The sequence below is a fragment of the Gavia stellata genome, chromosome 23, assembly GCF_030936135.1.
Source record: "Gavia stellata isolate bGavSte3 chromosome 23, bGavSte3.hap2, whole genome shotgun sequence".
In the NCBI taxonomy this organism is placed as follows: Eukaryota; Metazoa; Chordata; class Aves; order Gaviiformes; family Gaviidae; genus Gavia; species Gavia stellata.
Genome location: NC_082616.1, coordinates 641,638 through 702,585, shown reverse-complemented (window position 1 = coordinate 702,585; position 60,948 = coordinate 641,638). Strand labels below are relative to the sequence as shown.

At 46.1% G+C, this 60,948-nt stretch overlaps 2 protein-coding genes across 2 annotated transcripts; one reads left to right on the top strand and one right to left on the bottom strand.

Moving 5' to 3' along the window:
- The first annotated feature begins 2,683 nt into the window (after positions 1–2,683).
- Positions 2,684–10,705, top strand: EIF4A3 (eukaryotic translation initiation factor 4A3). The gene is made up of 12 exons (XM_059828475.1): positions 2,684–2,874; positions 3,059–3,131; positions 4,179–4,245; positions 5,294–5,356; positions 5,809–5,941; positions 7,052–7,132; positions 7,569–7,710; positions 8,645–8,783; positions 9,263–9,378; positions 9,942–10,049; positions 10,136–10,263; positions 10,501–10,705. The coding sequence occupies exons 1-12, from the start codon at positions 2,703–2,705 to the stop codon at positions 10,515–10,517; spliced, it is 1,239 nt and encodes a 412-aa protein (XP_059684458.1). The 5' UTR covers positions 2,684–2,702; the 3' UTR covers positions 10,518–10,705.
- Positions 10,706–14,932: 4,227 nt separating this feature from the next.
- Positions 14,933–55,491, bottom strand: ATL2 (atlastin GTPase 2). Its single transcript, XM_059828414.1, has 14 exons — positions 55,362–55,491; positions 35,521–35,801; positions 31,551–31,685; positions 30,010–30,114; positions 28,843–28,893; positions 26,614–26,670; positions 25,472–25,564; positions 25,054–25,192; positions 24,072–24,199; positions 21,834–21,890; positions 20,507–20,578; positions 16,719–17,150; positions 15,438–15,452; positions 14,933–15,336 (listed from the first exon to the last, which is right to left on the bottom strand). The coding sequence occupies exons 1-14, from the start codon at positions 55,489–55,491 to the stop codon at positions 15,229–15,231; spliced, it is 1,803 nt and encodes a 600-aa protein (XP_059684397.1). The 3' UTR covers positions 14,933–15,228.
- Between the last annotated feature and the right edge of the window lie 5,457 nt (positions 55,492–60,948).

Genomic DNA, 60,948 nt, shown 5'->3' with positions numbered 1-60,948 from the left:
CCATGCACACACAAAGAAACAAACTTCTCTCCCCAAAGTCTGAAATGTGAGCTCCAGTACTGTATGCAGGCAGGTATAAAAACCACTTGAATCCTGCTTCAGTTTTGGGAGAGAAGGGGGATTAAGGGCCCATGCCTACTCTGGGACCCTGAAGAGATAGTCACCCTGTAATTTTATTCTGGAAATGGCAGGCTATTCGCAGAGACACACAGCAAAAGGACAAAATACAAAAGGAACAAGCTGCAACAAGGGAAACCTTGACTGGCCATACAGGCAAAATTCTTCCTCCTGAGTGCACTGCAGCCCTGGGACAGGCCAAGAGAAGCTGTGGGGTCTCCATCCTGGGAGATATTCAAACCTAGACTGGACAAGCCCTGAGCAACTTGATCTAGCTTGAAAGTTGGGCCTGCTGTGAGGAGGACTAGTCCAGATGCCTCAGAGTTCCCTTCCCACCTAACCCTGCCTCGGTCAGACACTACAGACCAGCTCCTCTACAAGGGAAGGTGTCTGTGTCCCCAAGGAAATGCAGCCGTGCAGGGATACCAGCTCACGACCAGTGCCTGCAGCCTAGGGGAGGCAAAGCTCACTTTTGACAGTCACTTCCTTTGACTCTACAGATTCACTGCCCAGAACTCACTGCCCACCCCTCTCTCAACCAGCCAGCTCCCAGCCTTTCCCAGTTTACCTCCTTCCTCAGCTCCTTCAACGAAACACTGGCTGAGGAAAGCCTCGCCTCCTGCGCCTGCCTCCTCTGGGAGGTCCCACACTTGAGCCTCAGCCATGTCCACGGAAGGGCTGGGCACCCGCCAGGAGCTGCAGGCTAGGTCAGGCTTCCAGATGAAAACACAGCACGCATCATCCATCCTAAAAACAGCCTCCCCACAACTATTTGTGAAACAATACTGTGAGGACCAAGCCCTCTGTATCTGTATTCAGCCCTGTAGGGACAATGGGAGAGCACAGCCAATGTCACTGACACAACAAGGATGACGGGGACCAAGCAGCACGATTCCCCTGTCACAAATTCAATCTAGGCATGTTAGCACCACGCCATCCTCCTACTTCCCCCGCAAATCCCAGAGGATCTGTACCACGTCCTCTCCCGATGGCTTGCCAACACATGACACACAGGGAGGAGGGAGGCCATCATACCTTCTGCCTCCAGCGTCATGTTCGGAAGAGCTTTATCACTTTCAGCCTCTTTGTTTGCCTTCAGGCTCTGTAATAAGAAAAATGAGGAAAGAGCATGTCACAGTCTGCCCCAGGGCAGAGGTCACAGACACCAAACCTTCCGGCTCCACTCAAACATGCAGCTCCTGACACATCTGCTCACAACCAGAATGGGAACAACCCATGTGAAGCACTCAGTCTGACTCACTCAGGCACCCTCAGACATGCTGGGACTGGAAAAGTTTGTGGTTTTGTAGTAACTTCATTTTACCATGTCAAACATTCTAGCTCAGGACTCAGAAGAGTGCCCTGCCAAGCAGGAAAGAGTCTTTTCCCAAAAAAGTTTAAGGGTTTGTTCAGAGATCAGCAGAGTATACAGGGCACCCACAGCGGGAGGACGGTTAAATCTGCCCTCTGTTCAAGGGTCAAAAAAAACATTGTAGAAGGAGGAGAAAAAGGGGAAAAGATGGAAGATTCAAATCCTGCTGAAATCCCAGATGGGAATGGAGGATAAGGGGGTGCAGCACGCCCACATCCAAACCCTCTGCCCCAAAAGCAAACCCAGAGATGCAGCTCTGTGAAAACTGGATTCCAGCTGCTTGCATGACATGGACAGAGAAATGGAGAGGGCATCGGCTGACGAAAGGCAGAGTAAAGCATGGGTCCTTCTCCTCTAGTGTCTGTTGAGAACCTCTACATCTTGTTCAACTGCCTGCTCTGAGCTCAGGTTTGCAGATCAACCCTTGTTTGACTCCCCTGGGCTTGCAAAGAAGGTGATATGGTCTGAGAGCCAGCCCACCCTCCCTGTGCAAACTGCCTGGGGTGTTCCTCTGCCCGGACACCGGGCTTTTACATGGGAGACAGGCTGTACATATAGACATCAGCATTTATTGTCTTCCTAGGGAGACATGTCACCATGCAAACAGAAATCAGCGCCCATCCACCTCATCTTCAAGCAACATGTTAAGCAGGGAACCGAACCCATGCGTAACCTCCATCTCCCTTTCCAAGGTGTTTTAAAAAGGATCTACGGCCTCACACGAGACGAAGAGGCCACGCAGGAGGCGCTGACAGTAGCCTGCCCACAGCACACTCTGCAGAGGCGCAGCTCTCTGCAGGCCGCACGCCGCGCCTCGGCTGGAGGGGTGGCACGGATGCTCTCCCCACACCTGAGCAGGCCCTTGGGCGCCGGGGGGGCGCAGGGGCCCGCGGTGACCGAAGCCTAGGCCGCACCGCACCGGCCCCACCGCCGCCGGCCCTCACTCACCGCGCCGCCGCGCATGCGCACGCCCCGCCCACCCGTGCGCACGCCGCATCGCCCTCCGGCTCACCCACCGCGCATGCGCACGCCGCGTCCCCCTCCCGGTCCACTGGCTCGCGCATGCGCACGCCGCGTCCGTCTTCCCGCCCATACCCCCCGCGCATGCGCAGCCCTCGCGCATGCGCAACGGGGCGGTGTCTGGGTGCGCGGCGGTGGTGGCGGCATCGCCGGTGCGTGAGGGCCGGGCGGCGGGAGAGGGAAGGCCTCAGCCATGTCGGGGTCGGCGGGATCTGGCGGGACGGCCGGCTCGGCGCGGAAACGGCTGATGAAGGAGGAGGACATGACGAAGGTGGAGTTCGAGACGAGCGAGGAGGTGGACGTGACGCCCACCTTCGACACCATGGGCCTGCGGGAGGACCTGCTGCGCGGCATCTACGCCTACGGTGCGCGGCGGGGCGGCAGCGAGGGGGGAGAGGGGAGACGGGAGAAGGGGAGGGGGATCGTCGTCGGTGGCGGCGGCGCCCGGATGTGGGGCGGCGCGCCTGCGCGGTGAAGCCGCCGCCTGCTCGGCTCCGGGGCTGCCCCGCTGACGGTAACGGCCGCTGACGGTAACGGCCGTCTCCGCAGGTTTTGAGAAGCCCTCGGCCATCCAGCAGAGAGCCATCAAGCAGATCATCAAGGGGAGAGACGTGATCGCCCAGTGAGTGGGGCTGCCGGCGCGGGGGCGAGGGCGCGGCCTGCTCGCGGCTGGGAGGCACGCGTTGGCCTGAGGAGGGTGCGGGCCCCGGAGGGGGGGGTGTCGGTCACACTCGCCGCCTGAGGCTGGAAGCGAGATCTGGCACCCGTGGTTGTGGGGGGCTGCTTGGCAGGGTTCTGGAAATCTCGTCCCGAGCGACCCGGGGTGAAATTGGCCAACTTGTACGTAGACTGTGGTCCTAAGAGTTGGTAATGTCGCAGTTTCTTAGGTTTAGGTATGTCACTGTAATAAGGATTCAGCCAAGATAGTGTGTGTTCTCAATGAACAGGGCTCTGAGACTCTTGGGAATGTTTTCCAGCAAAGCCAGAGAAGTGTAGAGACAACTGCAGTCTCAGTCAAGGGAAAAAGTAAGCAGAAGAAAATCTATTCTATCTCTAGAGACAAAGAAGGCTATGCATCCCACTGAAAAAAATCCTTTCTAGGTCACTAGCGGGAATTGCTAGCCTTCCAAATTGTATTGGCTTATCTACCGCTTATTTTAAAAGAAAAAGAAAATTATGTACGACAAACTGCAGGAAGTTAAAATGCTGGTCTGGTAGGGAGCAAGCATGCCAGAGCTGGGGACCCTGCAATGGAGCGCTGTGTCCCTGATATTGCAGTTCTCTTGTTTGCAGATCACACTGTGATCGTAACAAAACTTTGTCAGATACACTGTTGGCAATAGGTTATTATAGGTTAGATTAACATTAGATTGTTATTCACCTGTCACTGCCTGGGGACATAAAAATAGATGTTGCACGTTCTAAATGAAAAGATCAGCTTTATGCTTCATTTCTGTAAAGTGCTTATGATATTTTTCAAACGTGACACTTTAAAACGTTACCTTGGAATCCTTGTGCAATGCAGGGTTTTTGTCTGAACTGAGCATATGAAATAGAAGTGATTCTTTGCAATGAAGGAGCGGCAAAGAGCAGAGGGGTGGAATGTATTGAAATTGCCTATATTGTTTGGCCAGACATCCCGACTATTCACCAAACGTCTGTTTCTCAGGTCACAGTCAGGAACGGGGAAGACAGCAACGTTCTCCATCTCTGTTCTACAGTGCCTGGATATACAGGTAATTTCATAGCATGTGCTAAAAATGCTTTTTAACTAAATCGGTAGTGTCTTCACCTTAAATGCCTTCTGTTTTAGAGTGAATAAATGAAGCTTTACATTTGAATCTTTTAATTATGTGAATTTCAGACAGATTTCTGACTGAAAATAGCACCAGACTCTACCCTGTATCAGTTTAACAGTTAAACCCACCTTGACAAAATAAATTCAGATAAAGTCTTGTAATTATAAAGTTGGCTTTAACAACTGACCTCTTTCACATTTATTAGAGGGCTAAATTAATCTCTCAGCAGGCAGAATTGTCCTCAAACAGTCTTAACGGCATCAGCAACCTGTCTGAGCAGTTGGCGCACATTGCACAGAATCAAACCTAGATTTTTGACTGACAGATCTTTGCTTTTCTTCTGGTCAGGGGTATCATGTCCATCCAATTGGTTATTAAGTGTAACTTGAATGTGTAGATACTGTTGAATAAAACGATGATTTTCTGTGGGCCAGTACCCTCTTAAATAAAGTTTAGATTGTTATTCACCTGTCACTGCCTGGGGACATAAAAATAGATGTTGCACATTCTAAACGAAAAGGTCAGCTTTATGTTTCATTTCTGTAAAGTGCTCATGATATTTTTCAAACGTGACACTTTAAAACGTTACCTTGGAATCCTTGTGCAATGCAGGGTTTTTATCTGAACTGAGCACATGAAATTGAAGTGATTTAAATTTGTTTCTATTCTTTTGCAAGAAAAGTACACGCTTTTTATAACTGTTTTTGGAAATTAGATTGGAATGAAAAATGAGCTGTCAAGGAACTGCTTAAGTGCTGTCTTGTCAAAACTAACTTAATTAAGAGGCTGTTACTGTGTAAATGCTCTGTGTGAGGGCAGCTTTCTAGGTGTATAGACCCTTGCAAACACTAGGTTTTAGCACAAAATTCTGTGATTAATCCTTCAGATGAGACATTTCAGAGTACTGTGGGATCCATAATCTGTGTTACGCTTAGGTGATACCTGCCCTGTGATTAACTGCCGTGTGATCACCTGTTTTAATCAGGTTCGCGAGACCCAGGCATTAATCTTGGCACCAACTCGGGAGCTGGCTGTACAGATTCAGAAGGTAGGAGCATTTAAATCGACATCTGTAAAGCACTCGCAAGGCCTGGGGCCGATTCCCAGGTGTTCCCCAGCAGAGCTCAAAGCACAGCTTCTGCTTTTTCTTTCTGTTCCTGAAAGGAATAAGAAACTCTGATGGTTTGCCCATCTGCATTATACCCGTTCTTGGTTACATGACCACGCTGGCTAGCGGTGTAACGTTTTACACATTCCTAACTGAATTTTTAAGGACAGCACTTCTAAAGCAGTTGTGATCCCTAGGGAACTGAGTTCCCACTGTTTGCAAGCCTGCTGTTGAGGAGGTTTGGGTAACAGACGTAAAAAAAATCCCTCTAACTGCTTGTGCTTACATCTCTTTAAAAAAACTACTGTATGGCTGTGCAGACCTGTATCTTTTCACAAATACAAACTTCATGAGAGCTCAGTTAATTAAGCCATTCCTTTTTATCAACGCAGGGTCTTCTTGCTCTGGGAGACTACATGAACGTCCAGTGTCACGCCTGCATCGGAGGGACCAACGTGGGCGAAGATATCCGAAAACTGGATTACGGGCAGCATGTTGTTGCTGGCACTCCAGGCCGGGTGTTTGGTAAGGAGATGTGGGAGGCTACATCACCTCCAGGTTCAGACCGGAGTTGAGCCGTGGGAACCTCCCACAACTTTCGTGCACTTACATTTGAAATAGCATGAAAATTACATTTATCGTGACGCAATTAACGTGACATTAATGTGAAATACCAACGAGGTAACAACTTACTGTAGTAACAGCTGGAAAAGACTAGAGAGACATCAACAGTGATAGTATTTGGATTTTCTCTGTTTATATTTTGCTTTTCATTGTTTAAGTGTTTCTCTATATGGTAGCATGGGAACAAAGAGTATTTTTTAAGCAGAAAATATTACAGTCCCGGGAAATACTTCAGAATCTTGGAGGAGATAGGAGCTGGGTCTCTCTGAATGTCAAAGTTAGGTCCACATTTTCTGTGTACTGACCATCGCTCTCTCTTTGTTAAATCAGATGCACTTACAGCTGGTATTTTCTGGTTTCATTGCATGAAGATTTTTATATTTGCTGTTCATGGCAGTTACCGCAGGGATAGCGTTAGCCTTCAAGCTCACATCTTCTGTGTCTCTGAGAAACAGGCAGCACTTCTTACACAAGCATCTGTCACTGGGAGAACATAGAGCTCCACAAGGGAAAAAAACCCAAAAAATAAGCAGCTCCTGAACTGGGCTGGCTTTGAACAGCGCACACTAGTAGCAAATACTTTTCTGTCGCAGTATTAAGGGATTAACACAAAGCCATGTGCTCTTTCAAACAGGATGTAGATTTGCCCAGTCTGTTGACAAAAAGCTCATGTAGCATTTTGCATTTCTCACATCCAGCTGCAGTTACTGTGGGAGACTGGGTCACCTGTCCTGCGCAGTTAGCAAATAGCAACCCACAGCTTGGACCCTCAGAGCTTCCCTGCAACCAGCACTCCCTTAGCCAGGCTGCAGAGACGTCTCCCTAGGTTGCAGGGTGCGGTGGGCGTGCTGTGGCCCGAGGATGTGCCTTCCGTTACCGAACAGCAGTCTCTTGTTGGCAACAGGGGACGTGCCTGTCCCTGCTCCACTGAAATGCCCTGACAGCAGCTGGGAGCAGTGTAGGCTCGCTTGCTCTCAGAGCCTTTTCATCTTACAAAGTGAAATCTTACAGATATGATTCGTCGTCGAAGTTTAAGGACTCGTGCCATCAAAATGCTGGTTTTGGATGAGGCAGATGAAATGCTCAATAAAGGTAAAATACTCATCTCCCTTTTACTTCCTTTCTTTTCACCTCTTTGAGACTCCAGGGTGTCCCCGCTGTCAGTCCTGCTTCTAAAAAAACCTGGTTTTGTCAAAGTTAGACAATTAATGGTTAATTACAGGCTGTAACAGGTTAAACTACCAAATGTGTCTTGTCTGATTTAGTTGTGGTGTCCTTTTTCATAGTTAAAAATTCTTGAGTGCTGCCTTTCATACTTTATCGGGTACCACAGCCACATCGTAGTGGGTTTGGGAAAATTAGGAGTAGATGAGCAATGTGTGACACTGGCTTTTAGTTACTGGTTCACTCATTAATGTTCATCTCATAGCATAGGCCCAATACGGAATTCCAGATTAAATTGTGAAAGAGCAGGATATTCGGGAGGAAGATGTGCTAACTGTTCTGTGCTGCTTGATTTGCTTTTCAGGTTTTAAGGAGCAGATTTATGATGTGTACAGATACTTGCCTCCAGCTACACAGGTGGTTCTGATCAGCGCCACTTTGCCTCATGAAATTCTGGAGATGACCAACAAATTCATGACAGACCCCATTCGCATCTTGGTGAAACGGTGAGTGAGTTTCCTTGGAAAGAATAGGAGCTCTTTGAGTTGGTCCAGCCCCGGGCAGTTCACAGAATCACTATGGTTGGAATAGACCTGTAAGACCATCAAGTCCAACCATCAACCCAACACCACCATGCCCACTAAACCATGTCCCACAATGCCTCATCCACACGTTCCTTGAACTGATTTAAATGTGCAGAGTCTCTCTCATGTTCTTTCTCACCGATGCAGACATCCTCATGTCCTGTTTTCCAGCAGAGGCTAACTCATCTCTCTGACTTTATCCTTGTCCAGTTCTGTTTGCTGCTGCTCAGCCTGGCTGCCCCCCACCCCTTCATCCTCCCCATGTGTAGCAGTCTCTTCTGGAAATCCATCTTTCACACCTACCCAATTCCTGTGCTCCTCCATAGGATTTTTGTAGGCCTCCTCCGTTAATTTGCTATCATACAGCAAGCCAAAAAAAGCTTTAAGCTGACTGATCCTGGATGCCCTTGGAGGTGTAGCTTATGTCTGGTGGTGTCACAGGTCCTCATGCACTGGAACTCGGCAGGAGTGAAGAGGTGTACGTGTATGCAACCTGACAGGAGGAGCCTCCCTCTTGCCTGATCTCTTAACACTGCCCCGTTTACCTTTCCTCAGTCTCTCTTGTCATGAGAAGCTTGGATGTAAAAACGATGAGAACAGAAACGTTGCCCCTTGAAGCTGTCTGTCTAGAGCAGGGAGCGTGCCCCGGGAGCTCTAGTCTCCTGCATGGGTCGTGTTGGAGGCCCTTCTTAGAGCAGACTTCTCCAGGGACTTCTGGAACAACTTGGACTTGTGTATAGACCCACAGCACACAGGGTAGAGGTGTGGTCTCTGCTGAAGCACACCGAGCCCTTCGAACTGCGTTGTATGTGTTCGCCTACTTGTGGTGTGGTATAGCGGTTCTTCTTCCCTGCAGCGATGAGTTGACCCTCGAAGGAATCAAGCAGTTTTTCGTGGCTGTGGAGAGGGAGGAATGGAAGTTTGACACCTTGTGCGATCTCTACGACACGCTCACAATCACCCAGGCGGTCATCTTCTGTAACACCAAGAGAAAGGTACGGCAGCCATCAGACGGGCACGTTGCTTTCAGAGGTTGATTCAGAGGAGAACGCTAGGACAAACCCAGTTAAGAGGTCTGGTTGTTTCCCTGTTCAGGAATAGTTTAGTAAGAAGAGAGGTTAAACGTTTGTCTTTGGGATGTGCCTAGCTTAAACAACTGGTTATAGGCAGACTTTTTAGAGAAGTAAAACTGATTAGGTAAGAATGTGCTTATTCTTCTAATTGCTTATAATCCCTGAAACAAAACCACACTTTCCGAATAAATACCCTTAATTCCTTTCAGGGCTCGTGGAGCCCTGTATCGTATAGCCGATGCTTTTTAAGGATTGTGTACTTCCTGTAGCTCCAGAACGCTTGTTAAAGTGTCTCTCAGTCCTTGCCAGCGTATGTCTCTGCAAACATTCTCCCAGCACAACTAGCACATTTGGCTGTCCTGAGCGAAGAGCTAACCCAGGCTGCTTGGCTGTATGCACAGGTAGACTGGCTGACAGAGAAGATGAGAGAAGCCAACTTCACAGTGTCATCCATGCACGGGGACATGCCACAGAAGGAGAGAGAGTCCATTATGAAAGAGTTCAGATCTGGCGCAAGGTAAATGCCTTAAACCGTGTGGCTTACAGCACTGCTACCTCAGGGCAGGATTTCTTGTAGCGTCTGAAGGGAACAGGCCTCAGAAACCCTTAAAACCTCCCCTCTCTGAAGGCCTTGTTCAGCTTAAATGAGGAAGAGCTCCAATTCCCATCTGTCCCCCTGTGGTGTCGCAGGGTTGGGAGAGTGCCACTTTCCAAGGAGGGTTGCTCATACTTACAGAATTAGTCTTTTTTTATTTTGCTGAAGAGGTTGGGAGTTGCTGCATTTAAAATAAGTCAAGGAAAAAAAGTATTTGGGTTGGTCCTGTATTTTAAACTTCTAGGAGCATCGTATTCTTTCTGAAAGATGAAAGCTGTCTTGGTACTATTTGTCTTCACTGAAGTTTGGTGATGCTGCACGGAACAGCTTTCCTTGCAGCAAAAGTATGGATGCTGCCCGCGTGCTGTGGGGAGGGAGGAGCACAGAATGGCAGGGGATGCCCCATGCTGGAGACCGCGACTCCTCAGCCCTCACACCCACCTCAGTAGGGTGGAATGGCCGTAACTGTCCCTTTCTTTTCGCAGCCGAGTCCTTATTTCAACAGATGTTTGGGCTCGAGGCCTGGATGTGCCTCAGGTGTCCCTGATCATTAACTACGACTTACCCAACAACAGAGAACTCTACATACACAGGTAAGCTCGGCCTGCACATGGGGGAGCGTGGCTGGGTTACCCTTCCCCAAGGTGCCTCCATTCTCTCTTTCCTTCTGCCTCCACAGAATTGGCCGGTCAGGCAGATACGGCCGAAAAGGTGTAGCGATCAACTTTGTGAAGAACGACGACATCCGCATCCTGCGAGACATCGAGCAGTACTATTCCACCCAGATAGATGAGATGCCCATGAACGGTGAGTGCAGGCCAGCCCCGGTGAGGCTGCCGCCCTCCTCCAGGCGGGAGCTGGTCTGCTGCATATGTAGGAGAAATGCCAGATGCTTTGTTTTGCCCCATGCCTCATTCCCGAGCCTGAGCCGTCTTTGCTTCCCATGGGGAACTTGGGAGCAGCAGTAGGTGCACCGAACCCCTGGGCTGCGGCTCTCGCCACTCGCGGTGCATACTTACGTTCTCTCATTTTCTCTCATTTCAGTTGCTGATCTTATCTGATGGTCTGTGTTTACCAGAGGGTTGTACTCGTCCTATTTGGTAGCCTTCATAATTCTGTTTTGGACCCACATCCTTTTATCATATTGCTGATCATATGTTCTTGAGTTGAGCTGCACTTGGGAACTTGTGTAAATAATGTCTTTATTCCCACCCATGTTTTTCAATAAAAAAAGGAAGTTTTGCCATAACTGTGTTTAATTACTTTAACCCAAGATAGTAACAGGCAGGGAGTTAGGAGCTACTGCCCTACCTGGCTAGCACAATTGAAAAAACATTTGATGCTCTGTATATCTAGGTTCATGAAATACAGGGATTCCTGCTCGCCGCCCTTTCATTACTGCTGTGCCACACCATCTGCCGTACTGTCTAGTTTCCTTAAGTTGACTTTAAGGAGCAGCCAGCTACAGGAAAAACCTGTGGCCTGGCCCTAGCCTGCGATAAGGAAACAGAGTTACAAGAGAGCCAGAAAAGAAATGTCCTGTTGTTCATGCCTTTCTGGAGCCAGAAATCACATCCCTCGTTGCTCTGGCGGAGTATTGCCCCTCCCAAGGAACTCGGGGACTTGAGCAGGCGCTTGCAAGGGCGAGTGCCTCTTAACTTGATGCCAGCTGGAGAAAGACAGTCTCACTGGCATTTCCTGAAGGAACAAGAAGAGCGAGTATCTTTTGCTGCCTTCTCCACCCCTGTGGGATGCTGTAGCTTGTTACAGCTTCCCAGTCACCTCTCCGAGTCTCTCTCCCTACAGCACTATGCTGTACTTTGCCAGCTGTAGTACCTCCTGTGTGGCTTTCCCACCTAGCTCTGCTGTATCCTTTTTCAGGGAGGAGTTGGCCCACGCTCTGCTGCTGGTGTGGGGTAAGTTACCACATCTCACTCTGTGCTTTGTTGGTTTTTGCTTGTTCAGGGAGGAGGGGGGGAACTGGAACAGCTCTCGGAGCTCCTTTCCTGGGCCAGTAGCTGAGCAGCCCTGGGTAGAGAAAGTAAGCTCCTACCTCCTTTACACCCCGTGTATTCCATGAGTGAAGTTCCTCTGTTCCCTTGTACCCGCTCTGCGACCGATCCTGATGTTCTTAACAGTACACGGGCAAAAGCTGGGAAACACTAACCTGATTTTACTAAGAATAGTAGTTGTAAGGGGTTGCCCAATAGAGGTGAGGCTGCTACGGCTTCATGCAACCAGCAGCAAGGCTGAGCCAGCATTCCCGGCAGCACACACACCACCCATACAGGTCACCACTCAGCAACACCCTCATCCCATCCCTCTCCAGCTGATCAGGATGAAGGTCCATTAGTAGGAAATAAAGACACACACACACAGGCTGTGGATCCCTCCATTAACTGGGCAGGGAGACTCGGTTCATCCAGTAGCAGCACAGGGACATGGCCCACAGCCCCACGCCAGTCGCTGGTTCAGCCCACCCTTGCGCACACCCACCATGGATGCCCTCAGACACCCGCCCTGGAACTGGCCCTTGGAGCCTCTTGTTTCTCGCTGCCGGCCATAGAGGGAGGCACACGCATCCAAACAGATCTCAGCCGAACCCCAGACCCTCCCAACAGTCAGCCTGGACCTCCTGGTCCTTCCCGTTGCCTCATGCAGGAACGGATATGTATCCAGCCCAGACTTAGGGCTGCTTCAACAGCTGGCTCCCAGGCCCCTCATCCTACTTGCTGGTTAAATCTACTCGCGCACTGACGCACAACCTCCCTCGGCAGTTGCTGACAATTGCTTTCCACTCACTCCCGTCTCCAGTTCGCTGGCACCCCAAACACACAGCCCCTGGGACCCGCAGCCCCGCTCCAGTTGCTGGTACTTGGACCTCGGTGCGCACACACACGTAGAGCGGATTCCCCTCTCCCAGGAAGAGGGTGAGAGATGGCCTTAATGGAGAGAACAGGACAGGCATGGCCAGACAAAAACACACACCAGCAACCCCTTGCCACATGACCAGCCCCTTAATCATTTATTTCCCCCACTTGCTCCTCCCAAAAATCACCTTGGCCCCTCTCTTTTCCTACCTTGGGTCCCTCCCACAAAGTTGGAGGGTTTCTGCATTAATTCTGCAACTTCCTGACACAGCGTTCAGGAACTCTCTCCCTACACACCCTGTTTCAGTCCTCTAGTAGAAGGGTGGAGGCTGGATAAAGCCTTCCCACTTCCCTGCCCACATGCTAGACAGAGCTCCGCTCTCACCACCACCGCAGGGCACGGCAGAGCCTCAAATCCAACTCACACCCTCCCCGAAAAGGCAAGAAGCAAAATGCAAGAACAGCCCTCCAAGCCCTCTGTGTGCCTCTAGTCGTTTGAGTAATAAAGAAGAGAGATTCATCACCAAAGCATGAGATTGTTTAAATAACAGTATTTAATCTGTACAGTTTGAGAGAAGATACCGTAAAACGCAACATTCCTACCTCATCTTCAGCATCGTTCACCTGGAGCTGAGCCCTCAGTTCCGGAGGGCAGTAACCGCACTCGCCCACGGTTCTTTATGGTACAAAAGTCACAGTGCAATTGCTTTAGTCCCAGACAGATGATTTCCCTCGCTCAAGAGAGGGGAGACTGATGAAGCTCAAATGTTGATGGCAATTGTTACCACTTAGGAATGCAAAACCCCCGGCTATTGCACACAGTCAGTCCCAGCTGCAACTACAGCAGTTAATTATTTAGCTGCCTTTACACTCCACACATCTGAAAATGGCTTAGTTGACACCGATTTAGTCAAGAGTGAAAATACAGCTGGTAACAAGATTTCAGAATGATACAGTTGTTGGAGGGCAGAAGCTGACAGGCAACTCCACAAGTCAAGAAGCTTTAGAATACCAGAAAGATTTCCTGTGCAGGGAGGGGATGAGCTAGACAGATGTCATCTTCCAGAGACGAGCATGAGAAGAACATCAGCTTCAGTAGAAAGCTATGAAGTACAATAGACAATTTGTTCATATAATTGTCAGGATAAGTATTTGACATAGTTTATGTAGTAGAATACATACTCCAACATCTTTTAAAAATAAGCACGAATTTCATTTCATATATACACAACTGATTTTAATCATGTACTGAAAATAAATTACAGGAAATAACTTTAAAATGCAACAGAAGACAAGAGTTTCACAACAAACATTCCCACTGATTTTTCCCAAGGGGGTGAGAGATTGCAGTGCTCAAGGCAGGTAAATATCACAAATATATCAAAAAACTTCAAATTGTTGATGCATTCACACATTTACATGAGCCACAAACATTCCTTTACAGGGACTGCACTTAGCTACCACAGAACCAGGTTTTGCCATAAACTACAAAACTTTGATACAAAATTGTATTTATATATTTATATTTCATATACATGCCCTATCTGTGATTTCTTAAAAAATAAAAACTAAACACACTGTACAGACAATCCTAACTCATTGCTTGGTAGCTGTAGGCAACATTTTTGGATGGAATTCCTCCCCCAGTAGAATTAATGGCAATATTATATACATGAAGGCTAAACTGCAGAAAAAGACAGCTCAGTTCCGATATGCACCTCCCTCGGGACCAGGTCCGCGAACTCCAGGCGAGACACCACATGCTCTGACCCACAGCCTCCCTCGCAAATCAGCTCTGCCGGCGGCGGCGTGAGGAACCGATACATGCATTTGTGTAACACTGGTATAAAAGGCAATAAAGCGGGATACATATCGTAACGCAGTGGCTCGAACGGCTTCACCGACTCGGTACGCTCGACACGCAGAAACACTCATTAGGGGTGGCGAGGGGACGGTGTGGAGCACCCCTGGGGTGGGGCTGATCACGGTACTTCCCTGAAATCGCCTCCTGCAGAGGCCCGATTCCCACCGTAAGCCAGAGAGAGACTGCATCAACTCCAACACGGAGGGAAGAGCCCTGCACCCAAAGAGCGCACGTGCGCAGCTCACCAGGACTACGCGTAAACCAGACCCCCCCCTCCCCGCCGTCTCCGTGGCACCAGTTTGTCTCAGAAGCAGAGCACTGACAAACTTACTCTTCCCAGGTGATGGCAGCAATCCGTGAAGCCAGTCACACTAAACTACTTCTACAGTTGATTGTAAACTTTGGTTTATTTTTATTTCTTTTTTTTTTTTTTAATTATTGAGTTCTCATGGTACAGCAAGCATGTCTAGGATGAGAGGGCAGAGTTGAAGAGGAGACGAACTGTCAGTCTGTCTTTAGTCTGGCATGGTGAGACACCTGCTCGGTCAGGCCTGCTTTGATAGAGTTTTTTACAGACTGCCTCATATGATCCTCCATCAAATTATCACTCATGGGCTTCAACACCTGTGGAATGAGAAATGTGCAAAAGAAACAAAAAAAATGAGGTAACCAAGGAAAATAAAATATAAAAACACACAAAGATGAGACTTGAAATAATGAAAAAAAACTTAGAATGCTGAAGTCTGACACAAACTGGCATGAACTGAAAGAGAAATGAGTTTTGCTGCTACAGTAATGAGGTTAAATCAGTCACATGCTATGAGCACAAGTGATATCCCTCCTATACAGCAGTTATTTCACCGAATTCAAACCACTTTACAGTTCCTAGAAGATGGATGTGCAATTCCATACCCTATATGCAGCATCAGTCTGGTATGGTTACAGCATTTATGCAGACCGGCCCAGACGGTCCAGCTTATTGTCCTATATGTGTAAGTGTGAACACTTCAGATACAGAAAGAAAGTTAAAAATACTGGCTAGTTTTTCTTCTTGTTATTGTTGGATGAGAGTCGCTGTCGCGGCACTGATGTAAGAGCACGGCGAATCGTTCGGCGTCTAAGGACTTCAAAGAGTTTGGAAAACACCTAAAACACGAATTCAGCTGTTAGGAAAAGAGGCTCTTAGAAGGCATCAGAAAAAGTCAATCAAGTTCAGAAAAAGAAACTGATTGCCAGTAACTTCTCACCTTCCTGGGATTCCTCTGAAGCAGGGAGGGAAAAAGAAAAGCAGCGATTCAGAAAAAAAAAAAAATCAACAGCATAGAACATGGCATACAATCACAGTGACTCAGCCAGGACCTGTAGGTGCTTTGCATGTTATTGGTGATGTACAACCGTAGCAGCACCACCAGCAAGCTCTTCTGGAGACCACCTTCCTCTAGGTCACAGAAGGCAAGCTCCTGCTAGCATAATAAGCCAAGTTCTCCCCCTTCCAGGGAAGGTCAGCAGCCAAATCAAGCCTGATGAGCTCTCAGTATCCTACAGCAGCAGCCGCACTCAGCAAGTGCTACACGTAGAAAACCTTCCGCTTTTCTTGCAGTGCCCCAAGCTCCAAAGCAAGAAGCTACAGCGGCACAGGAGAGCCCCAAATCTGAACCACTAGTTAGGGGCGTAACTCAAAATTTAGTACCCTGACGCTCATTTCCCTCCTATTATTAGCAATCTACTTCTGCTCCAGTGTAACTCATGACCTACCTGAGCAACCAGGTAAGGTACCACTGCCTGCAAGGAGCCCTGAAGAGCGTCATTCTTCAGACGTAGACGAGAGCCTCTGTACAGAAGGCTCCAGTTATTTGCTCGTGCCTTGTAGGACCCATTTTAATGTCATCCCAGGTAAGTCCAGTGAGCCCTTTACTTCTAGTAACAACAGCACCAAAGTGTTCCCCTTCTGGTGGCACTGGACATAACTAAGGGTGCTCCAAGCACTACTTGTAAGAGTTGGTCAGGAATTCTCTACATTAGCTTTATGACACAGCTATGTCAACTGGATTCAGACAGCAAAATCTCTGTACGGAAGGGTTTCTCCTCCAGCTTTGGTACTCTTACACTCGCATCGTCTTTTCTTTCAGGAATTAGTCTGTCTCGCCAAGTATTTCTTGCAACAGCAGTTGCACCAACCACATCCATAGGACAAGTTTATCGCTTTAAACATACCTTTAAAAGCGGAATTCCTGGCTCTGAAAAAGTAACAGGATTTTTTTAAAGAGTCCCTCCACTCTTCACCATCCGAGCACCTAGTAAGGCCCTTAACTAACACTTTTTTGATAATATCCTAAGCTTGTTTAACACTCTGTGTGTGGCATCTCTTACTGAAGAGAGCAGTCACACTTCTGAGCCGATTTTCCCTTCAGCAGCACTAACATTATCCATTAGGTCTAGACGAGCTTTTTCACTCACAGCACTGAACAGAAACTGTTTGGTATGTTTGCTCAAGAAAGGAAAATTTTGCGTTAAAAACGGATACCAACCTGTTCCCATATAGCTTCAGCGATCTGATCAATGGCTGTTCCAACTTCTCTGAATTCCCCAGAGTACTTAACATATGCCCAAGTACAAAACGATATAAGAGCCATCCCCAGCACGAGATTACACAGGGTAGCTATGGAGTTCATACCAAGGAACCCAGTCAGTCCTGAGGTTATATACATGGCAAACATGACTGCAAATAGAGTGGCAGGGGTACGAGCAGCATAAAAGATGTTTTTGCCATCGTTGTGCTTCACAAAGTTTGCATAGATCTCGTCGATTTCCACTTCTAGCTGTTCCTGGTAGCGCCGACAGAACTCTTCCCCTCCCATCTTCTTCACCGAGCGGAACTGCCTGACAGCTGACTCTCTGAAATCCTGGTGCTTCCGCTCAAGGTCCGACGGGGCAATGTAAGGCTTATCTCCCCCACAAACCTGTTAGAGCAATCAGAGATGAGGTCATCACACCCTGAGTATCTTCTGCTGGACAGAAAGCAAACCTGCTCCTCGCTGCTCCCCTCCCAAGCCAGCATCAGACTACCTCCCCCAGCTTTCTTGGCTCTGTAAGCTCTGGAGTCCTGTCTCAAGAGAAGCAGCTAAAGGTACTTTGCATCATGGCACAGCAAGAGCCTTGTCTGTCTAATCACATACAGAGCTGTAGCGCATGACTGAACTCAACTGTTCCCTTCGGGCAAGCCCAGAAGGACAGGGCATCAGCCACACATATGTTCCTGCTATGAAAAGGTGCAAGAAAGGAATACCAGGAGGCAGAGAAAGCTTGGCTTGAGGAAGGTTAAGGAGAACTCTGAAGGTCACAAGCCTTCCCCTCAGCTTTTTACTCCTGGTCACCCATCTCGGTAAGAGGGTCAGTGCAGAACTTGGACAAACAGGGTAGATATTGCCCACTCAACACGTTTATTCTGGCTTATTGCTGCCACTAGCAGGCTCCATGGAACTCACGAGGTGATATGAATTAACAAGCACTAGCTGCTGACACCTTTAGCCTATTCTTCCCTAGACTCTCCTCTAGGCTTGATTCTGATCAACTGTGAGAGTACATTTCTGCTGAAGGGACAAGACCATGAATTCAAATGGATACCCATAATGTGGACACCCACCATCTTCCTCTCCCTGAATCAGCATGGGTATGAAAATAGTTAGACTCCAAGGACTTCTACACTGTAAGACTGACTTCTGACCTCTTGAGGACTATGATTAGAGATTACCTAGGCCAGAGACATACATATAGCAGATCAGCTCCAACTTCTCCAGACCCTCACAGTCAGACCACATCTAAAAACTGAAAATTCTTCCCATATGATGTCAAACAGCCGCCTTCCCTCTCCTGCCTGAAGGTAGTCTTATTGCAGAGCTTGTCATCTCATGCCTCGAGTGCAGCAACAACTTGAACCTTCTCCCTTCAGCAGGACACATAGATGTTGTCACAACAACCCCATGCAATGCTACAGGCTTGGGGACGAGTGGCTGGAAAGCTGCCTGGCAGAAAAGGACCTGGGGGTGCTGGTCGACAGCCGGCTGAAGATGAGCCAGCAGTGTGCCCAGGTGGCCAAGAAGGCCAACGGCATCCTGGCCTGTATCAGAAATGGTGTGGCCAGCGGGAGTAGGGAGGTGATGGTGCCCCTGTACTCGGCGCTGGTGAGGCCGCACCTCGAATGCTGTGTTCAGTTTTGGGCCCCTCACTCCAAGAAGGACATTGAGGTGCTGGAGCGTGTCCAGAGAAGGGCGACGGAGCTGGTGAGGGGTCTGGAGCACAAGTCTGCTGAGGAGCAGCTGAGGGAGCTGGGGGTGTTCAGTCTGGAGAAGAGGAGGCTGAGGGGAGACCTCATCGCTCTCTACAATACCTGAAAGGGGGTTGTGGTGAGGTGGGTGTTGGTCTCTTCTCCCAAGTGACAAGTGATAGGACGAGAGGAAATGGCCTCAAGTTGTGCCAGGGGAGGTTCAGGCTGGATATTAGGAAAAATTTCCTTACTGAGAGAGTGGTGAAGCACTGGAACAGGCTGCCCAGGGAGGTGGTGGAGTCACCATCACTGGAGGTGTTCAAGGAACATGTGGACGAGGCATTGTGGGACATGGTTTAGTGGGCATGGTGGGGTTGGTTGATGGTTGGACTTGGTGATCTTACAGGTCTTTTCCAGCCTTAGTGATTCTGTGAGATCACTTTCTCAGAGTACAGCATCCCCTTTCTGCCTCACAAGACGCACAGCTTCACTGGTCAGCTTCAAGGCAAACCTCACTGCCGAGATCCTGACACCCCCACTCTGCCCCTTGCTCGAGTTTAACAAGCACCTTTCTGCTTCTTCCGTACTGAAGTCCTCCACATCTGGCAAAACTCCCTGGAAAATGGCTACTAGTCTCATCCTCCAAAACGGTCTTTTCAGATTGCCGCGAGTGTGTTAGACGCTAGGAGCTGCTGATGCATCAAGACCACCACACAAATAACTGCCACTGTTTTCTTATACTCTGTGTGACTGCACCTGTTGCTCCTTACGTTAAGGTCATTAGGGGGACAGTATTTTGGTTATGCACACTCAGCAAAGGAGGGCTTTGGTTCCTGAGGAGAACGCAGAAGCTACATAAGAACTATCTTTACATAATCCAGTCTTAAATCCAAAGAGTTCCCACTTCTGCTGCTAAAAATAGCAGTGTCAGAGCTGTGTCACATTAAGAACAGAGACATCTGGATAAAAAACAATTCAAGACATTTGTGTGTATCTCTACAGTGATATAAAAATATACAGTACTGGGGAACATTACTATGGAAACAAAGTCTGTTTAAGAGAACATCTGTTCCTGTTTATTCCTTGCCCCAAGTAAGAAACCTTACAACTACAGTATCTCAACAGCCATTGAAGATTCAAGATAGGAAGGCAGACTTGGCATTTATTATAAACAATGCATTTACTACTTCAAGATACCTTCCAAAGGAGTCCCTCTACACCAGCAGAGTATTCTCAAAACAGCCTGCTAACAACTGGAACTGGCTAGTCTGCCACTAGCATTAGGTCTTACTCTAATTTTAAAATGGAAAGCTACTTCAATGATTAAGACCAGAATTATCCTAGTTAACGGGGAGCTATGTTTGTAGCATGTTATCGCACCTACTAGTCTTTTCTGGTTGTACAGTTTCACAGTAAGCATAGTCCTGTTAAGCTTTACGAGACATTAATTGCTTTCAGTATTTCCTATGATAAAACCTTGCATAACACTACGTTGAAGCATGAAGTCCGTCCAGACATTCAGCTTGGAGTGCTATAAGTAACTATCTTCAAGATAAGATGCAAGTAGGAAGTTACATATACAGCTTTTTTGGACAAGATAATTCTTGTATTTCAAGGGGCATTTTTTAAACTTTAGAATCATTTTAATCCTTGCATTTTACAGCTCATGAATGACCACGATTCAGAAGCATGAGACTATAGTACTGGAACTCTACCCTTGCACAACTCTGGCCCACCAAGTGTCTCCTCACCTGTTTACCCATTTCATGTCGCAGGATTTTAAGATATCTGTTAAGAGCAGCAGGAGGAACTAACAGGTGGTATCTTACAAACATGCCCATTCCCATACCTCCCCAGCAATTTCTGTCTCAAAGAATCCTGGTTTTGCTGCATCAGACATCTAACCTCAGAGCAGAGCGCAGAACACACACGACTACTGGGCCTAAGCTACTTTTATCCACTAACATGCTCACAACCAACACCAAGTACAATATTAAAACTGAAGGCCTGTATTTGCATGTAAGGCAGTTAGAAAAAGTTGTGTCATCCTACCTGCTCCATGCCTTTACTGTACAAGTCTTTTGCTCCTGCCACAGCAGCAAGATTGTTCGCCTCGGCTGTTGCCTAGAAAACATTGAGCACCATGTATCATCACAGCATTACCAGCTAGTTACATACACGTAGTTACATTGCCCACCATATCCCCCACAGCCTCCAAAGCTTCAGATTGCCAGGAAAATGCCCCACAAAAACCAAGTGAAGGTTAGCGACATACATTAAAACAGATTACTGACTAGGAGAACGTTTTCTTCAACTTTCTAGTACAGCTGCAGACAAACTCCCATGTGCTTGTACAGGCTTTTCATCACGAGCAATCTCTTCTGAATGCTCTATTGTTAATAAGCAAATAAGGATCACTAAACTATTAAATGTTAATCCTGATACATCACTACCTGTGAGGAAAGAAGCAAGCTGGTATTATTTCTGCATTATATATGTGCAGTTTTGGTGTCAGAATTTTTAAGAATTGAAGACTATTTTCAACACGTGTCATGTCAGGGACAGTTATTCTAGCTAATGCTGCAAGATGTCATCTTCTGTATCCCCCAGACACATTTATGGCATGCTAAGTAGAGGAAATGATAGCAGCCTGAGTTTCATTTTGATGAGTTCTCTGAACTCCCCCCAAAAGTCTAAAGATTTGGTTCCTTGAAGGATGAGAACACCCCCAGAACAGTCATGTCTTAATGAAGTGACCCAGGAAGCTTAAAAAAGCTTCATCTTACAAACACAAAATGGTTAAAACTGACCCTAAAGCCCACACTTTGGTGAAAGCTCTTCATCCCAAACAATTCAAGGGTTCAAGACACAGCTTTATACAATCAGTTTGTGTTCAGATCGCTTTAAAGCCGATTACATCCTCTTTGGATCAACCCAGAAAAGAAACCTCAATGCAGTTATCCTATCTAACAAACCCACATAAAGTAGCCCAACACTGCAAGACAGTGGCAATAGCTGCATTACTATAAGCCTTCTCCATTTTATCTGCTGCATCTGATGCTAAAAGCCCTCTGAATACAGTGAGAAAGATACTGACAAAATAGCAAGTTACAGGAAACACATGCTTAGAAATTGAAGCAGCTAGAAGAACCCAACCAACCAGATATACCCCCGCCGCATTTGGTAGATGGAACTGAGGGAAGACACAAATGTGTATTCAGGTTACACAGTTCAGATGGTTTTCAAAGTACACAGCTCCTTCAAGAACTACAGCTCTGTGTGTGGGAGCTTCAGACCTGCAGCAGTCATGATCTTCAATTGCAAAGAACTTACAATGTACACATCATCTATTAGATTATTTGAAAGAAAAATAAAATACCTGCAGCATAGATTTCGGATGAGGTAGCTCCTCTCCTTGATAGATTTTTATATAAGCCTAAAGGGGAGAAAGAAAAAAGATTTATTTTTCCTAAACATTTATGATTGAGGAGAAGGAGAGGAATGATGTAAAGATAGAGCTCATAGCATTATTACAAAGAAATAATGTAAGTATTCCATGAAGCAAATTTCTTCATACAAGTCTGGCATTCTCACAGTTATCCCTAGTGCTTTAATCCCTTTACTTTCCTGTGCATTTGAGGCTGGGGCCTAGCAGGGTAGGAGAGAACCTTGAGCGACATGGCCACTATCTCAAGAAGTGACAGGCTTGACAGCAGGTTTCTGCTCCCTCAAATACATAAGAAAGTCCTTGCTAGGCAGGGACTCTTCACCCACCACAAAAGAGTAAAGGTGACTATCTCACACAGCCTTTCTGGCAAGAGGTCTGTCCAAACATGCCCCAGTGCTGGGAGAACCAGTACTTACATTTCCCTGATACGCCTTGCTCCCTTGAAGTGTGGGAGGAAAAAAAAGCAGATCAAAGCACTAACGCAGACAGAGCTGAGCCACCAAAATACTTCTGGAAGCCAAGCAGGCAGCCTATCCCTCTGTGCCCCACCCCACCAATCCTCAGGTGTCCTTTCTTTCACCAGGGTTTCAGAAGGCTGGAAGAGAACATGTCCTTCACGTCTTCTTCTCCAGCCCACAAGACGGCCCATGGCACAGCTCTTTGGGACAGATTAGTGGAGGGGGCAGAGCAGGCAGCAGTAGCCATTTCAGTGCTTTGGACAAGCTGTGCGAGTTAGACCAACGAGGCCACTCTCAGCCCCTCAGAGGCTGGGCAGTTATTCTTCTTCATGCTACTACTGCTCTCCCCCCGGCTTGTCTACAAGCCTCCGCCCTGAGGATTTTTCTCTGTAAAGGCAGAGAGAACAAGGTTATCAGGGTCCCTATATACTCAATGCTTTAGGTTGTAGGGCAACCTACAAAAACGTATAGAGTTATACAGGACTCTGTTCCCTCGACACCCTCCTTGCTTCTGTAGCTATTTCCTCCAAGTAAAGGCCCTCCAGTTTCCAACTCAGGCTTCACGATCTCAGCTTTAGATGCACAGTCCCAAGGGAGTAGTCCTCTTTAGTTACATAACCACAGCCTCTCTGCAGCACCCTGCATGACTGCTCCCACACTGGATACGGGACATGAATCAGGCAGCGTTTCAATAGAGGAGGTTTTACGCTCAGGTTTCAGGGCGCAGTGCTTTCTAAACTGCTGTTGAATGTGCACTCCCTACGCTGTATGGGATCAGGTCTTACTAGAGAAAGAAGTGGAACAAAAAGCAGCATGCAACCATGGAAATACAGAGACTGAAATATGAGCTCCAGAGTGTTGATTTTATGCTTGTCAGAACAGCCATGACTTGTGCATCCCATATCGTGTCTTTGCTTTATAAAGTTACTTCATCTTACAAGTGTTAAAGAGTTCTGGTCTCAGACTCCTCCCTTGCACAGCTTCTTTCTTAACATCAACTCAACTCTGGTTTACCTTCAACATGCACGCTCAAAAGTAATAATGCAAAATTAACGTCTTTAGGAATGAGTGCCACTTTCTCCTACCAAGCCAACTGCCTAAGTCATTCCAATTCAAAAAAAAGGTTACACACACCAGACCAATTCCTGGTGATGTAGGGATTATGTTATCGCATTTCTGCTGGTGTCACCATGATACCAAAACAGCTCAAGAGTCTAACAGCTGCAAGTATCATACACAAATATTTCAGAGCATACAGTGGTGCTGCACATGCAAGTGTTTGGAAAGCATCTTCCTTGCATGTTAAAAATCCAGAGGGGAGTATCTGAAATTTTCACTGCATACCTAGCAGTTTAAGAGCTGTTTTTTATCTGTACAATCTACATGAGACACTCTTAAAAGCAGCAACATATTCAGACAAACTAGGATTTCAAAGTAGGGGAAGAAAAATCTAATACAGCTTGAAGTATTTCAGGCTATTTACAAATAAAAAAATCCCACACAATTTTGCCAAGAGCAGCTTGCTAAGAGCTATACTGTTAGGAAGTTGTGTGCCAGTTCTGGAAAGTCAGAGTAATGAAATGAAAATAAAAGTGAGCTGATCAGCTAGTGTCAGCCTAGATATCTTATCTTCTCTGGGAACACCATGCCCTAAAATTAGAATACTTTCTTTTAAGCCATTAACAGAAATAATTAGTATGAGTTTGCTTACCTTGAAGTATTCTACAAGATCTCTACAGGTCACCTTGGATCCACTAATCTCTTTTTCTACCAAGTTTTCAGGGGCAAGCAGTAATGGTACCAAATTCCGCAGCTCTTTCTTAAAATCCTCATCTATATCTAGTAAAATTCAATCAATTTCAGAAAAAAAAAGTGGTTAGTTTTCTTTTCAATCTTACATATCCTAAAGGAACACTGATAACCCATGACCCTTCAAAATCCATAGCGTCACAACTCTTGACTGCATTTTTAAGATATTTAAAGGCTTAAATACGTAGTGTAGCTTTAGTAAGTTCTACCTACTCTTTAATCTTAAATTCAGACTGAGAGAACAAGGTTCCATAGTCCTTGTAATATTTAAAGTGCATTTCCCCAATTACACCGACATCTTACACAATAATCCCACAGGTCTGCGCCCTCAGCACAGAAGTGGTTGGCATCCCACTATCACAAACCCACTTTTTTTAGCCTTTGCCATGCTGATACATTCCCTCTGTTGGGGGACAAGCAGCAATTGGAAGAATCCTGGCAGCCTCTCATTCCACAGTAGCAGAAGCCTACAGCTTTTCTTTTCAAGTCATTCTAGTTCTGACCTTTGGTTTAGCAAGTTCTTAGAAAAAAGCCTTTCAATTTCAAGAAAGTAAAGTTTTTAATTTCGTGAATTCTCCCCTCCGCAATCCTTATCTTTAGAATCCTTATTTCACGACCTTTAAGTATATCTCAAGTTACCAGATTACAATCAACAGCTAGACACAAAGATATCCATTCCCTCTGCCTGCTTACCTCCTCTACCTTTAAACCACTGAAGACAACACAATACAGAACATTTCTAGATTCCATGGTTTCACCCTTTAGCCCTACATTTTTCCAAACAAGCATTTCAATAGCTAACCATTTCAGTGTTTAACTTCCATTATAAAAGAAAATAAACTCAGTGATCTGAATCAAGAAACACACAATGGAAAGCTTCCTACCATTCAACCTCCCATCAAAATTTGGATTTGTTGCAACTTTAAGACCAGGGTGGGGCAACAGGAAACAGCCAAGATTACTGAAACAGGAGTGAATATGCTTCCTTACATTCTGTAGCTCTTCATGTTGGTTTTGCTTTACCTGAAGAAAAAGAAAAGGCAGTAAGAACTGTCAACAGCTTTGCAGTACTGCAATTAAGATTAATTATCAGCTCAAAAGCAGCAAGAGCACAGAAGCATGTTTAAGCTTTCATTCCTGAACCTAAAAATGTCTAGTGCTAAACCCCAGAATGCACACACAAGTGGGAATATCACAAATGTATTTTATTAGCACAGAGTTAGCTCATCATACATCATTATCTTGACAGTAAGTGGTCACTTAAGTTAGAAGTCCACACTAGGACTACTGGAGATAACTTACCTGCAATCTTTTCTCTAGGAACTTTTTTCCTCCTTCCAAGCCATATGCATGTTCATAAGGATAACTCCAATCTCTAATTAAGAACATTAGTGTCTATAACAGGAAGAACAACAGCAGTGAATGGCTTGCATCATTCCTAAGGTCAAAAACTCTATCACACATGTGATTATTTTAAGTAAAAAAAATTCTGAGCTTGGCTGCTCTAGATGAGGTAGCCTTGTAGTTTTGTGGTGCTAGTGTTTGCTTGTTTAAAAAAAAAAATCAACCAGCCAAACCCACACACCAAAACACACAAATACAACTCCTTATCTGAAAGGAAATACCCAAGTGTCTTAAAGGTAACTTCCCTGTTCCATGGGTTTGCCTTTGCCTTTTGCTATCCCACAGGGATTACACTGTCCTCTCTCTCATCAGCTGAAGATAGAAAACAAACCTTGACATTACTCTTGTATCAGACGAGGTGCTTTACAAGGAATGCATCTTGCCTGGGCTAGTCACAAGAACACTGGGGACTCACACTTGTAGCCTGAATATTCTAGAGACGCAAGAGTCTTAAAACTCACCACTAACAGCAGTCGACTAGTACCCTTATAGGTTAAGGAGGATACTTCAGGATGGAAGAGATCTCAGTCTCTGTCTCCACTAAACAGAAGCAGCCTCAAACCCTTCTCTGGCCTAGCAAACACTCAGGAGATGCTAGCAGGTTTGAGACTTTTAACGCTGAAGACAGCAACACTTCAAGTAAACAAAATGCAACACGGCCCTCCTCAATGCTATTTTAGAGGCCACATGACCTTTACTCAGAACCATGTACCACCAGCAAAGACCAACCATATCTCAAAGAGTAATGAGTAAGAAGGCAGCGCGAAACTTTTCTCCTCGATGTCTGCACATCATCTGACACTTTCATTCCTTTTATGCCTTATAATTCAGGCACAAAGCTATACTTGCCCAAAATGTGATCCTTTTCAGCATTTTTCCCATTGTGTTTTTGCTAAGAAATGTGGTGGCAGGGAAAGAAAAAAAATCAGTCTTGCAAAGAACAGGCTAGCTTCAGCCCAACTAATTTCTCTTCATAAATTACCCTGAGCTCACTTTCTACACATTCAGTTGCTTAAGATCCATTTAACACACATAGTTACCTGAAACGGCTTTTGGTAAATCTCTTCCATAGCTAGTCTTCCATATTCTGTAAACAACTGATAGAAAGAAGAGTGTAAGGGTGCCACATATAAAACACATTTTTCTACTGTAAAATATTCTGTCACTAGAAAATAAAGCATTCGACCATAAGTCCTATTATGGGTTGAGAATGGTCAATACACCTCAAGAACAAGTACGCCAATCCTCAGTAAAATTCAGGAAGGAGATATTATTTCCACTGGTTTTGCAGTGCCATTCCGTAACTGTCAATGCACCGCAGCTCTAAGTGGGTGGCCTGTGGACTACTCTCAGAAGAAAGCTGGCTACATCTCTCAGCGAGCCCGTTTCCAACACGTGTTTCCTAGGCTAAGGAGGTAAGCCTGTCTAACATTTGACCCTTACTTCCCTGGAAATCTCAAGGAACTTGGCTAGAGCCAATGTATCAGACATTTAAATACAAGCCAAGTTCAGCAGCTTCCCAGATCTCTACTTCAGTCCGTGATCTTAACTGATAATTGTTCTTTCCTTCCAGTATAACGGCAAGTAGTATCAGCCATCTTCCTCTTGTTGCTTTCACCACCTTTAATACCAGCAGCAGCATTCTTCACTGGACTGAGTGGGCCAGGCAACCCACGAGAACAGGAATTATGGACTGTGCTGGCCGTTTCAGCAGAGGTCAATACTGTCAGGTGTTGATCCATGCTAGCCCCCTTACAGATCTTGGAGGTCGAGATGAAGGAAGCACACCAACATCCTCTAGTACCAGGCAACTGTTCTTCTGCATTAAAACTAACTCCTGGAACATCTCAGATAAATTTCATGGCTGAAAGGACAGTTCCCCCTGTGTTGATCACATGAGCATCTGTGAACTTACAAGACTAATTTAACACAAATTAACTTCCAAGCCCTTGTCACCCTGAGCAAAAGAAGCTCTGAAGTGGCCAAGTACCCACATGAGACTGGCTCCTTTGATCCTAACTCCCTACCCCGTTCACTTCCCTGCTACGTGGAAAAGGCAGCTAGAGAGTAACAGTATTTCAGAATAACAGAAAATCCTGTATAACAGAAATTCAGAATTCCCTTCTCTCAGCCCCCCAATTCCTTGTCCCAGCTTTAAATGCACAGGCATCCCCTACCCACTGCTTATATTTATCACTCTTCTCTTCCCTTCCTTCCCTCAAATCTCACCCTCCAGTATAACAGAAAGGGATTGCTCTATTCAGATTGCACTGAGGCTGTCAAAGGACCAAAGTCATGAGGAAAGCCTGGCTTTCAAATAATTAGCTAAGGCTTTTGCAGTGCTTGGTTGTTTGGGGTTTTTTTTTGGGGGGGGCGGGGGGGGGAGTTTGAGGGGGTGCTGGCCCAGTGATATAACTCCGTTAACTGAGAACAGCATCACAAGACTATGTTTAGTTAGTGCACTTCTACTTCCAGTATTGGCAGCCAGGCAGCAAACAGCACCGACCAAGACAGAAGTCCTTTCAATCAGAAGACGCGTAAAACAGCTTTAAGCTGTGACAAGGTCATGGCCTGAGCACAGGCAGGCATTTGTTGATACACAGACTAGCCTTTAAAGCTACAGGTTTTAAGTTAAGTAGATAAGGTTCTTGCACCGTTCACGTGAAGCCAGAATTCTGTGGCCTTTGACCACAAAGTTCCATTAGGGAATGAAAACCCCACAGGAAAGAGGGGACAACTCTTTCCTGCTTTTGTTTCTAAGCAGAAATAAAACTCTGTAGAAGCTTCTCAGCTGAAAAACTACAGAAGGCTTCTGGGTAGAAGATAGCTCTTTCTGCCCTGACCCAAGCTCCCACATTTCTTTAGAAACTGGTTATGAAATATCATCCATTTTCCTATTTTAGGGAAAATGGAGAAGCATTGGAATTTTCTCGTTAAGTACTTCAAGAAATGATTTTCCTTTCTCATGCTTTCGGGAATTTCAGACCTTACCATATAGAGAACAGACTTTAGAAAGATAAGATTTAGCCAGATTAGAAGCTTGCACTATTTTACCTTTGCATTGGCCCAGCAGAAGCATCACAGCATCATGGAGTTGATGCAAATAATGTTGTTACAGGCAGTACTAGTTTCAGCATTAGGCCAGCTTAAGTGTTTTATATGAAGCAGCAGGCAACTCCCAAATCACAGTTACATTAGTAGTAACTTCCAGAACAATGTCAAGACTATCAGTTCAGAAGCAGCTTAATATAAATTCAGCATATTCTTACCTGCAAATGTTGAAGGTCATCTTCCTGAATATTCTGGGACAAGTTGTATACCTGTAAAAGAATTACAGTGTACCATGAAACCATTATCTTACATTCATGTAGTCTCTTAAGATATCTTGAGTATTTTTACTCAAAAATAGTGGAGTTTGACTCCAGAAAAGTCTAACTATCCAGAAGTCAGCAACTAGAAAGGTGTCACAGAATGCATCTCAAACAAAAGTCACTTCCTTATACAAAGTGCTAGGGACAAAACCACTGCTGACTACCCTAATCCTTCTTAGAACAGCTTCTTTCCAAGGAAGCAAGCCATAAAGGAATCAGAGAAGACTGCTGAATGCTTCAAATCACCACACGGGTATGAGACAGGAGGATTGAGAAGGGCACATCTGTTTGCCATCCTCAGGTCCAAGTGCTCTAGGATCCAGTGATCCAGCAGCTGCATCTCCAACACAGAAATAACTGGGTAGTTAGTTCACCAGTTTTTTTTTATTTCAAACCTTCCCAGGGAAATCTGATTTTATCCAGGGAGCTCGTGACCATTCCAATAGCACAAATACTGAACAGCAGTAAACGTAAAGATGCCTCAATAACCCACAACTTATCCTAACCAGAGAAACAAAACACAAAACCCACCAAAAACCACCCCACAGGACAGAAGTAGTGTTCTCCTGTTAGTTTCATCTTATAGCATGTCTGAATAAGGTCACTTGTCATCCCTCAAAAACACACTCGCTTTTGGCACATTTAAGGCACAAGGTTAGAAGTAGTTTTGGCATAACACAAGAGAATTGTCAGAAGTTTAACAGTAGCAGTAATTGTAAGTTTAGCTGATCATAGTGTAATTTCACCCCAAACTGTATCTAAAGTCTTAAAAAAGACTCTGTAACACATCTGTACAGAAGCAGTTGCTACTTTGACACCTTTTTTGGGGATTCCCCAGTTCAGCCAGCAATTTAACTCAGCTTGGCCTTGGATAACCTTGATTCCACAGAAAAACTTATGTAGTATCTCACACTGAAAATAAGACATTAAGTATAAAAGCTTAAATGATAGTTGGAGGAAAATCTACAGGTGAATTTTCAAAGCGTGGCTAGAGGGATATTCTTTGCATGTTCAGGATAGAGCGTTCCTATAGCTGCCGTTGTTCGCCAGCACAGGTATTCTCACCTGGACAGAACTCGTCATGGTGCTCAGAGCAAAAACCGTTGCACAGTCTTTGATAGTGGATTGGCTATCAAAGGCACCTTGGGTATCCATGAGTAGTACAGCAACCTAGAGAGTTTTAAAGAGCAGCGATAGTTAACCAAATTGTTAACACTTTCAAACTCCAGGCCAGTGGGACAAATTCTATTTTAAGTAAAGCAAATCTCTGCCCCTATATCCACTTATTAAACCTCAGTCAGCTCCCTGCGCACATGTCTATACACACTTGGAGCTGGGCAAGCAATAATTAGAGGGCCATGTCATCAGCCTTACGTCCTTGGCCCTGCTACACTAGTTACCCTCTCCCACAAAAATATCCTCCCTCAGCCCAGTGAGGGTACAATACAGAGTAACAGACAGCTCTTATTCACTGGAAAAACTTTAGTCTCGGCTGACAATCCAGCATAGCTCATTAGAGCTAAGAGTGAGAAGGTTACTTTTAAGAATACATCTATCATAAAATAATCATTTTCAGAAGAAAACAAGATAATTGATACCGACTGTCTGCTGGAATGACAAGGAACAAAGTGATCTTAACGATAAAAGTTAATCTGTCCAATTCCTATCTTTGGGATCTACGACAATCCCCTTCTCTTTCAGTTAGAGATGACTGATAAGCAAGAACAAGTGATTTGTCCCCAGAGCACAAACAGATCTTTAACTGTTTTTTAGCCAGAGAACTGTTTGGTTAGCTATGAAATTTGATAAAACTCCCTGCTCGTCCCTAAGCCACCATCTGTTTAAGATCAGTGTCCCATATTAATTGGCCATCAGATGTCTCCTCTGCAAATGCAAAGGGTATGAAAGTTAAATAACGAAGAGCTTATGGTTCAGGAGAACATGAATAGCTCAAGATACACCACCAGTACTGTGGAGTAAATATTTATTAACAACTTTGTTTCAGCATGAAGATTAACTACAAAGTTTGGTTGTAGGTGTTTAACTGACTTAGAGTTAAAAAAGATGCACCAGCTTTGATTGGAATAGAGTTAGTGCCTTTTATCCCACTGTTAGACTTAATCCCTTTTAACAGACTACCTGTTAAACTATATGGAAGGACCAGCTTCCAGACCCTGAAGCTGTTTTCAGTACTTACAGCCATACGTTACATTTCACTAGAACACAGCTACAAGCTAGAACACATTCTCACCTCTCAAAAAACAGTGTTTGTTATAGAGCTGTTCTTATCACAGCATTTGTCTATATATGGTATTTACAGCCATTACAGTTTTACAACATCCACAGAACACCCATCAGCCTGGACAGAGTAGACTTTGCCAAAATGATGTACTCTCAGAATGGGACTATTGTTGGAGATAGAATCTTACGACCCAGCAGGAAAATTCATACTTGCACTGATAGAAGGCTTCCAAATATGTTGTGCAGCTGCTGAATGCAAAGGAAAGCAACTGGTATTCGAACTGCCTCCATGAAACCCATGGTGTTAAAAGTATACACAGAGAGGCAAAAATGCCTACATACACCTATTTAAGTCAAGCGCTTACCTTTGTTCCATTGGGTTTATCAATTACAAACACTTCACTCCAAATCTGAATGCCAGTGGTTTCCCGTTCACATCCACCTCTCCATGTAAACCCAGTCAATGGCTCAGTGTTTCCACCTATCCAGCAAGAAGAATTCTACAAAACAAAAGAAACTTACTTAAAACCAAGGAGGAGATTTTTTTATTATGTTACTATTAACATAATCTGCCATGTTTTAGCAGACTTCCACATTGTTCTCTCATTTTCCTCAGAGCCAACTGACAACATGACACAAAATATTAAAACACCGCGCTACTCTGCTGTATTTCAAGGATCATCCACAAAGAAATGTTGTTCGAGTCTACTGTATTTCAGCAGTTGCACAAGTCTTCAGCCACTGAAGAGTATATGTGCACAGCTTTCAAGTCTCAAGCACTCAAAACTAATGAGAACAGCTCAGTTTTGTCCATCGATTCCACTTCACGCTCATGCTCTTCTCTCACAGCTGAGAGAACTCAACTCAAACACAGTTTGAAGTAGCATGTATTTTACCTACAGGAACAGCTAAACCTCTGCAAGGAACAAAAAAATGATCTTGACTTAATCCTCTCCCTTCCCCCTCACAAACAGGTCAACTGCTGAAACTAGTTAAGCATCTAATCCCCTGCACTAAACAGAGGCCAGCACAAGACTCCCAATGCCGGCTTGCAGAAGCCAAAGAGAATAGGCAAGGACCAGAAAGGGAGGTTGGGGGGGCTTGGGCAGGGGGTTGTTTTGTCATGCACATACACCTGTACCAGAGAGACTAAGCAAAACCCAAACAGTTTTCCCCTGGAGTTTTTTTTATCCCAGAATATGCTTATGCATCCACAGACCACTCTAGAAATCAAAGGTTCAGGCCTGCTTTGGGCTTCAGTACACTCCAGGATACAGTTTTGCAGCGCTGAATCTTATTTCACAGGCGTATGACAATGGACTGTAGCTTTTTACTTTTTCAAAATAATCTGTTATGTTATTCAACAATATGTTCCACTTATCATTTATACAAGAATACTTTTTCCCAGCTCGGTCCAGAAACTATCCTTATTTGTAGCAATTCAGACCAAAACTACAAAAACCTTTTGACAAGTCCCTCAATGAGCACTAGATACAACCACATTCGATTTCCTATGCGATTCATGTCGCAGGAGACTTGTGTCTTAACAGGCACAACTTCAGCTGAAGCTGCTTCATCTTATAGGCAATGCACTTAAGCCTGTCTCTGACTGACCTTGGCATCAGTTTGAAGCGCTCCTAGCTTGTTAACCTTTGTCTTTCCTTACTTAACTCAGTATTTTAACAGTCTCCATCCACCAAGTTGGCTTGAAAGACATGCAAGAGATGGGAGGAGAAAAAGAGACTTTGTCCCTACACGAAATCAAGCTAGAAGTTGCACTACAGTTTTTATCAGTCACATAAAAGATAACCTCTCTAAATATATTCCACACCAAAGAAAGGACCAATGCAGCTTTATTTGCATAGTGCCATTAGTACACAGTGCACCTTGCAGATTAATACAAGCTAAGAAGGTCATACCCCTGAAAAAAGCTTTTAAATCTAAATTTACTAGTGTTACTGCACCCAACTCTTAATAAGGCTTAAACTGCAACAAAGATCACAGGATCGTTGCAGCAGCTTGCTGAGTACACAACTGCTGCTGGTTTGTGGCAAGTTATTCTGTTCCATTTCAAATGAGCAATCATAACACTAAATATCAGTGCTTGAAATGAGATGCCACCTCCCCGAAGTTAGTGACCAATCTCAGCCATGCCAAAATCCTACCTGTGACTTCGACCGGCACAAGCGAGATTTTTAGAATGATAGCTTTTCCCATGGCCTCCAGCTCTTGGTTTAAGACAAGGAAGTGGGATTCTGAACTATCTTGGCAAGTTTTTCATCACACATGTTAATAGCCGCAGGGGAGGATATCCCAAAATTGCTTGGTTAGCGTACAAACTGAATGCAGATGCTTTAGTATTTTGTGCAGGATCCAATATTTAGTTCACAGAAAATACAGACTTGTAATTAAGGCTGACTGAAGATGGAGCAAGTACTCTAAAACTATACCCTCCTGTCCAGGTCTCCCCTCCTGTACAGAAATTTGTGTAAGCATAGAGGATGCCATTTGACTTAATACCATTCAGAAGCGCTCAAAAGAGGAGGCGTTGCACTTATCTTCTCTCATCCCCAACTCCCATCAATCAGTTTGCAGCAGCTCTGATGTTTGTCAAACTCTTTCCCTAAGCCAGTTTACGTCACTGAGCTGGCAGGAAAACAATTCAGCAAAGTGCAGTGTCTTCTGATGCACCACTGAGTTGGATCAGCTCAGCAAAGGGCCTGCAAGCATTACAGCTTCAGAACACAAATGCCTGGCCAGAAGCAGCACACAGAGAGCAAGACCTCTCTGCTTTTGGTAAGAGATAGCTGTTACAGTAGATGGCCAAGTTTGCCTTCATCTTCAGTTTAAGTGAAACAAATGGAATTTTAAAGGACACCTATAGAAAACTGAAAAAAGTGATTGCACAATAAAGGGAACAGAGAGGCATGATATTACACAAGGCTGAAACAGCGTTTCAATCCATTTTGCTTTATGAACTTTTGTTTTATTTCACAATCTGAAAGCTAGGAGTATTTGTTTAAAGCTCAGCTCTTCTATTTTTGGAAGGAACTAGCACTGCAACCCTACCCAGCCACCATCTAGCTCAGATTGCTATACTTCTTGGGAGTTCAGGTTTTTTGTTTGTTTGGGAGTTTTTTGTTTTGTTTTTAAACATAAACAGGACACTAGAGAGGGTTTATATACACACACAAAAGACCACTCACTGAACAGCTATATCAATGAGATGTTTATTCCTCCCTAGGTTAAAAGAGGCTTAAGAAGTTGGGAGCACCAGCTTGCTACTCTGTATTCCTCCTACCATATCCTCAGTGTCTTTCTTACAGAGCTCTTGGCAAATCAGTGAGAGGAATTCAATAGCAGGCACTACTGGGAGCGAGAGAAAAAGAAATCTTCATTTGCCAACTACCAGCAGCTTCTTTGCAATATTCCCATATTTCCTGTAACTGCAGGGTTCATCTTGATTTCTCCTCAAGCCAGCTAGCACAAAGGTAAAATAGATGCAGTCGTGTTTCGTTTCTGCTACCATGAATTCCAACTCTGAAGAACAGTGACCATAAAAGGCATTTTTTTTTTTTTAAAGAGCTTCAAAAGCAACAAGACACTGAATTGTCAATATTCACTAAGCAGATGAACAGAAACACACCACAAACTGTGACAGGCAGATGTGTATGTTCACAGGAGGCCCTACTCCACTTTCCCCTGTATCAGCCAAGAGTTCAAATTACAGTAAACACAAGACACCACCAGCCAAAAGCTACAAACTAAGACAATAAATTAAATTTTGGATCAGGCATTCATTAACCAATGACTTAAAAGGATTTTAAAAGTTCCTGGTTTATGTTCAGACACACATTCCAGGCAGGAAACAGGAGATTTGCTCCCTCTTGCCATAACTCAGATTTAAGCGAATTTAGTCCTCCAATAGCTACCTGATAAAACTCTTCCTTTTACAACAATGGGTAAGCTAGTGCTACAACATGATTTCAGGAGATCAAGTCAAAGCAAGATTCCTCCAAGCCACCACCACTTAGATGAGCCCTTCCTCAAAGCTCAACTAGAAGGCCACCACGTTCCCTCATTCAAGTTCTTCTCATGCCCACTTACATCGGGACACCAATAAGTTCCCTTGATAACTGTAGGAAAATTTATTTGAAAAACTGTCACTTAAATACACTTCTTCACAGAGTAGACACAGAGTAGCTAGCTTCCCCACCCCCCCCAATAAGTAAGAAAAATTCAACCTGCTATATTTGTGCTCAAGTCAACAAATAAAGGTAAATGACTAAAATACCAAACTACTTTTCTCCTGCAGGGAAAATCCAAATTACTCACCCTGTTATACATGTATCTAAGCATGAAGTCCAGCAGAAAAGATTTTCCTTTGCGGAAAGCTCCTGCTACAGACACAACTACTATGTTAAGATCTTTGATGTGTTCCTGAAGCAAGATTTTTTCCAATGCTGCTTCATCTAATTCAAAGTTATGGTCATCTTCATGAGCAAGAACAATCTGTATGGGGCGCGGCTTATCCAAATCCACCTCGTCGTCTGAGTCTGGCAGGGCATCTGAGTCAGGTAGGGCATCCTCCTCCTCTTCTTCCTCATAAAGCTTACCTGCAAGTTGACAGGTTACAATACATTAGTAAGTCAGAGCTTAGGGCACTAGACGTTTCTCTGAAGCGAAGCCTTGAGCTGGGCTTTCATTCCCAGCAGCAAGAATGACGTTCTCGGGAGCGCACATGTGCGGACAATGAGATCAACAGCAGTTCCCTGTCTTTTTTCATCAAGTTTGCGTATAGTCTACATTTCGGATCTTCAGCATTCTCTATGTTTCAAGAAATCACAAAAGAAAACTGGTTTTCAGCATCAAAACCCCTTTTTAAAGGCTTCTTGAGTATAACTTCCATTAAAAATCAAGGGCCTTCTCTCTCTTATCTGGAAAAAAATTAATTAGTTTAAAATAAGCTCCAAAAGAGGACCAAAAAAGGACATTTTTAGATCACCACCTTCTTATACTTTTTTGAGGAAAAAATTTATATATATAATGTTTTCTGCCAGTTCTCCTTGCCAACATATACAAGCAAGACCACCGATCTAGCATGTAACCTCAGGATTACATACATCAGCAGATTACTAAATTCCTCTGTAATTCCAACACATTACACCCGTTTCAATTCTCAGTACAGCACAGACTTCAGAGTGCCTATTCACGCTTGCAAGAGGATAAACTCCTGAGCATGGGCAAGGCCTAACACTTCTGGGATAAGAAAAAACAACAAAACATTGAAGTAGTTTCTGGCTTTATACTCTTCCTATGACACATTATTAAGCAATATTTAATAACAGTAAATACCAACTCTTTCAAAAAGACTTAAATTGTGTCTGAAATATTCTTTTAAGAGTCAATACCCTTTCAGGATCAACCAGGAGCTGAAACAACTATAACTCAGATGAGATTTAAGTTACTAATGAATGATAAATTAAGATAACACGGCCCTTCAGACATACACCACGATAGTACCAATATCTTATTTTCCTGACTTCCAGAATTCAGGAATTACTGTGTTAGAGGCCTAAAAGAAATCCAAACAAACCGACCTGTCCAAGATGAAGTCTCCTCTTCTGTTCAACACTGAAGTTTGTCCCACAGCAGAAACAAACTCTACCACTGGCCTGATTCCACTTTTCCTATCAAGCACCTGGAAGCTGTTTTGTTCTTACAGAATTGCCTCCAACTCCAGTTTACATTTTGCTGTATTCTGTCAGAACCCCATGTGCACAAACCTGTTTGAGGCACCTTCCGAGCGGTTACTTATCTGGGAACACGACTGTATGAATTTAAGTACGTTGGACTGCTAGTCATGCTTGCATTTCCAACCATTGCTTTAACAAAGACAAAGAAGCAGCCATCTCCAGTTACTTGACGCGTTGCACACAGGTATGTTACACGGCCCCCATGCTTCCCGTGGAAGTAGCGTTCTCTTGCAGGATGTGTGATGAGGCACCATGGAACGGCACCAGTTTAATTCATTCATGGCAGAGACCCTGCCAATACCCACAGGACCTGCCAAGCCATTCCTGCCAGACTTTGCATCCTAGATACCATCCTCAGCAAAAGACTTATGAACAGTGCTCCAACGCACTCCGTTTTGTGGATGTAATGAGATATCTAAGTTATTACCATGAACTTGAAAAACTGGTAACATGGTGACCCTGGAGTTTTTCCAGCAGCTCTCTCTTTAGCCGGTTCTGACAACATTTCACTTCCTTGCAAATCAGAGAAGACGTTTCCATTTCCAAGCATCAAATCTGTGCTGCCTCAAAGGCCAGTGGCACTAAATCTTAAAAAAAAAAATTGGTTTGAATATACTAAGCTCGTGTAGTACTTGGTTTGAACAGGAAGTAAACTTGAATGCTTAAACCCTAAGCAGCTAGAACTAAACTCCAACATTATCTAAGTGAGTGTGCAGAACAGCCCCTAGCGTCACCCTAACTCAAACCCGCTGACAAAGCAGGCCAAAAAATTCAATTGCACCAGCAGGCCTGAGAACTGGAAGGAGTAACTTTAAAAAGAAAAGCCGTCAACAGGACACCAAACTGTACAGGCTACATTGACACAATATTGGTCACCACTTCAGAAGAAAAACTCTCACCTTTGGCCTAAAGCTTTTGTATTCCCAGAAATTAAATAAGCCCTCTTTTTTGAAAGCGTTTACAAAAGAGGTTTTGCCCCATATAGGTGGCATCCTTTGTAGGCCAGAAAGCTTGGGAAGTGAGGTACGAAGATTTTGACAGCCAGAAAGAAAGCCTTCAGCATCACAGCCTAGAAACATAAAGGGAATTATTCTATTGACGAAAGCATTAAGAATAAATGGCTCCAAGAAGAGACGCCTGTGTTTTAGCAAACAGGTATTCACACAATTTATTGAAGCCCCTGCTTCTACATATTCCCCAGGCAACAAGTTTAACTTGATTACTGAAAACAGCCTTATATTCTTTTATTTAAATGCATACTTCACTTCAGCTGCAGTAGACTGCGAAATAGTCTGAAGCCACATTTGCAACTTCTCTTCATTCACTTGGAGCCTGACATTAACCATCTTTTCCTACCTGGAAGTCATCGGAACCTCAGCAGACCTCAAAGTGTGAGTCGTAGCAGCATCCTTCTGCCAGTGCAGAGCACAGCCACCCAAAGCCTCTTCAAGCCAAGAAGCTTTCCAAACAAGTAGAATGGCCTTTTATCATTAGTTATTTCCAAACAAGCAGATTCTCCCTATCACAAGTAGATAGTACTATCACGAGCTTACACACAATATGCGCATTAAAAGGTCATAACATCTTGTTAATAGTATTCTGCACCCCTGGAGCTCACTTAGATCAGAGGGGACAGGAGAGAAGATTCATCTTTGGCCCTACTAGATTTCACTTACCAGCAGAAATTGGAAAGTCAAGTCTGGAGCATCAAGTTGGGCTTTTTGTTTGGTTGTTTTGTTGGGTTTTGGGTTTTTACTAGCCAGCCTAATATATCTGATAGCTCCCAACCTACCTACAGAAAAGACCATCATTGCCATGAATCAAGCACTTTAGAGGGTGGAGAACTACAGTGTTGACAGCTGTGAAGGAAACTTGATCCATCCAGAAGAGCTGGTTTGATAACTTCATGTTCAAGTTGCAGAGAACACCCTTGCCTTCAAGAGATGTTGAACTAGTTAGCAATTACCAGGACAGACATTGCACAAGTTAAGCATGTTAACTGTAAAACAAGTGCTACTGCTCACCCCAGCAGCTTAATCAGCATATGCTAACCTGTCACAGGCTCTAGGCAAATGTCACAACCTTTTTGGTCCTTTATACTACCTTCTGGCTGCTTACCCTGTTACTCTGGCTAGTCCCTGTCTCAGGCAGCTCTGGAGTACTCTGCAAGCCTTTCTAGAAGGCTTCGGCATCCTGGGCAGAAGGATCACATTCCACTTCCAAGAACTACTTTCAGAGCAGTCTCTCAAAACAGTGGTCAGGACAAGAAGTCCCACTTCACAGTCCAGTTTTCTGCAAAAGCTGCAGCAGCATTGTAGTAAGTTCTGTGAGTAGTTCATAAAATAAGCATGCTGATAGCACTGTAAAGTCAAGTCAGGCCAGGAGTTAATGAAATGCAAAACATTAAGCCCTACTCCTTACTTCCCCTCCTCCCCCCTTTCCTCACCTGCCTCACCATGATCATAGTGTACTACCTAAACTCAGAATTTAAGTGGATTTGTCCTAAAGCCCAGTCTAAGGACCACAAACTGCTCCAGGTTCTTGCAATAGTCCAGTCCCAGCAAATCAAGTATAGGAATGGATGAAGACTAACTTAAGAGGTGGAGTTCACACAATGACCACGCCTACACTGAAGCATTTCTAGTCAACTGGACAGTAATTTGGACTTGCAAAGCTCATGGCAGCCTCCCTATATAGGTCTCCATGACAATACATTCAGTACTGCTACAGAGGCAACCAAAGCAACAGACTTTTGTTGTTTTGGGGGTTTTTTTATAGTGTCTTTTAACACCTTGAGAAGTCCAGTTCCATTCCAGTAATGGGGTTACGGACCCAGCACATCCACCCCATACATTCACACTCAGAGAGCGGTTGTTTCAGACGTATGGCTGATGGGTCCTTGCATTGCATGCAGAACAGCCAGGCAGCGCTGCCTTCTGCCAGAGTACTAAAGACGGGCTGGTAGATTCATCCAACTCACTCACAAGATTGGTCTCAATGCTGTTGGAAATCCCCATGTGCACAGAAGACTGGACCTCAAGCTTTTAGTAGATACAGAAAAGCTCTCATCTGTCAAAGCATACGGCACTAGAGCTCGTAGTGCAGTGCTGCAAGCCCAGAAAGCTATGGCTGTATTTTTCTTTTTTCAAGATGTTCATCTGACCTTTGAAGCTTCTGTACTACTGAACTAACATACTCCAGAGTACAGTCGTACCCACCACTCTGGCTGGAGCTGATGCAAAAAGATCAACTGGACTCGCCCCTGAAGTCTGCCATCCATTCAGGCCTATTACTATGGCTGCTCGCTAATCACTCCCTACTCCATTTTGGCTCCTTCCAAGCTGAATCATTCAATTAGGGCACATGAGCTAATGCACAGTTCTGACCATGCATAATCACTTCCTAACCCAGGTCAAACAGCCTAGGAGATACAAGAGAAGCAATACTGTACAGCAGGACAGAAGCAGAGAGACTTGAATGGAAGCAAATATAGCCAAGAGAAGATACTACCACCCAGTTTCCCTATAAGCTTTTCACTCCACTCAGCAGCAACTACAGCAGGACTACTATTGACACTTATCGGCTAAGTACCCAGAACAAGCACCATTTGTTGAAATGCTAAGCCAGATTTTGAGAACAGTAGCTTCTTGTGTATGTACAGACAATATTTCAACTGAACAAACTCAACTAAATAACCCATTTCTTAAAGTATGAGGTAAAATGAAAAGCTAATTCCTGCTTCCCCTAAGTACACAGCTAGCAGCTGATGACCTATTTGTTCTGCAGTGTAAGAACATGTGAGTGAGAACAGTCAGCTCAACTTGCATGCTATGAAAATAAGAGACAGCCTGCTTTAAATGCAAGTTCCTCCCTTTAAGCACATTCATTGAAATAAAGTACCAACATAGTTACCTTTTAGTTTCAACCCAAATACAGCTTGAGCTCGTTAAATACTTCATTCACATTCTTTCATGACAAAAGCACACACTAATTGCTAAACTCAGTTGGGTTTAGATACAGTATCTGGTTTTGATCAACAAGCACTGAATGACAACTAGTAATTGCTTCTCTGGACAGTGGGTTGGACACAGACAACTGCACACAGATGCAGCACAACATTAAAATAAATTTAAATCCCATTTGCTTTTTAGTGGCTTAAGACTTGGATTGTGAACAAAGTCTAAAGAAGTCACTTTCATTAGTGGAGATGCCTCTCATCAGTACTCCTTCCATTTGCTCTATCACAAGGAGTTACAGAGACTTCACTCCATACGTCTCCAAGCTGGTAGTCTTAATATCTTCTTGTACAGAAGTCTGTACTTTGCTAGAAGTCCAACTTTAAATCAAAACTTCTAGTACCCCTACATAGTTCAGCTCTCAGCATCCCTGAACTCTTTTTTCAGGTGCTCTACAGACACCACACGTTTGTGTCCATACAAGAGTGATCTAAGTCTCCCCCACATAGTTCAATACAGGTGCACGATAGGTTCCTCCACACCCCTGAATGGTAAAGCAAGCTGAAGTGGGTTACACTAACCTCAAACCATCTGGCTTGAAATCTTGTTCTACCTCCAGGGCCTGAGGGAGTTCACAGCTTGAATCAAAAGCTTAAAATAAGTTATGAGGAAACTGCTGCACCACCTTTAAACGTAATGCATTCTCTCAGAGCTTCACCTAGGAAATTTTCCTTAGAGAGAAAGGAGACAAACTGTTTAAATGTTTCTTGTTTTGGTGTAGTGAACTGAGGAAAGTGTAGGCATGTGTGAACTGAGTTCCAGAGCATAGAAAAAAATAGGTTAACCTTCAAACCTTATTTGGACAAGGTAAAAATCTGGCACATCTACTGGAAAAAAAAAATCACTAGATTTAAGTCACAAAATTATCCCCCCCCCCTTTCTCCAGTAGTCCTACTCCATGCAATAAACTCTCAGCAAAACCCATATGAAAGCTATGGGGCTGCCACAGACCTTAACGCATCACCGCTTTCCTATTGCTCATTAGCAATTACTGCCAAGTAGCTCATTTTAAGGCCAGAAATAATTAAATGTTTTGAATATTTCAGCTATAAATAGGACTGATGAGCTAAGTTCCAAAGACTTGTTTGGATATCCAATAAGACTGACAGAGGAGTAGGGGAGGGGGGAAGAGGCATTTAACTCTCTCTGTTCCTTCAGGGCAATGGGATGTTAGGGGTCAGATCTAGAACTGTTGCATAAACCGCGAGCAGAAGGGAGAAGTACCTGAAGCTACAATTCTGCCAGGGAAGGGGAAAAAGAAGATATTCTGATGACCTAGATACCTAGGAAGCGTCATAACTAATCAAACAATAGGCCTGTCTACTCCTAAGTGCCTTAAATTGCTTCTCTGTTGAATGGTCTGCACGCACGCAGGAGCAGACAGCTCTCTCCCAGCTATGCGAAATACTGGTAAGCTGGCATTTTGCATTCTCCATTTAAGGGGACAGAAAAGCTAGAGGGAGACTTCATTATAATGAAGAGGTACAGCAGAAAAGTCAACCCTCAAATTCAGTTATTTTCCGCAAACGCACACAAGCAAGAGAATACCAATGAGCAGAGACTAAGAAGCAGCGCAAACCCTGACACAACCTAGTAAGTAGCAAAAAAAATTATATATCTAAATAAAACAGGATTGCTTTTCTGAAAGCACATCATGAACTTAGTAAGAAAGATGTTTCTCCATAGCTACAAGGGAAAACTTGGAGGGTAGGGATAGTGACAAAGCACGCTTCTCATCCTTCTTCCACTCTGCCTAAAAACCACAGCTATTATTAGCACACTCACTGAAGGACCTAACAGGATCTCTACCCACAGGAAGGTTTACCAGTACTTTTCCAGCCCCCTCAAAGAATGCTGCTTTAGAATACTAAGACTAAGGCAGAGGAAAGCACCAAAAGGCCTCTCCCTAGCCTTTTCTCCCCTTTCTTACCCAGCCCCTGGGTTCTTGAGGATAGGAATGAGAATACATCGGATCTGACAGTGCCCTAGTTCACCATGGACTCTGGAAACTGCAAGTGAAAGCTCTTTGTGAACGCTGCAGGCTAACTGGATCCTTGCAAGCCACACAGATTTAAACTGGGCAAACTTCTGCTTGTATTTCAGAGCGATTTTATTCAAGGTTGTTGCTCACCCAAGAAGATTCAGTCAGTATTTTCTAATTGGTTTAGGCCGTAACTACATTTTATGTACCTTGTATGTATTCCTCACATCAGCAGCTGATAACTTAAACAATCAGCTAACCCAAACCAAGATTTTGGATAAGAAGGAGAGGGAGAAAAGAATAAGGTGAGAGATGCCAACTGCAATTGCCCCACGTTTGATCTTTAGATTAGCAGCCAGAATAGGTTTAGTTACCCAGCTGCATCTGTACCATGGCCACAGAGGAGCTCAGCAGCAAGCAAAGCAAGCGCTCACTTTTGCTGCGCAGGGAGGTGTGCCAAAGGGCCAGTTTTCCTACTCATTGCCAGGATAAACAAGCCATCAGTCAGGAACACCAACAGATTTAAGGACAGAGCAAGCCGAAGAGGCTTTAATTTTTCCTTTTTGATCAAACCATCTAACAATCTGAAACTTCTAAGCAAAAGGTGATCTTTTAGCCCAACCTTCAGTTTACTCTCAGCTTCCCACCTCCATTTAAGCTCCTGCAGCTAAGAGAGCCTCCCATCCAGCTTTTCCAGCACTGAACTCCATAATTCTGTTTTATTAAGCAGTTCTACATTTCATTTCAAAGAATAGAGAGCAGTACAGGGAGAGACAGGGTTTACCTTAAGAAACTGCCTTCTCTAAATCACATAGCTAGCAAAACTGGTACAGTAACTACCTTCAGACACCTTCATGGAGTATTTCAATTCCTCCTCCCTCTCAACTGTTCTTGAACTGGTAGCATCACTAACACACCCACCAGATGAAAGGGAAGTATGACCGGGGGAAACACCACATGTGCCAACACAATTAACACCCAGATCAACAATGTCAATCGAAACAGGACAGAAGCCCCACAAAAGTCACATTTAGGGAGAATTACAATAAAAAAAAATTGCATTTTGCATGTGTTCACTTTATCTCCACTGGAAGAAGAGATTTTTCCTCGCAAAGCTACGACAAAAGTAGTTTTCATCACAGTCCCTGCTGCTAAGCACGTAGAAAAAGAGGCCTGGGCTGCCATATCACCTTCCTGCAATTAACCCATAATAATTGATACAGCACCTAACCATGTCCATATCCTTCAGAGCACTGCACCCCCTCCCCACAACTCCCAAGTCCCTGCCAGGCATCATCGCTGCTGCTGCATGAGAATCCCTTGCTAAGGCAACAGCTCAAAGTACATTTATTCTGCCAACAGGACAGTGACAGTAACTGCCTCCTCCTCCTCCTCCTCTCTCCCGTTGCCTCTTCAAGCCTGTTTCAGCAGCACAGCTGAGTCCTCACCACCCACTCACACAAGGGCTCTCCCACTCTTTCCCATTTCCAGCACCACGCAGTACCACGCTGCCTTTCCTGCTAATTTTGCCACATTTCCAACGCTGCTGAGAGTCGTCAGCTAAACAAGCCAAACCAGCAGTAAAAGCAATCCAGTACAACCAGTTTTCTACAAACTGTATCACCTCATCGGAGTCCAATGAGCACTAGAGCTAAAGACAAACAAAAAGCAGAGCTACGCAGCTTCATCTGCGGGGCAAGGGGTCGGTTCAGCCGTACTGTTGTACAGTACAGGACTGCTGCCCTCTGTGTTGGCACCGCTGTCCTAGGTCCAGGCACCAACTTATCTTGAATAAACACAAGGTGATGTGCTGTGTACTCTACAGCCTCCAAAACAGCTGTACCAGCACAAACGAGGGGGAGGCACAAGCTGCTTGACTGGGCACTGGTGCCAAAAGAAAAGTTCAGCTTTGTGACTACAACCTAGTTAAGCTGGAAAATGTCTCCAGACTCCCAGAACTCACAAGTACAGCTAAGAAGCGTGGAGACTGACTTAGTGATATGTGATAACACTGCAAAGATGGATGGACAACTGGGCTGTAACTGGATCAGACTGTGTGTTGCCAAGGATTTGTCTAGGTCTGAAAGAGTTCAGATTTAGGCTGGGCTAGCCAACACATTTGTTAACCTTCACTTAATAAAGTTTCCCTCCTTTGCAAACGGAGGTTAACACTAATTTCAGTTTTGTCAGTAGCACAGGCTAGGATCTGTAACTGGTGAGAAGACCTTGAGCTTGGCATAGTCCTTCCTGCACTAGATGAGCACTCCCTTGAACATTCCTACTGAATATACTGTACCTGCCAAGAGCTGTCTCTACTACAGAGTAGATTAGAAGAATTTCTATTTCAAAATCACCAGTTATCACAAGGATGCTGTAAAACACTTACACTTTAGTAGCTCAGTTCCACGCAACAAGCTCCTTCGTATCAGTTCAAAGGGCTCAAGACTTACCTACTTACCTAAGCTTCTTTAACATCATTCACGACACTTACCACAGAAACCTCAGCCACTGCTAGCAAAACAAGAGTCTTAACAGGAGCATTTTTGGTTTTTAAACAGCATTTTCCCTGGACAGCAAATGCTGTTGTTATGTGTACGCTAACGGCTGCTGGCCAGTCAAGCCTCGGACTAGTCCAAATACATCTAGCTAATCTAACTGCTTTTCTACAGGACAGCACACCATACCATATGTTGAGAGTAGAAATGGTTTAATATCCATCTTTCACTTGGGTGGAGAAGGAAGAGAGAAATACAACTGCCTGAAGACTGTATGTTTAACACCCCCCTCCAACCAACAGTTTAGTCTTTGTAGATCATATTTATTGGCCTCATTCTGTGGATCCATTAAATCTTCCCTTACAGTGTATAGAGGACAAACACTGGTAAGAGAAGTCCAGGTTTAGAAGATGAACCCAAACAGAGATAAATAGCAGTGCATGGCTCTTTAAAGTTCACAAAAGCTTAATCTAGTCAGTTCTAATGTACTACAGAAATAAGAAGTCAACAACAGTTTAGACTACAGAACAGCTCGGTTTGATATTTGATTAATGAAACAGTGATATGTCTGCAACTCAAAGTACTTAGACTGAGACTCCAAGAATAACATTCAGTCTATCATGAGCCAACTTCCAACCTCTTTAAAAGCACCAGATTGCATTTTAAGGTTCTTCTCAAACAAGCAGGATTCCTCGTAGCATCTGAAGGTTCCACAAGTATTTAATTGCATCTGCTATCTAAATGTTCATCGTGGATAGTGTGTTTGGTTTTCCATTGAAAAAAATTAAGCTTAATAGTAGAAGTTGCCTTTTTTAATGTTCTTATGCCATGATTTTATTTTGAAATATTTTTTTTTGCCTTTTAAAGCTCAGAGCATAGCATGTGGTCAGTTTTCAGTAGCTACTTATTTCTACAGGACTATTAGCTCTAGAAAATACCCCAGTTCTGTGCCCCAACCCCCAAAAGCATTAGCAACTGCACTTCTCCAAACAATTTCTGTACTAAGAAGCCTGACATACTAGCACTTAGAAAGATTTCCTTTTAAGTATTTTGTACTGCATTCCCTCCCTTATCCCCATGACAAGCTTAAGACTTTGTTGCTTGGAAGATAAGTGATAACTGCCTTGAGGGCAGCTTTAAGGCCATGCTTAGAATCACACTGCTGTCATTGACAAGAACAATCCCTTAGTATTAGTTCAGAATTTCAAAGTATTTAAGAAATTACTTCTCTTAAAGCAAGAAGACTTACTGTTTTAAGAAAGTGATTTGGTTATAGCAAGAACCTTAACCTAATTTTCTACAGCGGTCATTTTCACTACTATTCTATGTCTAAGCAATGCATTAAAGGAAGCCAAGCTTCTGCCTCCATGCCTAGCAGTTCACGTACTTCAAGCGACTTTTCCTCCCCTGAAATCAGTACTGTGGCGACTTCCATATTAGGCAGAGGATTGACAGATGGTACCTTTCATTTCCCAATTGTTTAAGGTTCCCTGAGTAGATCACCCTACACAGACCGAGATAAATGAACAGCCACAAGTAAAAGCAGAAGACCCTTTCTCACATTTACCTGGAGCTGAAAATGCAGAAAGGGTTGAGGAGGGGAGGGGAATAAGACATAGCATGCAAGTTTGCAGGCAGCAGTATTATAGGATTGGGCTTACAGAGGCAGTTAAAATAACTGCACTTGTTCTTCCACTCAGCAGTACCACCCTGCCTGAGAAGATAAGAGGCGAGAACAACTTTTCCAAGTACGCACAACATACAAGAAGTAGTCCTAACACATCAGTACAAACAGCTGACACATGTTCTCCAACAGGTTTCTATAATTTTCAATCCAAGTTAAAAAAAAGCCTTGCTGTCCTGGAATCATTATACAACACATTGCTCAAAAGACACTTCAAATATTTTACTGAGACCAGTAAGAACTTGTAAATTCAACATGACTATCTCTAAGGTGATGGCGAGAAAAAAAGGTGTTATAATTTGACACTAACTACAGACTGGAACCTGATTCTGATCTCACTTGAGCAACAACTGTTTAAGAGCAAATTAAGTTCTACTCTCAAATATCAGTTTACTGGAAATTACATTCTACGCTCCATGCCTGTAATCTGTACAACATTTTATTAGTTCAAGTCTTCAATTCTGCTGCCTTCCAGGTTTTGGCTTCTACTCCAGTCTTTTAAGAGAAACCTGCCAAGACTCGCAGTAACGCACAAACCCCACCTTGCCATGCAGAAATCACTGGTATGTAGGGCTGAAAATGCAATCAGTCATTTGCTCATTGTCTGCACTGAAAGTAAAGCTGGACATACATCTAGAACAAGAAAAAAAAATATTAGATGAGACATCTCCCCTCCTAGCAAAAGCATATCAGAATATCCCTCATACCATACACAAGCCATAAACAGAGGCCCAGTAACCGAGCTGTAAGCTGAGTCCTTTCCCAAAAGGCACTTTGCGCGGTCTTACAAGCTTTGACAGTGCTGTATCCTGGAGGAATAGATAAGAGAAGAGCAGGGCAATTCTTTTAAAAGAAGCTGGTCTTTCATAAATCGTTTCTGCAGGGGCCCAAATGGACTTCCCTTTCACGTTATATTTGATTTCCCACGAGTTCATCAAGCCGGCATCAAACGGGTATTCCAATACCCAGCTTACCTGCATTCACTCAGGTAACATTTGTCAGGCTGCCTTGGATGCTATATGGCTCAGTAATGCCATCTTTGGCATCAAACATTCAGCTTTAAGTTTTTCCAACCTTAAAGAGGAGCCAGCTACTAACCATTATAGAGTGACCATAGCTGTTTTCTCTGCTTAGTTAATGGGAAAGGGAAAAGAGACTTATTTAGCTTCACAGATCATACTGAGCACAAAGATCTACTATTCTCACATTAGAATGAGATACAAACTAGTCTTGTTACCTCCAGGAGTAATGTCCCCACGGAGCAGCTGGAATTCTCAGTCATAGACTCCAGGCAAACTAGACACCTTCAGGATACGTAAGCGCAAGAACAACCTGCTATGGAGGTAATTCATTATGTGAATTTACCAGCTATGGCATTATAATGGCGCACGTATGCCCCCTCCCAAACACAAAGGGGGAGGGTAAGCTCCTTGCTTTGCTGCAGAGTAAGAACTCCAGTTAATCAACAACAGGTAGTTACTTGCCTAGCATTAATTTATACCCTAGATCACCTGCCAGTAACTCGTTTGTACAGCTAGAGAATACAATGGATGTTACCCTCAAGTCTTAGGAGATAAATTCAGTCAAATAAGAATCAGCCGTGGGGGAGGAGAGACAGATCTTCAAATTCCTCAGATTTCATTCCAGGTTTCTCAAGTGGGCAGAGGATTAACTTCCGAATTTAAATGCCTTCTGAGTTCCTCCAACTTTTATATTGAATGTGTTTCAAAAAGTATGCTTAGCAAGCACATAAAATCTTGCTTTCCTGGAAATGAACACTACACGAAATATCTTATTTCAAAAATAAACAGAAGTTAAAGGTCAGACAAGTTAGCTACCAATGCTCTCAGAACATTAGTCCCTATTACATATCAATTTGCTGCTAGAAATGACTTGATTATAATCCTTGTCCTAACAGACATCACTCATTTCACATCAGTCATTTCTTCGCAGCTAACTGAAATAGCAGACATCAAGCTGAGCGATGTTTTCACATTTACTTCAAACTTGCTCATCTGTTTATTCTGGTGTTTTGGATACAAGTCCCAACCCCACAAACGTATTCATGCAAATCAACTCCCTACACAGCACTATGACCTCAAAATCAGCTATAGGATGGGATAATATTCTTTACGTCAAGAACAACCTTCCAAACCCAAGGAAAGCTACTTCCATCTTTCCTCCAGGACATCAAGAAGTTCAGGTGGCTGAAAATGTTTCGAGAAAGAGACCCAGTCATTCTCCAGTAAGAGTAAAGTCTTAAGAACCAACGTACACAAGTACTTCTGAAAACTTCCAGTTGTTCACAAGTGACAAATGCAGCAGGCCTGCCTATGCAGAAGCTTAGAAAATATTTTTGTGCTTTCTTCACCTTAGATAGTTGAGATTAAAGACAAAACCTTAAAATACTAATGATTGGTATAGTAAGTTTAAGAAGTTAATGCAGGATTTAGCAAAAAGTTGGAAAACTGCACTCAAACCGGCAGCTTGCAGATCACATTGTAGCCACAGCATGCAGCAACAGTAAAAACAAGGAAACAATTCAGTCCGATTTTAAAAAGTTGAAAACTTCCCATTCAAAGACTGCCATGCCCGATATCAAAAATCATCGCCAGGATGGGGCCTGTTCATGACTGCAGTGCAGTAACAAAAGCAACTTCAAACTTCACCTTACATAGAAAAGTTAGATTTAAGCAAAACTTGGCAGTTTTCCTTATGAACGTCCTTGGAAGAGCTAGAAACTTTTACAGCCTGTGCCAAGATGTACAACAGTCTACTAGCAACAGGCACAAAGTTAAAACCAGTTTTATCACAGTGCTGAAGTGAAACCTGTGATCCTGCTTGCACTGGAGACTAAGAGTACCGCAGTTCACCACCAAAACAAGAAGAATACAGAATTTAATTTACCTGCATTTCCATCTGCTTATTACATCTGTTTTTGCAGTTGAGCAAAACTGAATGTGGGAGAGGATGTGATACTGCCATCAGGAGATAAGTGCTCTTCTATCAGAGGAAAATCCCCAGCCCTCCTGCCCCCCAACAGACCCGCTCTTATCCAGTCTAGCCAGCTTGAGGTAGTGTCCCTATTCTTATGAGGACAAGAAGAGAAAACAGTCCCTCATCTATCACAGTATCTTGCTCCAGTCAGTGATACTTTACTAGTATAGTCCATAAGCAAACATTAAATACTGATATTTAACCAAAAAACACAGGGACTGCAGTTGGCAAAAGGTACCTGAGAAGTATCAGCACTCCTGCAAGACCTGGCTCAAGCATTCCTGTCCATCCAACAGGAACAAGAGCTGCTTGGCCTCCTAAACGAGGAGAGACTGTCGTATTTAAAGGCATCCTTTTATGATAGTTCAAGTAAAACCGTCCTGTGCTAGAACTATTTCAGAAATACCTTTAAGTTGCAGGCAGGTGAACATGAAAAGGAAAGAACACGGCCTCCCTCAACCCCACTCCCTGCTTTCAGAAGGATTCTAGTTGAAACACCGCAGAGCTTTTGCTATTATTTGAGGAGGAACTGTAACATCATTAGTGACTTTAGGGTAAGTTCGAACATAACAGCTGTTAAGCAACACTTACTAAATGGTACAGGAGGAGTTACAGGCCTCTCCTGTTACATTTCTCTTCTTGTAACTATTCCAATCTACCGCTCTGCTTTATTTCACTGTACAGAAAGCTCTTCTGCAGGCAGGCACAGGTCGTCTGTAGCTGTACATGCAGACCCTATCAATTAAGTTGTTTCACGCCTAAAGTACACAAGCAACTTAACAGCGACATGCGCATGTTTCCACCACTAATGATGACACACCTACCTTAAAGGCCAGTTCTTACAGGTGTGCTGGCGCTTTTATGATCCCGAGAAAGTTATGCAATAACCTAATGCTTTGAGATTATTAAGCTACACAGTGGTGAAAAGACAGAGAACCATCAAAGAAAATTCAGCGGTGCTGGGGGGGGTGAGAAACCAGTACCCAAGCAGTATCATATCCTCAATTTCAATCTCTGGACTCTCTTAAATTATTAAAACCGCAATGCTGCCAAACACAATCAAACATTTCCGCATGCTCAGAAGCGTTGCCTTTTCCTCCCTATAAAAAAAAAATCAGAGTAGTCCCTCCCCACCTGCCAGTTTACAGTGGGGTTGGATTGCCCAGTCTATAGTTGGCTTGCAAATGAAGCAATTGAAACCAATAGTGGCACATGGCATCTGCTAGATTTTGGTTAATCGTGCCCGGTCCAATCCCTCTGCTTCCAAGTTAAGCGACAGTTATACAACAAAGATGTTAAACCAGTTCAGTGGTCTACTGCAGTGCTAAAACCCTCACAAAATTCAACTTAGCGTTCAAGTCAGCGCAGCCCTCGCAAGCCCCAGGTCCCCCCCTCGAGCGGGGAATGGCGGAAAGGGTTCAAGTTCTCAGCTTTTAAGCTATTTTGGACAAACAACCGTATTTGAAAAGAAAAACGACACCACACTGCGCAGGCTGCAGCAGACCCGAGGCCCAACACCCCACCAGAGACATGTCCCGTCCCCGGCAGCGGGTGTGTTACAGGCGAGAGGAGCTCTGACGGCGGAACGCGCCGGGTCCGTGAGGGGGGGACGGGCCGCCATGGATCAACCACCTCCTTCCCGGTGCTGCTGCCTTCGCAGGTAGACGTGGCCCCGAAGAAGCGGGCGGCCTCCGGCCCGCCTCGCTGCGGCCCCGGGAGCGTGGCAGGCGAGCGGCCCGCGGACCCCACCGGGCGGCACCAGCCGCATTCCGGCCCGCGGATCCGCATGTGATGTACACACAGGCGGGGAATAAGGTCACCGACCGCCGCCCCCCCCCCCCCGGCTGCCCCCGAGCCGGGATGGGCCGCTGTCCGCACGGCGGGAGGCCCCGGCCGCGCGGGGAGACCCCGCCCGGGAGCGAGCGGAGGGCCGAGCGCAGGGGCGGCCGCCGCGCCGGTTCCCCCGCCGCCCCTCCAGGGAGGGCGTCGGGGCTGGCGGCCGCCCCCGCCATTTTGAGGCGGGGGGAGACACCGGGGCCTCCCCCGGCGCAGCCCACCGACAGGTCCCGCCGCCCAGCCCCGCACCTCCCGCGGGCAGCCCCGCCACCGGCCCGCGGCCGCCGCCACCCGCCCCGGGGGGTGCGTTACCTGCCGGGTCGGGCCGTTGGCGGGCCGGACCCGCGCGCCGCGCCGCGTCCCTTTCCGCCATCTTGTCCGGGTTTAAAATTAACTCGCCGTGACGTCAGAGCTCCGCCGCGAGACCTTTATCGCCCGCCGGCGGCGGCGCGGGGCGCGCGCAGGGCGGGTCCTAGCGCCCCCGGCTGCCCGCCGGGGAGGGGCGGGGCCGCGCACGCGCAGCCCGCGCCCTGCCGCCCTCCCGCGGGCAGCGCATGCGCGGTCACTCCCTACCCGCGGCCCGCGCCTCCCGCGTCGCCTTATCCCGGGGCCGCGGGCGGCGGGAGATGGAGTCCCCCGCCTGCACCGGGAGGAGGCCTCCCCTCCGCCTGAGCGGGGAGGCGAGGTCTCACGCGGTGTGGTGGCCTCTCGCTGCTGGGGGAGAGGCACACACCCCTCACATACCCCCCCCCCAACCGGCCACGGCCCGGCCCCAGGCCGAGGGGTGGGGTTCCCCCTCAGGGCCCTGCAGCCCACCGTCGACATGACATGGAGCAATATAGCGCTCCAGCGCGCTGGGTGAGAGGGGCCTCGAGGGGCTTGGAGAGCAGCAGCGTGTTTGGGGCAAAGGGGTGAGGCTGGCACGGCGGGTGAGGAGGCCCCAAGGCCGTTCGAAGCACCTCAGGGTGAGCATCCCTCGGGGATTCCTCACTCGACGGCGGCCTGCGGCTCCCAGCACAGCTCGCTCACGTAGAAAATGCAGGCAGCCAGCTACCAGCGTGCCACCAGGCCCATCCCTTAAGGCTACCTGGCGGCATCCACCTCTACCTGCGCTGCGCCATCGCCCCGCTGGGCCCTCGCTTCCCTTTCCCACCTCCGTTGGGCCACAGGGACAGCCAGGAAAGTGACCCAAGCACTCTGCATTTCTGGCAGTAACACCAGCTCCTCACTCTTGAGTTCTCGCTCGCTGTGGCACTGCTGCTGCTTTTGAGCTGGAAACATACAAAAAGGACAGCGCTGAATCAGAACAAGCCACACAAGTTCCCCAGGGACCAAACATTCCTGCTGTTTCTGGGTTTCATAAGAGTCTTGTTCCTCTAAACCCAAACTAACCTTACCGCGTCCTTTTAAAAGCCCAACTGTTAAAGCTAGCTGCCTTTTCTGCACAAAGGTTTTAGGTCTGTGAGGTTTCCTTTTGCTAAAGGTCATGTAAACCTTCACAATCAAATTGGTCAGTGTGACCTTGTTACGACAACACATTTGTCTGATAAATCAGCATGTGAAGTGGGCAACAGCTTCACAAAAAACCACCTCATAGTGGTAATCGTCTCTGTAGAAACCATTTTTCTCAAAGTCTTGAGCTATGCTAACTTATTTGGTCCTGGAGATGCAACTTTTGAGTGATAGCAATCTAAAAAACAAGCAGAGTTTGGTTCTGCCTAAACAGAGGTGGAGGGAAAGCTCAGAAGACATCTCCAAAGCAAAAACAAACAGGCTCTCGTGGCACCTGGAAGTGTTCCAAACCTTCTCCAAACCCCACCTTTGGTCCTTTACTACTGAGGTAGCACATAAGGGTCTTCCTAATATTGGGGTCCATTACACTTGGTGCTGTGCTTGCAGTGGCAGTCCTTGCCTCAGAGAGTTTAATGTCCAAAACCCATTAAAAAGACATTAAAATGTCTAAAAGATGCTGTAATCACAGCAAGTGAGAACTGCAGAAGGACACAATGATCAAACTAATATCATATAGTCAATTCTAGTATGCCACCTGTAACAATAAAATATGCAATGCTGTAAAACCGTCAAGAACTATTATTCTAGATTTACACCAGCATAAATGGAAGCAGGATTCAACCCCTTTGTACAGAAGTGTTGGTATGAATGCTAGAAAAAAAACCATTGCCATTGGCCTCTTGCAGTTTAATACCCTCTACTTCCTTGGGGAAAATGTGTGTGCCATTGCCTGTCCTTCTAACCTCATCCCAAGTCAAGAGGAAAACCTTTCTTGATGTCAGAAAGAAGGCAGAGCACACTCTACATACAGAGGTATTTCAGAAATACACAGGAAATCAAGCAAAGGGAAATACCTTGAAGTAAATCACACTGAAAACTAGAAACACTGTTAACTGACACGCTTAAGCTTCAGCAGCTCAATATGAAAACTAAAAAACGGGGGAAAAAAATCCACAATACTGAAGAAGTTTCCCAGTTCAGTTGTTAGTAAACAGCCTTGTTTCTGATCAAGTCTGGAACAGTTTACGCAGAGAAGAGTTTGAAATAGTGCGTATACAGACAGCTAGATTTCTGCTCCATGCAACAGGATTTGCTGCTGTTGTAATGTGAGAACAGAAGTCAAGAACTTGGAGGTCAGAAAGCTCAAGCTTAATTCTGTCCTTTTATGTTTGCAGGAAGGAAGGAGACGTTTTCTGAGCTGAGGATTTTGCTATCAACATGGCATCTCCTGGCTGCAAAGGTCCCCATCTCCACCACGCTCCCATCTGCGTGCCACATTCCTCTGAACCAGGCTATGCAAGGAGTTAGCACTGAAACTGCTTAAGCTAGCCGTGGATTTGGCCTGAAAGGAGCTTGGGAGCAACTGCGCAAACCACTGGCAGGCTGTGGTCGGAAGGGACCGCTGGAGCAGGAGGACATGTCTAATCTGCAAGTGCAAGTTGGGCCGGTAGTCCCCTCAGCCAGAGAAGGCACAGTTTGCGCTACAGACAGCATCTTCTCCTGGATTTGGCCATCCTGGTTTAAAAAACTCTGCTGTCCCAAGCTTGTCCCAAACCCACTTTGGCCCCGTCAACACAACCAGCGTCGTCAGTGCAGTGAGCCAGCTCTGCCCAAGCCACTCTGCTGGGAGAGCTGTCCCCTCCCGCAGCTGGAAGGGAAGCGGATCCACCACAATATTTCCTGGCCTTCAGACAGCATGGCATGGCAGGGGACAGGACAGTTCCTGATCCGTGCAGGCAGAGGCACTCACTGGGCACTAGAAAAGGCCAGATCAGACTCCGGTTCTTTATGCCTTTCTGTACAAAATGCTTTTCTATCCCTGTCAGCTAACCTGTACAATGCTGCTGGGTTTGTTTAAAGTGACCTGCATGATGACAAATCCGTAAGCCAAACACCCACCTGAAGCATGCTGAACACCACTCCTGGGCTGGGGAACAGAGGAATCTCCCATCCTGAAAGGCTGAGGGTCCTGGGATGAGCTGGAGAGGTCTCTGTTGGCGGTACCACACTTACCAGCGTCTTTCCTCATCCGCTTCAGGCTGTAGAGTCCAAACTAGTGACAAGATGAGTCTCAGTCTTCCCTCCAGGCTACACAGCACTGCAGGCAGCCAGGAGCTGAGGATAGACAGCCGTGAGATAAAGGTGGTTCTTCTGGCAGCCCCCACTTCCTGCAGCAATAAGGCTCCTCCGACCCCTTGGCTGCAGTCCCTAGGGCCACCCTGGGCTTCCCAAGGGAGAAGATCGGGGAGGCAAGGAGGGGTCAGCCCTGCAGTGGTGAACCGGCACTAGCACTGGGAACAGCCAGGGCAGGCGGTGGTCAGCTGCCCTCCCACCAGATAGCACCAAGGGAGCTGCGTCGCTTGGGCAAGCCTGAGATTTCCTAACAGTCTCCCACTGGGAAATCCGCCTGGATCTCAAGCTTGCTCCCAGAGGCAAACATGTGCCCTGCCAGAGTTTGGAAAAGCCCTGCAAGGCACCTCGTCTCGCTTTTCTCTGAGAAGCACCCAGGCTGCTGCGCCACAGCCCTACTACTCGTGGGCTTCACCTACTCACAGCTTCCCACCTCTTCCAGCTGGAGCCTTCCTCCCCTCTGCACAGTGCCAGCAGAGGAGGCTGTGCTGCCCACCGAGCCCCTGCCCTCTCTGCCGCTGGATCCTCCCGTTGACGCCCTCTTCCCACCACCAATCCCTGCGCCCTGCCCGCATGCAGAAACACGCTGCTTGGTCCTGCCCGGGCTGGCTGGTGTTTGCCTCACCACCTCTGCGAGGATCTCAGCCCCGTAAACAGGCAAGCTTGGTTTCCTATGCATTTTTTTCACCATCCCCCAAGAGCATCTCCCTCAGATTCAGGGGTGCCTTCATCTGTCACGTAGGTGATCTAAAAGTTGTCGTATTTCACTAGAGAGTGCCCAGCGCAGCCCAGAGCTTGTAGCTACCTACATGTGTTTGCATGACCTGGGGCTCGCCCAAGCAAAGCCAAGGTGGGACTCAGCGTGGATCCAAAGCTGGTTCTCCTGCAGGCTTCCCTGCAGAGAACTCTAAGGAAGCAGAGAGGCTGTTGGGAGCAGAAAGCAAGTTGGGAAGAAGGGAAAAAACAATTTACCAAATCTCCTGAATCTGGAGCTGTCCCACATGCCAAGAGGAGCTGCCTTTTTAGCTGGCAGCAGCACACATGCTCAAGAGAGAGCGAGCCCCTTTCATATCGCTCAGTTATAGCAAGCCAAGTGGGAGACACATCCCATTCTCCCGTGGTGATGACTCAAGAGCTGCTCCTCTGGGGAGGAAGGATGAAAAACGTTGAATTTTTCTGTTGTCAGAGCAGCTCAGAGCATGTTGCTAGGCACCAGCTGCAGGAATCGCCTGCAGGTGCTTTCGCAGGAGGGGTTGGGCCAGTTTACTGGGCTCTCCCAGTGCCGCCCCGACTGCCAAATACCTTTGGAACGGGCAGAATCCATTCTCAGCCTGAAGGAGCTATTGCCCAGTCTCCCCAGGATTAAGGGTTTAAATCGAGGGGCTGTGGCACAGCTCAGGGAAAGGCAGTGGGCAGACTCTGGAGCCACGCTTGCCTGTGCCGTACGCGTTAGGGGGGCTCTCTGGGGTGGTGGTATGCAGCCTGCCCGTGGAGGCGGCAGTCTCGCAGGTGCGAATGGGAGCCTTCTCCCCCCATCCTGCCCTGTCTTCCCTTAACAGGGTGCTTGAAGTCTTCAAAGGATTAACTGGCTGAGTGGTTTTCTTCTGCTCCTGGAAATGAAGCTCTGTAGCCAGCTGAAGCTTTCATGCGCAAGCGTTTGCTCAAACGGACTCCTATCATTTGGGTCTGTATAAACACAGTGCGATTTCCACCTCACTGTTAACGCAAGAGCACAAGATGAGGCTGCTTCTAAAGCCTGGGCTAGATACTGACTCCCGTGGAGGCTGCGGTGCTGCTTAGAGTGCCAATACACCTGCAAACTCTAGGGCTGCCCCACTGCGGAGCTGGCTCTATCTACAACCAGCACGCTGCCTCCAGCCTCACCCGGAGGACATGTCTGCCTCCCTACTGCCTGCTCTGCCGTGATTTTTGACCTGCCTCTCTAAAAATGAGACCAGCTCTGCTACTGGGGAGATTAACATGCCCACACATGTTAAATGCCAGTGTGGTGAAATGCGTTTCCACACAGGCTTTAAACTGCTTTTTCTCACCTGAGCTGGGCATCTCCAAGCACCTCTGGGGTTCGGGTCCCCTCGGTGGCATTTCCCGATGGCCCTTTAGGCCATCAAGGCCACCAGAGAGAAAGAATTTTTCCGCACCCCCAGACTCCAGCTCCCAAACCTCTTGTCCTAGAAAAAGAGGAATTGCTCCAGCTGTCACTGTGATGCCCATCAAATGTCTCGCAGCGATAATCCCACCAGCCGCTGAACCTGTACAGCCTCCCCCCAAGGCAAACAGCAAGGCACTTGGCTCGAGGAAGGAGTCGTCCCCCGCGGTGCCTACGCCATCGGTGAGACCACGCTTCAGTCCACGCTACGTGTGCTTTTTCTGCATGGCGCAGCATGCAAAGATCAGGTTACCAGAGACAATTTGGGATGAGAGAAAGTACTCCGCCGTCACAGAGGCATCAGTGTCAATTCCGTCTCACTTGGAAAAATGCTGTGTAGACATTTTATTCTTTAATGTAATAAAATAAGACTGAATGCTTAGTGTGCTGCGGGTATTTGCTAGGAAACACTCCTATCAGCACTGGCTGTAGCTTTAAGAGGAGGATATTTGTCCTTGCAGCTTAACTGATCTTTCATATCGCAAGCCAACTCCTCCTCTATGGGGCAAAGCATCATTGTGTGATACTGATTTGAGTGAAGCGGTGCAGCTTTACAGCCGGGGAGGGTATTTCGCATTGAGCCCTGTGCAGGCAGGCCTGGCTTCTGGTTGTGTGTGGGGCTGAGTATGATTGCCCCGGCATACAAAGGGTGCTAATTACACAGCGGAGTTTATTTGCTACATGACTGGCACTGCCGGGCAAGATTTACAGGTCCTCACAGGGAGGCGGGTGGTTTATTCCCAGGGTTTCTCATGGTTTCTTCCCATGCAGGTCCAGACTAGCTGCACAGAGATGAGTTGTGCTTAAAAGAGGGATTCTGCTGTGAATTCCCACAGCACCAGAGAAGCTGAGTTGCAGCTCTCATTCTCCTTTCCTAGAAGGCAAACCCCTCCAACGCAGGGTCCCCCCCATACCCTTAGATGAGGCTGCATCAGCCCATCGCTCCATCAGGATGGGTTTGGATGCAATTTAGCCACACGGTTGCAGCCCACCCTGCCCAGCTCGGGAGAAGTTTTGGATGAGCGTGGGCTGCCTCACCAAGGAGTCGAGCTCCTCAAAGACATGGTAGCTGTCAGCAGGAGCTGGCGTGAGACCCAGTGACGGCAGCACCCACAGGAAACCCCAGGTCAGATAGGGACCTGAGTTTCTCCCACCAGCACTGTGGGATTACAAGAGGGTGCCCGGGGCAGCAGCACCCTCCAGGGCGGGGATGACTGCTACGCTCAGCTCTGAACCAGGCCTGGATTTGGGGCGTGATCCTTAACACACAGATGAAACTGTCTGGATCCAATCTCTGGCATTGAATCAAAGCCTGGGGCTGAGTCTAGACACGAAGGACCGGACCAGTTCTGCTGTCTGCGTTTCCAGGTTCAGTCTGGCCTCTGGGCCAAGATAGGAACACAAAGCAGAATGTGCCGTTTAATCTGGCTGGATTAACATGTGAATTTAATTAGATTTAATCTACTCTCAATAAAATTTAGAACACGCTGTAGAAAAACGGCGTTTAATCTTTCTCCAAGCCTCTTTGTAGGTGTCTGAGCAGGGGGCCCGCAGCATAGCCATGGGCAATCGCAGTGAAAGGAGAAGCCAAGTTTTAGCAGCACCCAGAGGATGAGGCTGAGATCAGCGTCCTGTCATCTTTGGATTTGTGCCGGTCTGAGTCAGAGGGTCTTCTGCCCCAAAACCCCTCTGTGTGACAGAGGAGAGCGTGGGGAAGGCAGAGGAATGTGAGGAAAGCATGGTCAAGGGGACTGGTACCCACCGGCCCCAACCCGGCTCCCAGCCTCACTCGAGAGGCAGCGGGGCGTGTGCCGGCGGGGTCCCCACGTTCGTCTCGGTGCTTTCCGGAGCTGCAGAGGGCTGTGCCGCTTCCCTGGCTCCGGGGCAGTTTCAGCAACTGCAGGCCTCCCCTTGCCGAGCTGAGAAACGCATTCCCGTGGGCCAGGCGAGTGCGTCGAAATAAAGGCGGCCACTCCAGTGCCACCAAAGCGAAGTGCACGTGTCCTTTGGGAAAAGCACGGTGTCAGGTTGCTGCTGGGGATTGCTCATCGAGAGCACGGCGGGCTCCTCCAGGAAGACTGTACAATGGATTCGGGCGCTGTCCTGTACACTCGCTCCATGTCAGCTTGCTCTGTGCACCCAGTCAGCCACAAAACGCGCAGTATTGGCACTGGCTTTGATTGCATTTAGGTAGTTTGACAAAAGAAGGCTCCAGTGGCTCCTCACAAGGGAAAACATAAAATTATTTCAAAATATTAATCAGGGGGGATATCACCTATTTTGTACAGCTCAACTAACGTTAACTTGCGAGAAAGAAAAATAGCGAAAGAAGGAGAGGGAGAAGGCATTTTATTCCTTTCCTGATTCTGCCTGCCCTGGATAAACGTAGCAGAGGGCGGGAGGGTTAACTGCCCAAACCAAAGGCAAATTCATCTGAGATCCAGGGATTAAGATACAATCATTTGATCTCAGATTAAACCAGGGATGAGCACCACAAAGGATAGCTTAAAACATTTGGAAAGGTGTTCAGGAAAATCAAGCAGGATTAAATAACAAAATAGCTGCATTAAGCTAGAACGCCTCCCCGGATCACGGGAAGCCGGGCACCCAAGGGTCTGCCGGAAGGGACAGGCAAACACGCTCGGTGCCATGGCTCTGCGGCGTTTGGGGGTTGAGCGACTGTATGGGAAGAGCAGGACAGCTCGCCGACCGGGGCAGGTGAGCTGTGCGTGTGCACGAGTGATCTGGCAGAGCCAGTCTCCCACCCCAGCCCCACCAGTCCCATTCAGGGCTCTCTGGGCATGGCGCAAGGGCAGCTCCGGGTCCCCACTCCCCCGGAGCAGCCTCAGGGATGGAGCGGAAGGGGCTGGGGGGGAGCCGGCTCATGACTCCCACCAGCTTTGCGAGCAGCGTTTCGGGAGGAGAGGAGCACCAGGGCTGCCACGTGGCTGTCACGTCGGATGAGGGACTTTTGGCAGGTACACGAGACGCTTCACATCATCCCAGGCCCCCGGTGCTCCCACACCAGCACTGGCCTCTGGCTGCAGGGACGGTTCTTGGCATGGCCCCGCCGCTTGCGGTACCCTGCCCTCTGTGCGGGGAGACGCAGAGCAAAACTGAGAAGCCCGGAGCATCTTTTCTCCACCGCCACAGGGCCACGCTGATGCCCTGCTCTGCCGGCGCAGCTTT

Coding starts and splice junctions, on each gene's coding strand:
- ATL2 (XM_059828414.1), bottom strand. CDS start 55,491: ATGAGGAAAGACGCTGGTAAGTGTGGTACCGCCAACAGAGACCTCTCC. Junction 26,671..28,842: donor ATGACCTTCAACATTTGCAG/GTAAGAATATGC, acceptor TCTTTCTATCAG/TTGTTTACAGAATATGGAAG. Junction 24,200..25,053: donor TTTTGATGGGAGGTTGAATG/GTAGGAAGCTTT, acceptor GAATTTTACTAG/ATATAGATGAGGATTTTAAG.
- EIF4A3 (XM_059828475.1), top strand. CDS start 2,703: ATGTCGGGGTCGGCGGGATCTGGCGGGACGGCCGGCTCGGCGCGGAAA. Junction 2,875..3,058: donor GCGCGGCATCTACGCCTACG/GTGCGCGGCGGG, acceptor CCGTCTCCGCAG/GTTTTGAGAAGCCCTCGGCC. Junction 7,711..8,644: donor ATTCGCATCTTGGTGAAACG/GTGAGTGAGTTT, acceptor TCTTCCCTGCAG/CGATGAGTTGACCCTCGAAG.